The following is a 72089-nucleotide window of genomic DNA, read 5'->3' as shown; positions in this document are numbered from 1 at the left end:
CAAATCAAACCTTATTATTTCCAAAGGCTTTACTACCTGGATTCTGGGTCATCCAACATCTCCCAAAAAACTTGACTGCTTAAGAAAAGCAAGTGTGATGTCTCTCTTGAAGTCTTTGAACTCTCTTGAAGGAGAGGCATTGGTGTTTCTCCTTTCTTTTGGCTGATGATTTTACTGATCACCAGCTATTGACAACCATCATGTCAAGAATATGCGTTATTATAGGCCAATACAATTCTTCCCCCTTATTTTTATTCTGCGCTCAGCAACCAGCCAGACTTGGTGGTCAACACCCCCAATTGACTTGTTATATTATTTTATAACATTTGGTTGAGGGACTTGTGCACATTTTCCTCACATAGCGGTTCTTATTTCTGACTGGTTCATGTGAGTCATGATTGGTAGCTAAAGTAACAATACTATTGTCATTCCATCTTACAATGAAAATGTCATTGCTTTTTTGGAATGAATAATCATCTGTTCCTCTTTCAGACTTCTGCATCTCTTTTTGTGGCTTTATTGGACAATTTTTCAGTCTGTTCTCTCTGATTGTTCCAGTACCCCGAAAGCCAGCATTACTCAGTTCTGAAATGAGGTTAAAGGAGGTGAAAAATTGTCAAAGTATATTTTATAACCCAGAGGATCATCAACTACCAGTAGTAGATTCTCCACCACACTGAGCCTCAATGGAATATTACTTTTTGTTCCACTGTCTTGTCCACAATACAAATCTAATCTGAAACAATAGCCAGATTCACTACACACACTCCAAAGTTTGTAACCAAACCTTATTGGCCTGCCTTGAATAAACTGTTTTATAGAATGCTTGCCGAAATATTTCACCATCATTTTATCAAAAGAAAGTTTGTCATCAAGATCTCCAAACTGAGCAAAAGATTCATTCATCATATTCAATAAAGGTTTAATTTTGAAGCCTTCATCAATTTTAGTATCATCATTCAATATTGTCTCTGAAATGCAAGTGAGATTTCATTTTAGTGAACTAAAATTATTTGAGTGTTCCTTCTCATGGCTTTTTGAATCAATGGTACACCAAGATCTTCTTGTTGAGACCAGTAGTGAGTGGCTTGTGGCACTTTATGATACCCAGAGAAAAAGAGTATTCCAATGAAAACCTGAAGCTCCTCAACACTAAAATTGAAGGTTGCATCATTCTTAGTATCAGTAGCATACCTTACTATTTTCTGTGATAATGAGTTGAAGTATTTCAATGTTACAAATATATTGAAATAATACAGTACTAGCAAATTCAAGTTTTTTTATACAGCAAATGGAACATATTTTCTGCAGTATTTGTTTTGGGAGGCAGGTTACAATAGTGAGGAGCAACTTTGCACCATTTTGGACAAGAATAACCTGGAGCTACTTCTGTGCATGAGACAGCATAGTCCAGGTCAAATGTCATGAAAAAGGTACTCAGGGGGCATTTTCGGGTAACAGCCGTGGAAGATGTCTCTATATCTTCGTTAGGTCTACCATAATAAGAAACTCAATGATGATAAATCGAAATCAAAGGCTAACACCTCAAAAAACAAGAAAGCCGCCAAACTTTTTAGCATTTTGCTAAATTGCCTTCGTCACAAATTACAACAAAATTTAATACTATATTTGACAATTCAATCATTTGAAAAATGGTAACAGACACAAATTATTAGTGAATACTATTTAAATTTTTATTTTAAAAATTTCAAAAATAGTGAATACTAATTAACCTTCATGCACATACGTCCATATCAAAATAACCAAATATATTATTTAAACTTAAAATTAATAGTAATAAGGGTAAGGAACTAAATAAAGTGTAAAAAAATATATAAACAATCACATTAGTGCATACATGGGGTGCTACTGACACCCTACCCCATTTTTGTAATTGTATTCAAGTTGATTGCTTGTATACACATCAGAATCATTTGTTATGAAATTTATAAAGTATTCTTGTTAATGGGGTTAATGAGAAATTTTCATTTCAATTAATATGGATATTATTATATATGTTTTTGTAAATGAGATCTTGTGGGAAAGAAGAAAGCAGATTTAAAGATAAAAAATATTCATATTTTATTGACAGTAAAAAAATTAATAATAATGATTTTGTTCAATTCAAATTTGAGGTATTTATTGTTTTATTTTAATTTCAATGAGCATTTGGCTATTATTGATATTTCACATTTACCTTATTTCCTGTCCATACTATTCATCATCATTTGAGGAAACTTCAGGGCTTTGTCTGTTCTCCAAACATTTTTCACAAATATTTTTCATGTGGTTCAAGCACATGAAATGTTGGCAAACGATGCATGAAAATCTTGTTTTTTTGTCCAATTTCCTGGGGCACACAATACATCTTCCAAAAGTACCAGGAGTAGCAGAAGTGGATGGTTGTGCTGGTTCAATCCTGGCTGCCTTTGCTGCTCTTCTTCTTATTTCTGTAGGTAGATTCTTGTTGAGTGCTCTTTGTTTGATGTGTGGATCCATTGGAGAAAGAAACAGATTTCGAAGAAATTTCATCCTACTCAGAAGATCATGTCCATTATTGTTAGCTGTGTATATAATGAGTGAATTTATCCCAGCAATGTCAATCATTCTGGAAAACACAACTAAGGGCCATCGTTTGCACTTCCGAGCAACACTGTAAGTTGTATACAGTTTATCAACAGTGTCAACTCCTCCTTTTTTCGAGTTATAAAATGTTATTATTTCAGGCTTCAAATGATCTCCAGTCAAATCAATGCTGCTTGACTCTGGGTGCATGCTCGATAAGAGAATTACATTCTTGTTCTTTTTGGGAATATAAGATGAAAGTGTCATATTATCTTCTCAGGTCTTTGACTTACATTGGTGAGCTCTTTTGGTATTTGTGGTTTGTTCTTCCGTAGTGTACCCACAAAACTCAATTTTCTCTGCAGAAGATCTTCAGTCAATTGTATAGAACTGAACTAATTGTCAGTGGTTAAATTTCTTCCAGTTCCAATAATAGGCTCAATCAATCTCAGAACAACATCTCTTGCATAATTGGAAAACTTGTAGGGTCCATCAGGCTGCTTACCAGCATAAAGCTCCATATTGAGTGTGTACCACGTTTTTGCATCACAAAGAGTTTGTATTTTTAAACCATATTTAGCTGGATTGCTAGGAATGTATTGTTTAAAGTGACATTTTCCCCTGAAAGCTGCAAGCTGCTCATCAATAGTACAATATTCAGATATGGAATAAGCATTTTGGCAATTAACTATGAACTTTGTGAAAATATCTCTAACTGGAGCCAACTTATCCTGTGCCTTCCGCAAATCACGATCATTTATGTCATCAAATCTCAAGCATCGCATAATAAATAAAAATCTGTTCAAAGACATTGCAGTATAAAATATTTGTACAGGGTGGGGCAGAGTGGACTCCCTAGTTTCAATCAGTCACTGAAGAGTACGCGCGTGAGTTAGCGGAGTGGGAGAGGTTCCATGTGGTGGGGGAAAAGACGCCATTATTAGTAGACACCATGCCGTGGACTGGCGAGCATCGTGGTTTTGTAGTCGAAACGTTCTTTAAAAATAAGGATAGTGTGGTGGCGACCCAGCGTGCATTTCTTAGACGGTTTGGTTTGAATCGTCATGATAGTGTTCCCGATGCTAAAACCATAAGGAAATGGATTACAAGTGTACGGGCGACCGGATCTGCACTGCCTAGAAAACCAGTCGGACAACCAAAGAGTGTGAGGACACCAGAGAACATAATGGCGGTGAGAGCGTCTATTGAACAATCTCCATCGCACTCTGTGCGGAAACATGCTGCTGCTCTTGGAATGTCGGCCAGAACGGTGAGGCGAATTTTACACTCAGACCTCAATTTACACCCGTATAAGTTGATGGTTGTTCAAGAATTGATGCCAGCAGATTTTGTTAAACGTACAGATGCTTGCAATGCAATACTGGCTTCTTTACAACACGGCACTATTCTGTGGTCTAGTGATGAGGCACATTTTCACCTCTCAGGCACAGTAAATAAACAAAATTTTCGTTACTGGGCAGCTGAAAACCCACGAACTCTTCACCAAAAACCTCTTCATTCTCCAAAAGTGACTGTGTGGTGTGCTGTGTCCTCCATAGGCATAATTGGCCCCTACTTTTTTGAATCGGAAGGTGCAACCGTTACTGTGAACGCTGTGCGCTATTGTCAGATGTTGGAGAACTTTTTCTTTCCCAGAATTGAGGAGTATGGTGAGGAAAATAATTTGGAAGCCTTTTGGTTTCAACAGGATGGTGCCACGGCTCATACCGTCCGTCGCTCTCGCCAACTTCTGCAACAACGGTTTCCTGGCCGCTTGATCTCATTACGAGGGGATGTTTCATGGCCCCCTCGCTCCCCCGATCTAAGCCCATGCGATTATTTTCTTTGGGGTTACCTCAATCTGAGGTTTACAAAGTTTGACCAAGGACCTTGGAAGCCCTTAAGGAAGCAATTGTTGATGTTATCACTGGAATAACGCCAGATATGCTGCATAGAGTTTTTGAAAACTTCATGGAATGCCTGAATATGTGCATCGCTCGTCAAGGTTGTCACCTGGATGATATCAATTTTAAAACTTGATGAAAAATAAATTGCATTGTATTTATATTTCAGGAATAAAAAGCTTTTGTAATAATCTTGTATGGTTTTTATACAGTTAACCGATCATATCAGGGAGTCCACTCTGCCCCACCCTGTATATGCTCCCAGAGATCCTTTAGGTTCTGTTTGCTACCACGGAATGATCCGGCAAAGAGAAGAATACGAATTGCTGCACGTATTTCAGTCTCATCTGTTGGTCTACAAAATCTTTTATTCACATAATTGGGCTGCACTCTCATTATATAGATATGTGTACAGTGAGAGATCAGTTTGATCAAATCATCATCAAGTAGCAAATTAAAACAATCAATTGGTGTTTTGGCATCCCTAGAAATGCGTTTTGGGCCAGCTGACTCAGTAAAAATATTGTGTCTTCTGTTTCGAACATTTCTATGTGATGGAAATTTACGCCATTTAGTTATTTTATCCCCTGAGTGGGGATCCTTGAGACACAAATGTTTAATGGTCCATATCTTCCCTCACTTTTAATTAACATTTCTGAATTTAATATGATACCTTGCTTTCAATGTATATTTCAATATTTCGGACAAAGAATGTAAATTCTACTACATAGAAACAAATAAAAAATTAACTAGTATTTTTATTGAACTGTACCAACGTGCTCCATTGGTGGGGTACCTTGAGACAAGTAGTGGGGCTGGTTGAGACAAGTATGAGGAAAGTAAGAAACCCTGATATTATTTGACTTTTCATTTATCGAATTGAAAAAAACTGTTGGAATATAAGTAGGTAAGTCAAGTGAATAAAACATAAAAGGTCTACTAGCTTCTTGAAATAAAAAAATATATAAAATTGAATTAAAACAGACAATTAAAATTTATGAATTGAATGGAGGCAAAAGCAAGAAGCTAGATTCCTAAATTGGTTCAACGAATGTCAAACATAGTCAATGTTGATCCAAATGACAACAGAGATTGTTGGCGTTTGGTTTTGCCTTGCTGCTCACAAGGCATGGGCAAAACCTTTACCATATCAGTTATTTGTATGTTTGTTTGTAATGTCTTCAACAATTGAATAGTAAAATTTGTCAGTTAGTTTCAGCGATTTTCTCAAAAATGTGATTTGAAATTCTTCATTTTCACATTGCTTAAGAATTCTACAGACATAATGAACCACTTTCATTTCCAAGTGGAATTTCACTGGGACATAATCTCCAATTTTTGGATTGGTCAAAGTATCCTCTTTTGTTCCTTTTTTCTATTTCTGCAACTGATTCTTCTGGTGTTATGAATGTGAGTTTTCTCTTCTTCAGGGTTGGTTTGGTAGTATTTTTTCCTTCTCTTCTTGTAAGCCTGTCTTCTCTCTTCTTGAGGATTTCTTTTTCTATTTTGATGGATTCTTCCAATCTATTTTTCTCTGGTGTGCTTGTAATGATTCTGCTTCTCCCATTTTGTCTTGGCTTCCTATTCAAAATTTCTGTTTTGGCTTTGGGATAACCCCTGAAGTCTTGAGGGCTGATATATGTTGGTGTTGGCTGTGGTTGAACTGGTGTCTGTGGCTCAGTTGTTGTTGGCTGTGGTTGTAGGCCTACTGGTGTCTCTGTATCAGATGTTGTTGGCTGAGTTTGAACTGTTGTCTGTGGCTCAACTATTGTTGAAAGAGCTTCATTGAGGGGTCTGTCAGTTACCGTACTTGCAAGGAACATATCATCAGTATATACTCCCACATCCTGGGGAAAATTCCAGTTTTTCGAAAAGCGTTGATGATACTTTGTGGAAGCATTGCTCGGCCATGTGCAATTCCAACACAAGATGCTACATTGTAGATGTCAAATACTTTCCTGGGTTAGCTGAAATCCATGTATCTATAGCAGAGTTTTAGAATGTTTGGAATGGTTGCATCAAACCAACATCTAGGGGCTGCATCATATGTGTGCAATGTGGATGTAATGTTAAAATGTGGAGTCCATTGGATTTGGCTAAGGTAATAGCTTCAATTGATAGGTGACTTTCATGATTGTCACAAATAAGGAGCATTTGACGAGATTTTGAGCAGCCTGAAAACTTGATGAAATGTTCAATCACATACACAAAGTTGGAAGAAGTCATCCAACCTGTCTGATTAGCCAATCCCAGTGTTCCTGATGGGGCTCCAGCAATCATGTGATTCTTGAAATGCACTCTAGGGAACACCATGACGGAGGGCATGGTATTACCAGCAGCATTTATGATGAGAGCTGTAGTCACTAATGTTCCTCTTTCACCACTCAGGGCCTTGGATACTTGTTTAATACCCTTTTGGGCAATTACACGAGAAGGTCGTTGATTAGTTTCAGTCTTAGTTTCATGTAGATTCCATATTCGACTAGGATCCTGAAGCTCTGGATAATTGGAAAGAATGGTCTCATAATTTTCAAAAAACATTCTGACATTATATTTATTGAATCCCATTGCTCTTGCATGGCTACATCCATCGGGAGCTCGAAGCAACAGATTAGGATGGTGCTTCATAAATTCATATAGCCAATCTTTTCCTGCCATTTTTTTTTGTTCCCGGCTTACTGGACATTGTATCTCATTTCTGTCTGCCATTTCCCATGCTAATTTTCGTGCTTCTTGAGTGGATAGACCATAGAACATTTTTGCACTCTCAACCAAAAACGTTGCTAAATCTTTTTCCTGCTGGTCTGTGAAAATTTTTCTTTCATCACATCTAGCTTTCATGTCAGTTTCTTGATTATTCTTGATTTTTCTAACATATCTTGCAAAGGTTTGGAACTTTAAACCCATCTGATTTGCAGCAGCTCTAAGTGATTGGCCTTCTAACACTAACTTAACACCTTCCTTCATTTGCTCAGCATCAAAAAGGCCTTTGGATTTTGGTAATTTCCTCTCCCTCACCATTTTGTTACCACTTCAGCACCTGAAAACAAAGAAACCTTCATAGAATAATTACAAAAAGTTATTTCAGAAGGTTTCTTACTATATCCTCATATATTTTTACTGTCTCAACCTGCCCCACATACGTTTGTCTCAATGTGCCCCATTAGCCAACAACAGACAAAGAAGCCTATTGCAACCAGTTGCATCACATTTCACATATATGAGTATACTCACATTTAAAGACAAATAAACAAGCTTTCAAGTGATATTAAAATTTATTTTATAAAAATTATAATGAATGAGAAAAATCAAATTACCTGGGTCTGCAAGAAAATACTTTTTGAGCATCAAAACACTTATCATAGAATTCCAAAAAAACGAGCAGCTCGATCACTTCTAGGTTATGTCTATATACTAAATTGATGAAGGCAAGCATTTCTTGTCCAGTATGACAAATACCTACTGTCTCAACGTTCCCCGTGTCTCAACGTACCCCACGTTCCCCTATGTGTTGAAATTAGTGAATTAGTGAAGTCTAAAATGTCAAAGTTTAGTTACCTGAATGGGAATATCACATAGTACTGGTAGGAGATTGCTAATTAGGATAAGTTTGGACTTAGGTTTGATAATGTGATTTGTCAAATGTATAAATTGTTTAGGAAGTGAGTTAAATAGCTTTCTCACTAACAAACAGTATGTTTTCTGTATGTTATCATATCGGTAGGTGAATTATTGTTCGTTTTTATAATTGGAAGCATCAGGCCTATTGACAAACGTATCTCAATTTCCTTTCATGCAGATCAGACATTGAACGACAAATAATGAGGATGGTAATCCAGGTATATTCTCCAGGATGGTACCTCCAGGTCCAGTTTCAATAGCCAGCAGTTTTATCAGTCCCTCACTGTGTTGAGAAGAGAATTCTTCTCGAGATCTTATTGTTGATGTTCTTATTTACCTAAATTTTACATCATGCAATTAAGTTATAATGCATGGTGCTTTCATGGATATATTTTTTAATGATATTAAGTTATTTATTTGAACTAACTTTAAAACCAGTTGAATAATTATAGTATTCTTCTGAATTCTATTGATGGTAAGACCTTTTTTTTGCATTAAAAGATATTTTGTAGCATGCCTTTTTCACTTGCCATGTTATGAATAACATGTTGGAATGTCTATTCTTGATACATTTTAAATAGCATAATAGAGAAGAAAGTTGAAAAGAAGACTGAGTTAAATGTTGAGAATAGAAAGTTGTTCTTCTATATACTCTAAATTCTACATTTACAAAAATATAAGTTTACATGAAAAATACATAGTTCCTTATTCATATTATTGTGATAAAAATATAAACATGTAATAACTCTAACTCGTAGTAATTAAAATATTCTGAAGAATGATTACAAAATCTACCTTAGTATTTTGATGTTTCACATCATTATAATTAATAAATGTTCACGCTTTATAGTGTAAATTTTGAAATTACAAAACACATTATTATATAATCTTGTTATTTAGTTTATATGGAATATTTCACATTGTCAATAAATTTAAACATTGTATAGATGCAATTTACAGAGCTGTTGTGATTTGTATGTAAGAGTATTCCTGCATTTATCAAGTAAAGTTGCTGTATTCGTGGTATGATAAATAAATCTATGAAGTTTGAATTATTACTGTTGTACTGTTTTCGTTCTTGTTTTGCATAATAGAGTATTTGTATTTGTACTATTTTAACATAAACATAATAATAACTTTGTCTTAAACTTATCCTTTTCCAATTGCATGCAGAATCATGAAGATCACCAGATGCAATTTATGCAATGTGCAAATTGATGAGGAAGAGGAAGACTTTGAAGGATGAATGAATGACGGCGACTGAGGATTTTGATGAGTGAATTTTGAAGTTTTTTTTCATTGATCATCCAAATTACTTGAAATCTTCAGCTTCATAAAACTTGCATAACCATCTTAAAAAATGTATATTTTCAATGTAATTGAATGCGAGTAGAAAGGGGGGGGAATACTGGTTCACAATTTGTGACCAAATTCAATTCTGTTCCATCAAGGGCATCAAGGGCTGCTGCGCTTGCTGCGCTTGCAACATGAACGACATTGAAAAACAGACATAAGCACTTTTAATAATAGTTCTCCTCAAACCACCTGTTGCCTGTTGGTTGTACTCTTAGCACATTGGCATGTGCTTCAAGCGCGAAAAAATTGTTGACGATTTATTACCTAATATTGGTCTTCGTGAAATCCGGGGAATGATGAATGAATAAATTAAAACAGGTGAATTATCAATGAATGAATAAAAATGAAATCAGGTGAATGATGAATGAATAAATGAAAAGGTTTATTCTCAAAAAAGCAACATGTTACAAATACTTGAAATGTAAATTATACAATTATTTTATAGAATGGTACTCCTCACTTGGAAACGAGTCTGTATGTGAGGAGGGGGATAATAATTAATATTCAGAGTCTTCCTAAATGATGGACCCATTATTGGTATTTATTGAAGTAAAAATGCAAAATGGACAACCTTTATACCAATGGAGAGAGAAAGTTTCAAAGTTTTTTTTTAATACCTTACAAGTGTTCAATATGGTCTCCGACTGCCTGCACGATCTGCGGAACCGTATCACTGCTGCCGTGCACTCAATAACACCAGATACGCTTTCTCGCGTGTGGGACGAGTTTGGCTACCGCGGAGATGTTTGCCGTGCAGCAGCCGGAGGCCACATTGAACACTTGTAAGGTATAAGAAAAAACTTTGAAACTATCTCTTTCCATTGGTATAAAGGTTGTCCATTTTGCATTTTTTACTTTAATAAATACCAATTTTTGAAAATGGGTCCATCATTTAGAAAAATCCTGTATTTATATTGTATGCTATTTATGATCCTGATGAGCTGTTCAATTATTATGCATTGTATTGCCTTCCCTTGTACTCAAGTAATAATCCATACTGTAGCCTATCATTGTTGTTTGAAGGGGGTTGTATAGGCTTATCTAGGACCTTCAGGTTTATAGGAGGCCCAGGCTTATCCACAACATCGTCACTCTAGGATCATGTGAGTTTTATACCGTAGTCAGGTGGCTATATTTTTTTCCACTTTCTAAAGTACTTACTCTACTCCCTGGAACATAACAGTAGAGATTACTTTTCCCCTAGGGGCTAAAAGTGGTTTCTACTCCCTAGGAGTGAAAGTAATCCCATTCAAATGGGAAGCATCTCTAATTCAAAAGCTTACATTGGAAATAGGTAGGAAGGACAAAGCTCAGGTGAGAAACTATCCTTGAGCTGTGACCAATTTAATTCAAGGCCTCACCCACAAATCTGATCAACTGATAGTAAATATGTTTGTATGCTAAACTTATTAATACATACTCAAACGTTCAATATGTGTAGGCCCTATACATATTTATGCATATTTAATGCTATTCAAATTACTAGCCTAAGAACATTTTTCATCAGCAGATCAAATAGCTAATCCAGGCCTTTAATTGCAGTCGGCCATTTTTGTTTCAAGCTTACATTTCGGTTTTCAGTTTAGTTAGTCAACTTATTTTTGGTTACGGTATATCATGTAAGTTTGAAAATATTGTTTTCAATTCTTTTAAATGTAGGTGGAGAAGAAAATGTTGCTAAAAATCACGGGTGAAAAGTGCTTTTGTTCCCTCGGGGAAAATGTTGCCCCAGTCTTTGCCTAGGGCAATAAACGTTTCCCCTCAGTACTTTTCACCCTAGATATATCAATAAGTATATTCCATCCATGCCATATATCACAATAATAATCCTATCAAGAAATGAATGATTCCATATGGTATAAAATTACTATATCCCTTGTTCCTTCTTGTGCAGATAGCTTTCATCATTATTTTTTGGACTCAAAATAGTGTGCGAATCAAGTTTACATTTTTACATAAACTCTAGACTTTGTATTCCAAATGAAGGTTTAGAGCCTGTTGTTTTTACCTGGATTGTATTTGTAAATGAATAATTTCTTATTGGTAATAAAACCTGTGCTTTCGGCCCAAAACTGAAATACATTGCCCACAGTTACATCTCCAATGATTGAATTTATTATTGTACATATAAATTGTTGCATCAATAAATGCACTTCCAATGAAAATAGTATTGAGTTTTAAATTGGAAAATTAATATCGATTTGTAGTCTTCCAGAATGTCATGGTTTTTTATATTACCATGGTAGTTACCTTATTCATTAATATATAGAAGTATCCATTCATTGAAGTATATAGTTAGTAATAACACCAATCAAATAATTAATCAGCATTATGTCTTATGGACGTTCTCATTATCTGAATTTGACTGCTTCCAAGTTATTGGAAGATTGCTATATAGTTTCATTTTTTTACTTTTTATCAATAATAGAATAAAAACAGCTTCTCAGGTAAATAAATCATCACTTTATTCATTTTTTCTGACATCTTTCAAAATCAATACAATAGTTATAAAATATTTTTCGCATATATATGTTTTATATGTTATTGTTATATTATACACAAATTTGAAATACAATAAATTGATTGTACCGTAGGAAACTATAATCAGTAAATCGAATAACATACTTTTTACAATAATACAATAGACCAAAACATATTTTTCTTTTTGTTTTATATTTTTTTATTGAATTCGTACATGAATCCTCACTTATAAACCATATGGATACAATTGTTACGCTGAAGCGAATATAATCAATGTATATTAACTAAGATTTCTAATTCACATAATATTATTGTGTGATTTCACTTGAATAAGCAAATTAATATTTATGAAACAATTGTTGCATTGAACCCTTTTTCATTATAGTGAGTTTTTCTTGATGTTTTCTGTTTTTTTCTCAAGGATGATAACTCAGAACAAAAATTATACTGAAGCAATAAATACATCATAAGTAAGCTAACTATCGAATTTTCGTCATGAATTTCAAACATTTGCATATTTTATTTCTATATCAGAATCCAACAGATCAATTATCCAATTCAAGCAATACATTACAGTAGCATTCATTGAAGAATATCTACCACACCCTGGCTAATCCATTCAGGTACTTAATTTTTGTAATACAATATTGTTTTTCTACATAAGTTTTTTCTATAGCAAGGAGCATAATTATTATTTACCAGAGTAAACGATCTAGTAATAACTCGAATTTGAAATGTTTATTCGTTTTCGTCCTTATAAAACACTGCAAGCTACAGTAGTTTTATGCTGGAGCTCCTACATAACTATCAGTATTTCGGAGTTACTGTTTTCTACCAACCAAATTATTTCTCATGTCAATGTCTAGATAAATCAACATGATATTCCAATGATTATAATAAGCACACAACATAATACTATTGAAAAATAGATTTTATTTCCAATTGTAAGCAACATTATGCCAAAATTAGTTGGGACTACGTTCAGGCCATCGAATATTTAGGCCATTGATGGCGATATATATATATATAAGTATATATCAGATAAATATGTTTCAAATTAACAATTCCATTACAGAAAATAGATCTCAGAACTGTTATTCACCATGGAATAAAAAATGAAAAATACTGAGTTGCTTGTCAATCGCTTCAAGGAATATTACAGTTTCCACTTGATAGTGTGGACTCGATCACTATATTCAGATACATATAAACGAACACGATATTTTGATAAAACTTTCACATTTCTAACATAATAAACTTTTTCATTCTACAAATACTAATCTACTAATCTACATTCTGGAAGCACTAGGAAAGAAGTTTCAATGATTGTACTATTTTATACGATGTGGTATGATTGCCGGTCTCAGGGCAGGCGGCAATCCTATTACAATAATATAATATAAAAATATCGCTCACTTTCGAAATAAAAACTAGAAGATAATACCTATCTTAATATCTTAATTGACTCGATATGACTATATTTGCATTACCGACTTGAAATCTACAAATATAATTTCATGTATGTACAATGAAACGATTGCGCAAAAATCTACCCGTTCCTAATCCTAATATAAAATCGTCATCAACTGTACAAAAGTCAGTTTATTGGTAAAGCATATCATCGCTCTGTACACATCACTTGATTCACTCATATTGAAATAATATTATACATACTTTCATCAATATCTCAATCGTATCGCTATCGATATAGCAATTAAAACTCACTTCTTTAAACTTAATTATAACTTAAAGCGTAATTTCTTGCCTTCCCCAATAATGTTTGTTTCAGCCTCTACGCAAACTGTAATATTTGTTCTATCACACTGGTACCACTGAATGAGCAAAATTAATTGCCAGTACAGATCGGTTTTATAATCATTAACAACAAACTCGTTGTATAGCTGAAACTCACTCTTCTTTCGTCTTTTTTCTCTCAAGGAATTGAAATTCCGTATTATCTTCAAAAAGAATGCTAAAATAATCTGCGTTAACAGCTTAGGATATACTTAATTCTATAATATGTTGCACCATAACTATTTTTGCATTGATTGATGATCAATAACTGAAATAAAGCTAAGATTAAGATAAGGCCTGATCTATGAATGATCAAGTTATTTGTAATTTTCCACAGTTGCCATAAAATATTTGTCATATTTATCATTATTATATTATGTGAACTCAATTATACAGTATTTGTTAGTGATGATATATATCCTAATTATTGGATATTGGTAGGTCTCAAATATTCAAATGAAAGCTGAATTGATAGTTTTCAAATAAAAATTTTATGCAGTCAAGTTAATTAGGTTGAGTGGACGGTTCTTAGTCACATTAGTCCACATTAGTTGTGCATCATTTATTTACCGTACAAAACAGATAATTATTGAGAAAATTTTACAACGTGTTAAATGTCGAAATGATGTGGTATCTTCCGGATACTATAAGCTCTGCTCTATGGACATGGTAATGATAAGTAGGTTATTTGATAATTTGTTAATGCTCAAAATTCAAGTAGCATTGACTGTGTTACTCCAGTCATGAATTCAACATGATGAAAATTTGACTTTTACAAGAAAAAATATCTTCTCAATAATAAATAATGACAAAATGACACCTATATGGAAATGGAAAACTTTCGTCAGTTGCGCGTGTACTTAAAGTAATGAAATCTAATAATATTGATTGTATTGATATGTTAAGAGGTGAACTGGTTAAACGTTTTGTAACTAGTGTATATGGCAGTTGTATGGTAGGATTGCACGAAATATTCGTAATAAATAATTAATAAGTGTAATCGATCGTTGACGAATTAACGATTAACGTAAAAAATTGAAATGAACGTTTCTATTTTCGGTTACATTCTAAGGTAATTGTTCAGCTTGAGCGGTGTTTAACGCAGACTTTTTCTTTAGTCAGAAGTGCACGTCGCGGACATCTGTCGGGGTCCCGGCCTGACTGTGTTCGACTACTGTCTTGTCGGCAGCCGACTCGGGTTTTGTCGGTTGTGGGCCGGAGGCGGACGCCTGGGATGAGCTGCCGCCACTGGCCCCTGCCCCCGCTGACTGCGCCCCCGCCCCCACGTTGGGTGGGTTTGCTTCTCGCATCTCGGACACAATCATTTCTTCTATCTGATCGAGGCAGCTGTGAAGAATATCCTGCAAAATAGAAATGAACCATTTTCAAAATCCGCTTAACGAAATTGCAAAATATGAATTTTGGTAAAAATGACAAATTTTGGCATATGACAAAAATGTACAGTTATAAAAAGATACAGTTTATCAATACCAGTAATGCATTATAAGTAGTAGAATATATTTATGTGAAGTCTTTTATAGGATTTTTTATTTTCCTCCTCTATAATTTCATAAATTCTACCACAGACTTGAATATGTGGTTCTACATTACAACTATACAAAGTAACTATACTCCGTACAAATTTACTTCAGACTTGGAGGAATTTGCGGTGCAGATAAATGGAGGGAGATCAGCCGATTGCAGTGATGGATAGAGTCATAGGTGGAATCGCAGTGTCAATTTGTCGATTGGAGTCAGTCGAGTCTGTGATTGGAAAGAGGAAACTTCCTAAGTTTAACATGAGCGCTTGAATACCGTACTCACTGGAAATTAGAGAACGCTGGCCGGTACACAACGGTAACATAGCCGCCGTTGTATCCCTGCCGCTGTATGCCTTCTCTAATTTATGTCCATCCCAAGTCGGAAGTTAATTTGTACGGAGTATAATGCATTTTTTTAGAAGCCTCTAATCTATGTTTCTTCTTATCTGGATGAAGAGAATTCACTCTCAATAAGTACTTGAAGTAACTTCTGTGTTTTTCGTTGATTATTATTGTCTACAGAATGTAAAATTCCTCAGTGAGTATATTCCAAACAAATTCCATAAAAATACTCAATCTTCTATGTAAACTATTGCAACTTCAACTAAACCAATTCCTTAAAACTACTCAATCTTTCATTTAAAACTACTTTCATCTATCATCAAAATCTCTTCTATCTTCTCTTCTTTTGATTTTCCAACAATCCATCGTCTACTGTTTGTTCAATAACTTTTTTTAATTGCTGAGCTCATTAATTACTTTTCAATTACTACTTTGCACGTTTATAAATACAGTAGGCTACTGTGTCTCATCCGTGGTTCTACGTCGTTCTACGAATACATACGGAAATGGTGGATATTATGGATTTCTGCGGCATTTATCAAATGACATAAATTTGTTGCTAGCACTTACCGTTTCGATTGATAATATTCTCTGCAGCATCTCTAACAATTCAGTCAAGCTACATTCGGCGTAGTGAGTCCACTTCAGTCCATGTAGAGCAGCTGCAACACTGGCTCCAGCAATCATGCTGGCTGTGTACATTGAAAATTTGTGATCTGAAACAAAACAAAATTGGGTTATTCTAACAAATCGTCAATTACTACCAATGTTTAGGCAAATCTCCAAATAGTTTCAATTGTTGATGACATAACCAATAAATTGACTTGGCATATACCTAAAGAATAGGAAGAAATGATATCAATGAGCTGCAATAAACAAGTCAAGAAATGTTTTTTTTTCATTCCATGGTAACTTTTTCATTTGTTTCATGTTTTACTTTCAATCACGGTTAATCTGCTGTACAGTTCACCATATTAGTATTATCGATACTGGTATTAGCAGTATTAGTATGCATCATGCAGGTAGCCTTATATAACTTTCACACAATCATGTGTGATATTCTTATTGGTACATGTAATAAATGAGCTCTACATTATACCAGAGACAAATAAATAGGGACAAATAATACAATTAAACAGTATCTTTACTCTATGATTATAAAGCTCCAATATTCTAGTACGTAATGCCGCTATTCCCAGCTTCTCAGGATTAGTAAATATCGATTTCGCTTATCAATTACATTGATAATAGCGCTACAAAGATTAGAAACGTGTATATGAGAAGTAGAAAAGTGCAAGAGTAGTAGTATGGTGGTCGCAATTGCGCACAATTGTAGAAGTTTAGTGCCAAGTGCCGCCTTGGTTCGCAGAATAGTGGGCGAGCAATGCTAATGCTAATGGCAGTGATGTTGAGCGTTTCAAGACGACGACTAATAAACATAAAATCGTAACGACTAGCAGCAGAAGAAGAGTCGCTCGGTGGTCGACCGTCCGTCCCGTCCGTCGCGAGGGCAACGGCCAATCAACGGCGCATTCCCACGGTCCTATGACACAATGACACAAAGAGACTGCTGCAATACAAACCAGTCTTCTGCTCGCTCCGCTCAAGGTCCTCTCTCGCTCTCTGCTGCCTCCCTCCCACTCTCTCTCACTTGCTCTGTCTGTCTGACACACTCTCTCTCTCACCCCTGGCCGCGACCCGTGACGCAGATATCTGCTGCGGCCGCACACCGACCGGACCACCGTCGATTTAAACCATAACCATTGCGATCACGACTCGTGTAGGAGTTGTTTCTCACATGGACGAGACATCACACTCTCCGCTACTCCACACTCTCTCTCACCGCAGTCTGTGTTACTGTGTTTGGTTGCTCCAACCATACAGAAACGAATACTTCTACTGATAAATACAATACTACTAATACTTTGCTCCAACTGAATGTGGAATGTTCATCTATTACTTTATGATTCATTAATTTGTGAAACTGTGACTCATATATTCAAATCTCCAGATTCATAGTTGCTAGATCGAGTGAGGTTTGAGGTATCAGGTATCGTTTAACATTTTATAGGAAAGACCACAATGTTGCTCACATGGCATTTCACTTTACAAAGTTCAAGCTTTCAAATCATTAGAATATTACAATCCCACCTGCTGAACGTGATTGATCTAACTTATTAGTCGATTATTCTTGGCATCTTACTAGAGAGCACAGGTACACAGGAATTAACAATTATGACAAAGGCAATAGAGTTAAATTGGTTTTTCAATATTATTTATTATGGTCGCTATTAATAGTCCCTAGCTGTTTCAATTAAAATCACAAGTTGAATGAGAAATAGAGTTGCAAATGAAATTAGGAGGTTGGTTTGATTGCCCATCAAGAGTATCCCGCATCTGTCATGAATAGGATATATCATAATAATAGAAGATCTAGTCGCCCCATATTTATCTTGGTTTTCTTACTGGATTGTTTTCTTTATAGACACTCTTGCTTGATTATATGAGACAAGGAGTCGGTCAGTCGATTTTTCATAATAATCGATCGCATTACCATTCATAGCCTTGCTCCAAGTTGTTTGATTGAGATATAACGTGTCCAGTGAATGATGATGCTTTCACATGGGTTGCGTTACCACTGATTGATGAACAGAAAAATGAGTCGTTCAAAAATGGAAAATGAAAGATTGAATTAAAGGAATCTGTGAAGGTCCAAGAGAAATGTCAGTCTGATTGATGATAATGGGAGGATGCAGGACAAAGATGGAGAATGTGTATGGGGAGATAATAAAGAGCAGCAACACGAGATGAAATCGAACGAGGAGCAGAAATGAGTAGTGAGTGAGTGAGGGAGGAGACAGGAGAGAGAATATAGCTGACGTGTTTGGACCGTATAAACAAGTCTCATAAACAAATAATAGTAGGAAACTAGGATGTTACGTCGTTGTTCTAATATGAAATACAGCGTCGAGCTAAACGATATTTTCGTTACAATTACTGGCCGCCGCGGCTACGGCTAAGGCTATGACTATGACTTAGCCCCCGGTGAGACTATCAGCGTAGCGCTGTATACATCACGTCACGAACATCGCTTGCTGCGCTGTGAGTGTGTGGCTGGCTATAGATGTATTTATTTATATAGGAGGCATAGCATACCTTTGATGCCGCCTTCGCTCCCAGTGGTAGCCCCCGATAGGGAGGACCGGACCGCGACCGTGTGAGCCAGACACACAAAGAGCGGCCCCCCTCCCCACCCCGCACACCTTTATCCTTCATTTTGTGACCTCAAGACAAGACACTATTTACTGCAAAATTGCTTCTTCTTCTTCTCCCTGCCTATACACACCACCGCCGTCTCCTCAACATCTTACAGATTTTATCCGAACCGAAAAGAAAAACGAAAAACGGTGACTGCGGCCTCCACTCACTTATCTCTGCTCTACTCAAATGCCAAACAATATAAAGCAATGCCAGCCAGTGTAATCTTTAGCAAGTTTGCAAGGATGTAGCAGATCATCCACCTCCTCCTCCTCCACCTCCACAGTCCACAGTCCACACCACCCGCAGCTACCAAACCTCTACAAATCATATCGTAATCCTTGCATAAAAATGACATGATTATTATTGTTGGCAACACGATCTTCTCATCCTGCTTAGAAGCCACCTTATTCACCTGATACTTGTTTTTTATGATTCGATGAAGAATGTCGTGTACGAAGAGATAATGATTAGAGGAGTTAATAGATCGATTGAGAGCTCACTTATGTGAGGAAGAACCACCGGAAAGACTTCTGGAAATTGTAGTTAACAATTTTTAAAAATAAAAAATTTAACTTCACATAGAATAGGTTAATAATTATGTATGTATACGTATGCGCATATCTACGCGAAAGCTTGGTGTAGCCTAGATAGGCTTTAAAAGGTCGGAACAAGTAAATTCCCTAATCCTTGAAGAAAGACGACGAATATATTTGTAAAACTGATTTTTCATGAGGTATTAATTTTAGGGTGGTTTCCAATCTGAATTAGCCTTCCTTCTACAATCCTCTACATTGAAAAATGAGTTTTTCAGTTTTGTTACTAATTAGTAATTCAGAATAACAATAATTATACATAGAAAGTGTGAATGAAATCATAATCCACAGCTATAATCTATCATTATAGCTTCCTGGTCTTAATAATATCATTGAATGGATAGGGTAGCTATTGACTGCTAGATTTGAAACTGCTAAGGTCGTGGGCCATAGAGCTTCCAAAAATATTTTGGATATCGAGGATCGGTTAGGATCAATATAATCCAAGTTTCTTGGTCTTGTAAACCTTTATCACGGTTTATGGTTCATCCTTTATTAATACTATAGTCTTTTCTTTCCATTAATTCGACAGATTGTATGCACAAAGTGTGAGTAACTATAGAAAGAAGAAGTCAGCTAATGTATATATAATGTGGATATAGCTTGAGGAAGACAGTCAGATATGCTAACAAGCAACAAGTTGACCGCTTCAAGTTGGACTAGCTGGATGTTTTTGGACGCACCAATATACAATGGGCGCTCAGCTGTAATTCGCTGTTCCCAAAACGCCAAGGAAGGTTGTCTCTTGTCTGCGGCATGGAGAATAGGCGATGTTTTTCGTATGGCTAGTAGACATTGGGAGATAATAGCCAAAGCAGCCTCCGCTCCACCAAGGTCACCAGGCCGACTTCCCTCTCGCTCGACCGTTGTCTCCCTCTCGCTCACTCTCACTCTCTGGCCACTCATAGAACCAGTCGACGGAATCTCTGTTTCCGCCCCACCCTCCTACACCAACCAAACCTGATAACACTGTCCCTAAATCATTTTCTGCGCTTTCTTGGGAGTTGGACTTGATTTTTGTCAAACACAGAAAAAGAGCATTACAAGGAGCTCAAACATTAATTTCAAATCCAGTAAGATTGCCTTAGACAATAATATTATATTCAAGGAAGTTTAAATCAACTGGAGTGTCGAATGAAAAGAGTAAGGCAATAATTTACTTATATGATAAACATAACTAGTTACTGATAATAATTTTGCCATCTCTTGAGTAAATTACCAACCCATTGAGTGAATGTCTCTTAAAAGAAGAAAAACAATAATTAAGAAAATTCTATAACTCTGATTTTTTCATTTGAATTCAAGACTAAAATTGTAAACCAGACCAATCACTGTATCTATGATGATCAGAATATTATCGGAGCTGAAAATAATCTAGAATTCCTATATGGTTGTGCTGAAACAATAATAGTTTTCTTGTACATTAAGAAAAAAAATTATGCAAGAATGTGCTCTACTACAAAAGATGTGTAAATTGTAGTAGAAATCATAACCCAATTTTATCTATATGTTCTAAATATAATAAGTTATTTCAACAAGAACTGATAATCATCTTTGGTGTTCGTATAAATGTATTTTCTAGTGGAATTCACAAACTTATTGATATTTGCTTTTTTTAGGCACAATATTTGTGCTCAAAACTATTGAGGAGAAAACAATTTTCAATTTGACACAGTACTGTTAGCATTTGTCGAGTTTCAATTTATATAATTTAGTAACATGTTTGCTTCAATTCAAGATCGAGCTCTTAGCACTTGACACGACTGGAAGCTGTAAACCAATACGGGCGCCTTGGTAATAAACCTATTTGCAAATTGTTGTAATTGAAACAACATAGTCTGAAACAATACAACAAGCGTGACAGCTCTTGGTGTACTGAAACATATGTAATGAGCGAGAGACTACGTCTACATTGTTGCACAGTTCTCTATTTATATTTAGCAATGGGAATTTACTGAGAGGCAGGTCGTTGACCTTAGCTAGTCTGTGACCTTGAACCAGGCAACTTTTATCACTCTCGCTGCTGCTCCATCTTGGTCTCACATCTCAAGCTCTCTCACACACAAATTAGGCACTAACGACTTCCAATTAACAACAAAGTATTACCGAAACAGTCATGTTCAAATCGGCCGCATTCAAGTTATAAGTGTACTGTAAACAATGCTAACATAATTGCTATAGTAATTCATATTATTGATGCAGAAATGCTCCCCTTCTCTGTCTGTCTTATAATAATTAATTCTCAACCTCTTGCTTATCTTACAGTGAATTGGAGAAGATGGCTAATGTAAATTCTGCTAGAGGTTTTCTTTTGTAGGTTTCAGATTGGTTTGTTTTTTCAAATTGATCTCTACAATGATGCAGGTTTGATGCCTAGTGAGATCGGACTCTTCATAGGAACCCCCCCCCCCCCGTAGGAGGTCTTGCCAGAATATCCTATATACCAAAATTAACGAAGAAAATAATAATTATGAATTATTCGGATACAAGAGTTCAATTGAATCAGTTTGCATACTAGATATTCAATTCCATACGATTGCATACAATTCTAGTTTGGACGCATCAAATTTATCAAACAAATGGATAAATGAGAACAGTTGGTTTTCTAAATAAAGAAGGAAACCTGATCACAATAATTTTTATTCTAATCAGAATAAACTTTCCTTGTGCGATTAGCATGAGAAATTTGTAGATAGCTGCCGGATATCGTGGTTGAGATAGTCTTAATTGAAATAATTAGCTTGGCTATGCCAATTTATTCTAACTTTTGCCCACGCTTTTAAATTTTCAAATATTCTAGTTTTTTCCTGAAACTCTTTTCAATTACTTGAGTGAGATCAATGGTTCCATCTATCGTGACCGATTGAATGGAAATATTGACCGAGGGAAAATTGGTTCAATTCACTCTCTATCAATATTCATTTCAAGTCTGCCTACAAGACGCTTGTGTAGATTTCAGGAAAAATATTTTTTTAATAAAATGAACAGTACGATACATCACATTGAATATGATTTCATTCACTCTCTATTCTCTTATATGAGCAAATCATGTATGATTAAGGACGATTAAAAATTCTTGAAATTATGCTTGAACGAACACTTGAATCATTGTATGAATAAGGTTTTGTATTTATCACATTGACAATATATTTCTGACCAAGACACAAGAATGAAAAAAGTTTGTTCAATTAAAACATAATTTTCCTTATTCTAGCCGAAATGGCAGGAACACATTGGGATTTGAGGTGAGAAAGTTACCAATCATGTTTCTCAGAGAAAATCCGTAAGATTTTGAATATTTAACGAGTTTCTCTCCACACACTGCTGTAACAATGTACTATTTTTAATTATTGTAGTTGAATTTCATGATTAACTTGGTGGAATGACCGTTCTAAGAACGTGATAATAATATTAATAGGCTGATATACGGAAACATTCATTAAGTGGATGCAGTTTCGACCTTGGCTTTGATGCTCGGCGGGTTGCACTGCCGCATACTGCTGGATTTATATAGTTTCTAAACAGGAAGCTGATTATCTCTGAATGAATTATAGAAGCTTTGTGTATGGTGCAGCTAGACTTGATAGTAGTTATTAGTATATATCTGTATAGATTCATCTGTGATGAGCCTTTTCGTTGTTGGGCAGCCAATTGGATGAGTCTAGCATTCCTTTCCCAAGGTAATAAAGCCTGGTTCGGCCGTGTGACGGAACGAGCGTTTTAATTAAATCGGCCGACGCACAAATCATTATAATAAAGTTGAATCGAAATTGGAAGAAAAAGGTCAACTCGTGAAGGGCCAGACTGTCGCCGTGGGGTCAACCAAGAGGAGCCTGTGTTTGTACATGGTTGTTCTTGTTCAATGAATGAGCGCGGGGAAACATTCATTCATTGAAGCAAAGGAAGTCAGCTGGCGCCCTCGGCAGTGCCATCTAGCGGGGGAGCGTGCAAGTCTCATCTCAACCCTCCCGCTCTTGCAATACAAAGGCAAAGGCCAATGCAAAGTTCAGTGTCGTCGTCTATTCTTGATCTTGAAGCAACTAATACTGTATCGCGCTTATTGAGTGAGTGCTTCATTTGTTACTCGAATGAACTCTGGGGGTCCTACTGGTTACCATACATCCAATACGCACTCGAACTAAGACGAAATGTTGTGAACCATAACGGTCATTATCTTCAATCTAATTTGATGAGAGATCTCAAGAAAACGGGGTGGAATAGTTTCGTTAAATACTGTGCAAAGCTGCAAAGCATTGTCAATGACAATTTCCTTTTCTAAGCAATGAATATTATTCTTTCAAAGCGCAATTTTTGTAAAACCGAGAATCAGCAGTGCAGTCACAGCAACTATATTGAATATCATGAAATAGTAAGAACTAGGAAAAAGGAAAAGTCTACATTTAAAACGACGCAGTAGAAATTGAAAATTAAATACAGTATTGCGGAAATGGAACAAGATTGCAACAAAATATTTCAATCAGCAGATATTTCCACAAGTACTGTTGTTCAATAAATATAATCATGACAGGTCATGATGAATGCTTTCCAAATGTGACCATTTAAACAATTTAATTCGTTTCTATTAGTTGAAAGATTGGAATTTTTTATATTTAAATCCAAATATTGGAATCATTTTCTATAGAGAGAATAGAAGAAGACATCCATCTTAACTCGAACCATTTTGGTACTAAATCTGACAGCTCTTTGCAAATCAAGAAGCAGTTCTAACCAATCAAGTGAATTTTCAAACCAGTTCAGAAACAACTCGAGTTTTGGTAATTGGAGTAAAAAGCGAGCAATCATGTAAATTTGTCTACTCCTCTCCTTCTGATAATATGTCCAGCATATCAAATTCAATTCAGTTGTTGACTGGTTCAAGAGGAATTTTAATTCCCTAATGCTATGTGCTGATTATAATAATTACATTTAACATTACAAATAAACGTCGTATCATCGTCAGTCTATCATATTTATTTTCACGAAATTATATCAATCACCTTTTTGATTTGGAATGGATAGTTCTCAACTATTAACTATAAGCTGAATTAGTGCCGAAATCAATACTGTAATTGACTGGCAAGAACCCTCTCAAGTTCTGCTAGAAAATATACTTTTTAACAATATTATTCACTGTGTTCAACATCCTCATAATGTTTTCAAGGTTTTAGATTGAGATTATTTTCCTATCTTGGTGTATTGTATATTTTTGAAATATATGCGATATGCATATCAATTCCATAGAAGAACGCAGAAGACTGTTATAAAAGCCATGACGCATTGCATGATAACTTCTATGAGCTGAAGCAACGAGGCTAATGAAAGAACATTCCACAGTACATGGAGACATGTGTTTATGCTCCACTTTCCAGCGTTATCAGATAAGAAAGTAAATAACTCACTGAAATATTTCACTCTATCAAGGGTTAGGGTTCAGGATATGATACAAGTCATCTGTAAGGACAACAGCTATCAGGAGAGAAGAGACCTTCTAGGATCAAAATATACGTTAATAAGTTGGTAATCTAATGTAGTTTAGTGAGAGGTTTGATGTGTGATGAGGGGGAGGGGGAGGTCCTGGTTTCCAACAACATGGTGAAAGCTCCAAGCCGCCGTAAGAGCTCGTCTATGATAAATTTTTACGACCGGTCATATTTTTCATTTATCACGTCGGCGTGAGGCGAGACAACTGTGAACTGTGGCCGACACACAAACACCGTCCACCGACGAATAGCTCGAATATTTCCGAGAGAAACACAAACAAACGCGCGTTCCCAGACCGAGAGCACTTTGTGGCTGCAACACAAGGTAATAGAGGCCTGAACAATAAACGTACACATTCAGACAGACTGGAATCCGGTGGTATTGCACGCTCGCCAATAGCCAATAGCCAGCCAGCACACAGCATACAGTAGTCAACTATCAACTCAAGTCAACTATATACCACTGATCATTGCAAGTACACTGTATTGCATGTACTTGTTACCAATATACATCTATAAAAGAGAAAGAGGACAAGCACATATTTCAAGAATAGTTCTCTGCAACACGTACAGTACTTACAGAACGAATATACTGAGTACTGAATACACTGAGAATACCTGCGCCTTTAGCCTGGTCAACTAGTAAAAGTAATGTAATAGTAGTTCAGTTGCTAGTAGGCCTAAATTTATGTTAGTAGTGGACTAGTGAACAACTATTACTGAAAGGAACTCTTTGTACTCAATAAATGCTGATTAAAATTCGATTATATAAACTTACATTATACTATGCAATTTAGAACACAATCTTTTCAAAAAAGTATGGTCAAGAAAATTCTATGATTCAATTATAGGCCTAATACAATATTCTGAATGTTCATGAATAGAACCGCTACTCATTATTGATATATTATAAAAAATCCATGTCTCTTAAAGAATTAGAGAGGGAGAGAGAGAGGGAGAGAGAGAGAGAGTAATATTCTTGTATTCGTGGGCATTAGTATGTTCACTATAAAGTTGTAATTTGTACAACTGCCTTTATCATTGAACATCAACAGTATCCGTTTACTATATAAGTACCAAGCTGCTTTTAATTCGAAAATGGGTAATAACTCATTGATGATTGTATTTGTAATGGATGCTTACCTCGAAAACAAAGCGTGATGAAGGTCTGTGCGTGAACGTGCACTTTGTGGGGGTCGAGGGAGGGCACTCGGTCGAGGGGAAGTCGTCGTAGGATGTGAGGTAGGAAGTCACGTGGTGTCGTCGCTGCCACGTCCCATTTCAATTTACTTAGTACTAGCATTTCCCACCTCTGAAAATCAATAATTAATAGGATTTCAATCAAACGCAATTATAGTTCAATTAATTCATGATAAAAACAAGCTGAGAACAATATAAAATACATTAACAAAGTAATAACTGGAAAGTTCAAACACAGTTCAACTCATTATTAGTTCCCACTCATGGAAACCAGAGAATAGTCATACATAGATTGCTAATTCTATGGTTATACATGTTATACAAGTGGATTACAAGCAGTGAATAACAATATTCTAAATTGATAACAACGATCATCAACTTGTGGAATCCCTGTTAATAACTGAGAAATAATAGAGTACACCTTTTTTCTGCTTTTGAATCACTTTGTTATAATCACTTTATTAATAATTTTCAAAAACGTCAAACATCTCGTAAAATTACTTAATTTGGACTTCAATGTGGGAAAATTAGATGGTGGATAGATGAGCGGTAACTACGGCTTGTCGCCATATGAGTCTGCTGATTTCAGACTACGATATGTAAATTGATCAAGTTTCAGAATAGAATATTAGATTTTCCACCAATTTCAATTTAAAGCACTCGGCAAAGCAGATTAAACTTCAAATCATTCTTTTATATCGGAAAGTTGTGTAATTGTGATTGTCAATCCTATAAATAAATATAATAAATTTTAGACGTGACTGCTTTTGAAAGTAAAGTTTGAGAAAGTGAAATATTAATAGAGCCTATACGATGAAAAGTTTGAGTGAATCTAGTTCAGTAGGTATTGTAAATCATGCATGAAAAAGAAATAGATAGAATTATTTCTTTGAGGGTGGTACTGTATTCGTATTCTAGTGAACTGAATGGACTTAGTGCTGGGAAAAATCAGCTGATTGTGACAGTCCAAACCTCCGAGAATCATCCTCAGTCCTCAACATAACGGGAGATATAAATAGGTCCTTTTTGTTATTTGGGATGGTCGAAAGCTAGAAGTGTCCCAAAATAAAAGGCTCACTGGTTTAAAAGTCCACCACATCAACCTGTCTCCTCACTTGTGCTCAAAATAAAGGGAAGAAATATTTTACCTGTTCGTCTTTGAAAAAGCCATTACCTGTCTATAAATAGCACCTGAGACCGGACCGGGGCTCTGTCAAGTGGAAAGACTTTCGACTGTTCTCAGAAGGACGAAGGCCAAAAGAAATGAAGGTGTATGTTCACAGGTATCACATAGTAGAGAGGGAGGAAAGGCAATGCTATCAAAATTCATTCGCACGGCAGGGGTAGAAACTATTTCACTCCCCTGAGGAACAACACACTACATGGGTTTAGAGTGAGAGGGGTTGTAGAGCCCACTGATGCGGCAATTTCCATCAACCAAGACCAATGACGATGATAATGTGAAACATTACAGCTCCCAACAAAAAATACCCAACAAGCACCCTTAGTTTTATAGTTACGAAATTACATGTTCCTAAAAGTATTTCTTACACCTCCAAGCTAAATTGATGTATTCCATGATCATAGAAATAATGTTTATTAAGAAGGATGGTTTCAGAGGATAAGTGGAGAAAATACCTAAGGACTAAAATTCCTTGATCCATTGTAGTGAACGTTATACGGGAGAAAGTTTGTAGGATATTATCGTAGTAGTGTAAGCAATTAGGGAAATTCTAATTAGTAAATGCCAAGTGGGGACTGGAATGACGACATTTTCTCATTAATCGTATATGGGAATTACAGTTGTGATTGGCGCGACGGGTCAATGGCCCAAATTAAAGTGTTGCACGTTTACAATGTAATAATGTTTTGCTGGCGATGTCAACCTTGGTGGGCCTCTCAGTTGCCTAACTCACCACATCTGAAGTCAAATCGCAATTCAGAACGCGATGTCGTCAACCGGAGACAACTAAATGTTTATCGCGAAACAAGGTGCCAATGCCAGGCAAGGTGGCTCCAACTCCAAACGCAGTTCAATGACTGGCTCCGAGAAAAGTTACAGAATTATGAGAATTTGTCTAAAGGCTACTGATCTCATCGAAGTCTTCGGGTAATTCCGTGATCTCCAAGTACTCGAGACAAAACCGGCTGGGAGTCACATCGATATCAGAAGGTCTCCTCTTTGAAGTATATGCCACTAATAAGTTAAAAAAAGTACTCGATTTTTTCTCGAAATTTTCTTGAAAAATTCATATATTACCAAGATTCCTAATCTAAAGACATACCTGTCATGAATATCATTATGCTTCACACATAATAGGCCTAGAATATGCTCTAAGTACTTTTTTCGTGAGATGATCATCAAATTGAGGTATAATGAGATGATTCAGGAGATGAAATTAAGCAAATTCTTTGAGTACAACATAATAATGGAAGATCACAACCAGTTATAAACATTATGTCAAATCACAGCTGATATAAATTCGTCTCAAATTATTTACTGGAAATGCAGTTTTTATTTTGCAACAGAGTTGATCTATTGTTGTAAACTCGCGAATCCAGCATTCTACAATACATCAATTCGACAAAATCTGAGACTTTTCCAATGGAATGTCTATTCTTTGATAATATTACTTCAATAGTGATTACGTGGGAGATCAGGAATGGAGTTACTGCAAATTCAGCCATCGAAAAACTAATTTCAAAAAAACTAGTACAGCGGATGAGCGATCCACGCCTGATATTTTTATTAAAAAATGATTTGTAAAAGTTTAAAAAGACTAGAAACTAGAGTATTCCTTCAACGGGCCTGAATTTGTAGATTTGTAGATTCGGGCTTTCGAATTTGTAGATGACCATCACCATAGTGAACAAATATTCAATTTTGAAAATAATTTCTTCACACTCTAACCATACTTAAAAACGGACTAGAGGGGAGTTTTTACACAAAAATAAAAACTGATTGATCTTTTTTATACTTTTCTCAGAGTATTATATATGTCCACCTCTGTTTACATTTTTTCCACCTCTTTCTCACAATTTATACTGCTCTTGACTGTTATTAATACATCATGAAGCATGAAAAATAGAATTGTCCTCGACAATATAGTATAGCTGTACAATATTGGTAGTTTAGTAAGAAAAATTTCCATTCAATTAAAACTTAGATAGTGTTTCCTTTTCAACTTATCCAATGTCCTTACTTCGCTCTGAAATTCCTAGTTATCAAGTTTCAACAATCTAATCTAGAGTAACACTAATGAAATACATCCCCTTGTTTACGTCTCCTACGTAATTCCGTTTTCAGTTCACATGTGCATGCTGAGATGCATCAGTGGGCTGAGGACGTGAAAGTGTATTGTCTCATTCGAGAGGGTCCAAATTGATGAACTACTCTGAATCACTCCTCAACGGCCACCCCACCAAATCAATGAAGAGTCCTGGCCCTGGCGTCCTGGGTATATGAAGAAGGGACACTTTTCTTTCCCCTCCAACAGAAACGTTGAATGAGTGTGACAAGTCACTTCCGGTCAAGTCACTTCATTCACAAAATAACACTTCCACGCACAATCGACTTCCATCATAAACAAAGAAAAGCGGTGCACATGCTTCAGGCTGTTCACTATAATACAATGTAGGGTTTCCTCCATTCTCACTTGAGTTTGCTCACTCACACAGATCCCAAACTTGAAAAAGAGAAAGATCTCAGAAGTGAACCGTCCTATCCCAATAATAAAACAGTGAGAAGACTCTACAGCGATCAGAAATGAACGCCACAATAATAAATAACTCGGCTGCAGCTAGTTAGATGCATTTCTTCGTTTCTTGTGGGATAAAATGTGCCGACCCTAAACCCAGGCGCCCAACGACACAATATATACCAACCAACAATAGCCTACCACTGAATACGAAATTCCATGTAAACTGACACTACAATAGTAACTTCACTTTATGTTCAGCGTTTGTTAATTTAAATTATTTCAACTTTTTTCAGATTTTGATAAAATTTAGTCTGTAGTAAATGATAAAAATGTATATTATGGGTTCTTGAATTATAAAACAAAAATGATTCATCAATTTCAAAAAGCTTGGAGTGTGAATCATTCAGTAATCAAGTGATGATTGATGCATTATTCAATGTAAATCATTCAGTAATGTGAGATTCTATATAGGTTCTTGATTCTTTAGGGAAGAACTCAGGTAGAATCCTAGTAGAGCCGGTATAATTCGAAAAGCCGATTACTAAGAAATTCAGAGCGTAGTTCTGTTATCTCCATGGCTCGGCGCCAATGAGGTCTATCACGGAATCAGGCTTATCACTTACTATGTAATCTCTCAAGACACACAACAGTCATAAACATTAATGCAAACATCATCAACAAAGTAGCATTCAATAATCCATCAAACGTTCCATTCAAAAGAATTACAGCACGAATAAATTATATTTCCTCATTATTGTTCGAAAAAAGTAATTATTTGAAGTATAAAGTGAGTGGGAAACGATTTTCTATAATACATTGAATATGAGACCAATCTGGGGAAAACCTTTGTCATCTATCATTTCAGCTTGCCAGAGTATTCAAGGGATGAGGTTTTACATTGTTGTGATGTAACGTGACGATGAGTTTGAAAAGTATTGGTTACAATCAATGTAACTGATACGTTTGAACAGAATTCGAAACAGCAGGTTCTTGGTTTTGAAAAAAGACCATATAAATAATAAAAGAGACGGATATTTTTATAAAATAAAAAATCGTAAATTTTTCATAGATGCTCAACAACTTAAAAGTGGAAGATTCAGATGTATAAGATATCAGATTACTCAAAACTGACAGACACATGTAGAATACATAAAAAATGACTCAATTTTCACCAAATTGAGGCCTGCAAGATTCCATGTTCTGTCTGCATTAGACGAGGCCGATTGAAACGACGTTGATGCTCTGAAATTAGAGGGTAATAATAAGCCGCCAAAATAGCTCAGACTTACTGGAACAAATAGTTTTGGAAGATGAGAAGTTCTCGTCCAAGTACAAAATGGGCGATTAGTCTCAGTAGAGGACGAACGGAACTAAAACTTAAATGACAGGTTGCCAACTATGATTTCTGACAGATGCTAATTTTCTCGCCTGATAATTCACGGTTCCATACACGCTACAATTTCAAGCTTTAATACTATCACTTTACACCGTAATACTTATTATTTATATCTGAGTTACCAGGCATGCTCATACTGGTACAAGACTTTCCAATTCTATAAATTAGTTCGATGAGAAACAAAAGAGGAACCTTCAACTTTGAGTATGAATAATTTCAGATTACATTTAGATTAGCATCTCATACTACAATATCATTATATTTATCAACATCCACATTATATTTATTTTTATTTTTCCAGCAATACAACATAAGATATGATTCTCTATATTTGTAAGGTGTTGTAAGTTTTGTAGCTTGAAACAAGAATAGACGATAATTGCATAATCAGGAAAGAATAGTAATAAATATGACAAAGAAGACGACGAAGAAGAAGAATAAGAAGTAAGAGAAAGAAAAATACGAAGAACAAGGGGAATACCAGGAATACGAAGAGAAGAAGAAGATGGAGAAGTTCTTTAAAAACGGTGAAGGAACAAAGGAATGATCCAGTGCACAGAGAAAAGTGAAGGAGCTATTTTGGTGGTGGAGGGGGGAGTTGATTGAGTGAGTGCCATGTACGCATAAACTACTGTTGAATACTTGTGTTGTCACAACAAGCCATTTTTACCGATACCCTACGAAAAAGATTTGAATTACACCGATTCTCAATCTACTTTTATAGTTAATGTTATCCAAGTGACAAAGAGACTGTTTTTATTGAGGGGGGTAGAAGCAGCTTCCCCCACAAGCAGCGGCCGTCGTGAGATTTTCCCTCTCCTCAGATGAAGCAGACAAAGTGGGCCGGCCGAAATATCGAGGAGGGGGTGTGAAGAGGTGCGACTTGGATCCTTCTATTCGGCCACACATGATTAATTAGGAATTAGAAATCGGTAAGAGAGCAAAAAGGTCGGTGGGGAATGTTGACCAAGGTCGCTGCCTCCACCAGTGGATGGCAGAGCAGGGGTAGAGACTAGAGAGGAGATACATGGTCCTTAGCACTGTACTGTACCTGTGGACATCCAACCTGACAATGGTCAGGTAGGGAAGGATACAGTCTCGATCCCCCTTCTCCCATCAACAATCCTGATAACATGTAGGAATGTACAGTCTGGTGCCCTCCACAATATACACCTTTTTAGAACCACTTCGCTTCGTCCACATCTGACAACATCCTCCTTCTTCTCTCTCTCTTCTCCTTCACCTCCAGTTCACCTCCCCGCAGCCGACTTCAGCCCTCCCACCACACACAATACCACCCACAATACTGTAAATTAAAACCGGGATCGAATTTTCGTCTCCACTTTTAATTGAGCATAAAATCAAGCCACCACCATTCCTGGAAGGGTTGGCTTGCTTTATGCCCTCAAAAAGCCGTCAGTCAAGATTCTCCATCCAAGATTTTATACACTGGAAAGTGTTCAAAACCACAAAATAGAGCCGCTTTCTTTGCCACAACGTTTTCTCCATAATCCCATTAGGTAAACCTCTAAATCAAGCTAGTTCCATTCGTTAGGGAAACTAGTTGATCATCTATTATTTGTTAATCCATTTTATGCGAAAACTTCTCTTGAGAATGGAGAAAAACGAAGAAACTCCTTGGACTACAGTACTATCTACATCTAAGGAACCACTTTCCACATCTATGAAACTACTATTCACATCAAAAGACCACCATCTAAGGCTGGTCAGTAAAATAAATATCGAGTAAAATAGGAAAAACAAATACGAATTATAAAATCTTTCAACAACTTAGACCTATATGCTTATGATGGTGTTCCTCGCTTAAGATATTCTTTTATAGGGCTATAGATGCCAGATGGTCCATAAGATCATATCCTTTCATGCCATACTCATACAATCACCCATAAGACCATATCTTTTTCAAATCACTGAAATCTGCAATGACTTCATTTTTTAATATTAAACATCATTCACTAACTTAATTAAGAATTATTCAATTATATTCCTAACATATAACAATAATCAATCAATATTATTCGATACGGAGTAGACGTGGCAACAATGGATGGGAATGATCAATATGCAATGTCAAAATGTAATACACTTGAGGTACGTAAGTTGATTAGTTAAGTTGAAAGACCCTTGAAGTTACGAAAATAGAAGGTAATCCTCAATGTAAACAATAATGATATCTTATCAGGACTTACCTATATCCTAGAAAGTGTACGCAAACAAACTTTCCATTCATCTATCAACTTACTGTTATAATAATGATTTTCTAAAGACAAATCTAGGATGGGAACGTCGGATTCTACACGAAATTTCAATATTACTACATTGATCACACATTTTGAATAAAACATTTCTTATCTTGCTTGGCAAGCGCATGGAATTCTTGAATGGTCACTGAAAAAGATTTGATGTACGGTCAACTAACAAATCTTCATCTCAAATCAACTAGATCCCATTAATTGTAGAGAAAATTTTTTCCTCCGTTTCAAAACTTCAATCAAAATAGAAAGGGTGCAAGAATACGATAATCATCAAGAGAGTAGAAACCTGTTTCCAATGATCTTCTTAATGAAGAAATTGTAAAATTCCAATGTGAAATAGAGATAATAATCGTGAACGAGAAGAAGGAATCCAGGAATGAAGTGAAACAAGAGGATTCTACGCGACCAGGGAAGAAAGAAATAAGGGGCGAGAATCTCGTTTAAAGATGTTGGAATTCTCAGCCTTGATTCAGTTTATTCCTTTCTCCGAATGCTATCAATTTTGTCACCTCAATGAAACCCTCACATGTAAAAGTCTTCTGTGAAGTTCATTATAATGAATTTTAACAACTTCTAATCTGAAGAGAATACTTTTTCCAAGGTTCACCATCATCGATTCACAACGAACAATTTCTATTATTATTAAAAAACGAAATTCTGAGGATTGGTTCCGTATTCAAGCCATCCTTCTATTTTTATATTCACAGACAAATAATGGGAGCAATATAATCTCTAACAATACATCATTGTTCATAAACAAGATCATGTCTTGAATTAGATTTGTAACCGGTATTTAACAATGAAATTGTGTTGCCACATCCACAGTACTCACATTTTCTCACATGAAAATTGAGATGGAAAAGTGAATGGAGAAGCAGACAGGATTGAAATTAGGCCTACCTCACCAATGAGTTTCAGAGGAGTTGAAGCATCAAGAAACAAAAGAGTACTAAGGAGTTCACCAATATTATACATTGTATTATACGTATAAATACTTCTAAGTTGCAAAAATATCTCAAAAATACTTGGTGCAAGAGACTCCCCAGAAAACGTTAATCATTCCAATTATATCTTCTCCTATCGTATATGACTTTCTTATGAGGAGACTTTATATCACGCTGCATTCAATTTTAAATATCCTAATAATACCAATCACCATTATCTCTTATCCACTAGCCATCAAATCATTCTGATTGTGTAAATTTGTGAGGTGGACTTCCAAACCGGTGGTTTACCACAATAAATATTGGACTTTGTAATACACGAATTCGTTATTTTTGTAGACAATTGTAACTAATCAGTTTTGTAGCCTCAAAGTACATCAAAGTAATGTTCTATAATTGGACGTAAACTAAACTGATTTTGCACCGTGCTGTTAGCTAAGTGCAAATGCTAAGTTGCGAGGATGAAATTTATTCCGGAATGCCCAGTACATTTCAAGGCTGCTTTTGTTAAACGCCAGGTATCCAATACTACCTGTTGAGAGCAACTCTTGGACTGATCAAAGAGTAGAGACCGCTGGGTGGAGAGGTTGGGAGGTGGTGAGGCTGGGGCTGCGGAGGTCCACCAATCAGATAACGAACCCACCCACTAACACACACACACACACACACACTAACCAGGTTATCCTCGACCATGCATCAGAGGGGGCAAATGTATTCTCATTCTTATTTTTGAGGAATGTACAAATATTTCTTTCTCCATTGTGTTCAAGTTTAAAAGCTCCTTATTATAAAACAAAGTAGGGTATGTAATTTTCATTATGGATTCTTGCAACAGAGGATAACGTCAGTAATGTCATGGTTTGCAATAAATAAATAGACGGTTTAAGCTTTAGTTAGGTTTCGTTTGGGGGCCGTACAACTTCCATATGAGAGAATTATGTGGAGTGCGATGTTTTATGTAACCAGAGAACAAAAGAGTGTGAACAGATACTCACTCATATAATGAAAATGTTAATAGGGACAATTCGGGACCAGGAATTATTCATGAAGATAGCTTGATACTGGTTCCGATTCTGCGGTATGGCACAGATCTCTTTGTTAGGGTTGTGGGGAGAGAGATGAGAACTTTAATTTTCTTCAGATAATTTATTGCCACTAAGAGCTTCGAAGGTGGTAATTTGAAAGCCATAATGCGAGTTGGAAATTATGTGCCATTTAATGCCTTCTAAAATTCTGGAGATCTAGATCATATCCTATATTTTCAAGAATTGTATAAAGGTGGTTGGAGCCTGACCAATTAAATTTCCATGTGCGTTCTTCATGCATTGTCTGGATCACTCACTCAAGAATTAAGAATAGTAAAAACAATTGAACAACAGAATGTGAGAATGATAATTGATAATAGAAAGTGTTTCACTTACCCATAAGTCTTCCAACTCAATACTATTTCCTGTGTACTGGACTAGAGATTCTGCGCTGAGTGGTTGGGGCTCCCGCATTTTTGAACTAACTAATAAACACGCTGTGCCGAGTAATTGTAACTGTGTCTTTCTAATCGGGCACACATTTAAAAACCTATCAAGATAGTTTATCGCCAATAAAAACACTTCTTCCTGGCATTTCTGTTCCTCACACAGCTGAAACAAAGAAAACCGCTGAGATTAATGTCTAGAAAACAATAAGAAAAGTGAATCTCCATGGAGGAGAGACAAGACACGGAAGAGTCTTTTTATAATAATTACTTTGATTGATGCTACTGACTTATTTAGAAATGAATGATCCAGTTTATTGAAGTTTATTGGAAGAGTCTTTTTATAATAATTACTTTGATTGATGCTACTGACTTATTTAGAAATGAATGATCCAGTTTATTGAGGTGGAAAGGTGTAACGCTATATAATGTGGTACTGCAGAGTGAATGTTTTGAGAATAAACTTGGAACAGATGAACTGAATCCATTGTACGAGTATTTTAAACCTATGAGAAGGCATTAACCATTAACACTAAGTTTGAATATTCAAACCTTTCTATTGAATAATCAAATTCTTCACCATTCAATTCATATTAGAATCTCACTATATTAAAGTCGAGAAATTATTTTGTCAGAAATAGCATAATTTAGTTCATATGGTTATCATTATTTGTGCAATGAATCATTGATAGTCTTTAGAAAAGTTTGGAAAATATAATAATTACATGAAAACGGTTTTTGGTAAAAATGTCTAGGTTATTAAAAAATTATTAGGAGTCAAAAGTTCAATATTTTCATGAATGAGGGAACAGAAGGATCCAACAAAACACGCTACAACTAGTAACAGGAAAGTTATGGATAATGGTACTTTCATTTCCAATAGTTGTTGATTAACATATAGATCTCTAATCAGTGGATGGATTAGTAACAAAATTATTTGCGAAGCTATTGAAAAATTTCCTTATTTTATGACATAAGTGAGCGAAAAATGATTAGTGATGCAGTGCCAGCCTGTGACGGGCTGTGATTGGGGCCCAGCTGGGTGGTTCGGGCGCCACTCTAATCTGGCGTCGGCACCAGCTCACAGCTGCAGGCTGCAGCTGTCATCACACAGGATTCGCCAAGGTGTGTCATTTCACAAATGCCGATTACAATGTAATAATTGAAGGCAATGTTCAGCCCTCAAACCAGCCAAGTCATGCAAAGTGAATTGAAAGAAAACTTGCGCTCAACATAGTTTCGATTTTTATAATTAATCATCATCATCTTATGTGCAAGAATTATTCTGTTCCGATTTACAGAGAGCTTCATGTTATTTGAGTTAGATTTTTATTTATATCTATTTAAATTAATTTTCATTTCAAATTTGCTTATGCTTGTAGTTTTTGTAGATTATCTGATATTCCGATTCGAAGAAATTTCAGATTAAAATTCTCATTTCCTATTTGTTATACTGTATATTGCTTGTAGACCTATTTATTTTTTTCATTTGTTCCACATTGATGAAATTGGACTCCGAATGTATACCATTCTTAATCCTTAATATAAGTTCAGTAAGATTACAGTATAACTCAATAAACTTTATAACTCCTTAATACTCGTTGAATAATTGGATAATTACATAATTGTAAATCTATAAGTGTTCAGTAATTTACATCTATTTCTCTTTCATTCATTATCTCTTTCTTCCTTTATTTATGATAACTTGAGCTGACATTCGATAATATCCATGTTGTAGAAACTTATACAGATTTTTTTTAATATGGGATGTAATTTTCCGCGTTTTGTAGTTCAATTCAGTCTCAGATTATGATAACCGAGTGACAGAGATACTTTGAACAATTATCATATCCGATATCAAGAATTAGGATTCCCCCATTCTTTACCCGCTAGAATATGAATTTGCCCTTCTATCATTCCTGGATATAATGTCGAATTCTATTGAAACAGACAAATTTTCATTATGCCAGAGTCCTTTAAATAAATATAACTGGGAAAATGGCTTGTTTGAAACAAATACAGAATATATTAGAGTAATTGATCACGGTACTGAGGTATTGTATTGCATTTCTGATTTTCTTAGCTTTAATATGAAAAAACTTGTAGCATTGAGTTAAATTTTCAAGAACTGTATTGATTATACTATCAATAATCAAAAAAGATGATTATTTTAAACTACAAGTCAAGTTTATCATTTTTGCAGAATAATTTCTTACTAACTTTTATAAGATTAAGTGGAGGGAAGTCAAAACGACGCCTAATAAAGAGTTTTCTCTTTTTAAATTTGTATTCCCTTTTTTTTCACCTAACCCTTATTTGTCATGGAGTCTATTTCAATATTTAATTTTACTTTTTATACTTTATTCAGTAGTATTGTTAATTTGAATGAATTCACTATTAGAAGAATCTACTTTCATGAAAGCATGAGGGAAGAAATGATCAACGGAGTTTATTGCACTTTGGACACCTGAAATCTTCCTCGGCTACGTCAAAATCATATTATTACTGAGTTGATATTGATAAAAGATTTCACACGTTCCTTCAATTCAATACTATTACAAAATACAAATATTGAACCGCGTTACAATTGTTTGATGGAACATAATGATAACTCGTTTTGTAAGTAGTAGATAATAATCTATTATTTGATCTAAAACCAAAGGTGTGAAGCCGAAACTTGTGGTTGAGTTGCGGTGTACAAAGTTATTGAGTTCGTGATGTATTAAGATAGCCATAGTCTTACCCTAACTTGTTGGAAGATCAAAACGAAATCATGTGTGCATGAGTTGTAGCCGCAATATTTTTTCGCACGCTGAGACCTGAGACCTGAGACCTGAGACCTGACCAAAGAATCAACTACCTGACGGAATTCTCTTCGGTACGACCAGACCTGAGAAAGGCATAGCGATTCTATTTATTTTGCCGTGAATGCCCTTATTTTGATTTTGTTTTTGTCTTTTTCAAGAAAAAGAAGAGGAACATCGGCGAGGAATGCAGCTCAGCAGGTTCTCCCTTTCTCTCACTCCCACTTCTGCAAATTCGCTTCGAATCAGTGGTGATGCAACGTTGAGCATCCATAAGGATGAAGGAATGACGTGAATGCGATAACACAAACTAAAAATACTGAATAAACCTCCTCAATGTTGTTGTTCAAATCCATCATCATATCTGAGTCTCCCACATGAAAATTATAATGAGAAGTAATGCTCAAAGAACCACTTTTATAGGATATTTCTCTCCAGAATTAATGACTCAATAATCAATTTTGTGAGCCTCTTGTTAAACAAATCATGTTTGTTTTATATGAGTCTTAACACACTATGAATTTAGACCATTAACGTTATAATTGATGGTAAGATGACTATAGAATGAGTTGTTTCAAGTCTACTCTGGGGCTGGGGATGTTTAGGCTACACCTGTGTTCAACTCTAGGATCGATTCTCCAACTTCGAAACAATAAATTGTGATCAAGTTTTGAAATGTCTTTGATCTTCAATCTATAATTTGAAATGTTGTAATTATTACGTTTATTGTTTATAGACTACTAACAACCATCCTCACTGATATGAAAAATGATTTTTTATCGTCCTTTCAATCAATTACAGCCTGAAATGTGTTGAGATCTCTAATAGTAATAAATAAGACACCTACTATTCTAATATCGTTCCATACTACATAGAGTTTATGCTTTTACAAAAGCATTTTTTAGTAAATTCAATTGATAAACACGTGTGATTCCCAATATTTCTAACGTGGGTAGTGATCAGAAACCACTTCAGCTATCAGAAGAAAATTTCTATCGTTCAACACCTGTGAGGAATTATTGTATTGAGCAAATATCTCCAAACTATCAATTGAATGAATGAGGAAGCAATGAATGGGAGGTTCATTGACACGTTGCACTGGAATTCACAGGAGTTGGCGGGTTGGCGCACCTGTTAATGCAAATTGGGTTCGATTTTTGAATGAGTGTTCAATGATGCGGGCTTGAAAGTCTGTGTGCATACTTACTTGCTTCAAGGTGTACGGTTATATAGACATATATTGAAAATATATACTATCAAATGTAAAGGATATCAAGTGTTACAAAATATAAAAGTGCGTAGAAGTCCTAATTATATTCAGAGGCGCCACTATTCATCAATCGATAGCACTCTTTGCCATTGCTTTTGTCGCTCTATGATGTCTATACATACAGAATATAAATAAATATGTTTGTATAGTTTATGGTACATCTAATAATCGTGAAAGGTCAAAATCTTCCATTTTTGAGTGTCTTTGGATAAGTCTAATTATGGATTACTATATACATACGTAAAGCTCTACCATACATTACTATACTATACGTACTCGTCTATATTAAGTGTCATAAGTATTTAGAACTAGCAGGTAACCCGTTCTCCGCAAGGGTCTGATTGGAAACTTGACCAACTAAAATCTTGAAGAATTAAAAAAAGGCCTAACCTAACCATCCTTGGTATATCAAGAATCCATATGCAAAATTTCAAGTTAATCAGTTGAGTAGTTCAGACTTGATGATACGTCATTCGTGAATTTCCTATCCCGTACGTATATAAGCCGACTCTTTCCTTTAAGATTATATTGTAGATAAAGGGAATACCTTATTTTGTTCCCATTATGTGTCAACGTTCAAAATCCATGTCAAGTTATTAATCATTTGTATGTAGCCACTGTATTAGATAAAGAGGATGTGACCATTTTGCCAGCTCTACACTGTAGCCTATTTACTTTATTTCAGATCCACTGATTCACTATGTAGTACAGTAAAAGCTTGTAATCTCTCGCGAATTCGGTCTTTTTGTGTCAAAAATGACAATTATCGATTTCGTGATTTTGACGAGGTCATTGACATCCTTATCCATAAGTTACCATTGGATGATTTCTTGAAAAATTAAAACGGCTACATGAATGAGAGTAATGAGTTCGGTTTATCACATGAATAAACAATCCGTCCAAAAAGTGCACGAGACTGTCGAATTTCAATCAATACAGAATACACAATTGATAGTTCTTGGAATGACGAATTGTTTTTTTTTCAAGTAAAATGAGAAATAAGTGTTGAGACCATCATATCAGTCTGTTTATGGGTTCCAATCATTGTACTGAAATGTGATACTGTAATGTCAATTTACGAATTTACTAACTATTAATTTCTAACAGCGGAACCTCGATATAATACATCTCAAGGGATTGCTCAAAAAATGTAACTTACTATTACAAGGTCTGTACTGAATTGGGGTGTACTATATATCAGGGTTGAATATATGGATGTTTCAAGGGACTGCAGAAAAAGTGTATTATAACGGGGAATGTACTATAATGGGATGTACTATATCGAGGTTCCACTGTACCATTATAGGATAAACAATCTATCATCTATAGAATTAGAATTGGACATTACCACTATACTGTAAGTGTGATTAACATAAACAATCTATAGATTGCTTATTTGCCATGATTGTTTATCCTATGCCATTATATTTAATGAAATAATAAGAAGAACTCAACATTGAAATTCTTACTTGTATCGTTTATACAGAGGCAGAAGATTATTTTATATTTGAATGCGGGAGTAAGTTAGAACTGTATAGGCCTATGCATGGATTAAACAATGCGCCTGGATTCGGTTCAAGTATGCTTGTGAAATAAGAGAAATCATTCTGTGGAACAAAATTTCATTCAAAGTTTCGGTGATACAAATGAAACCCCTATCTATATTCCTGAATCTAATCTGAATAATAATTATTTTGCTTTTCATTTCAAATAATTTATTACCAAGACAACAAGGAATCCTCCTTGCCATAATTTTCAAAAATGTGTTGAAATTATTGATTTAAATTAAAATAGTCGGGTTCTTTTGTGTTGTTTTGGAGAATTTAACGTCTATAAAATAAAATAAGAAAGAAGTCGATGGTATATCATTGTAGTAAAGAGATAATTCGGCATGTTGAGAGTTTTAAATAATGATTTTCGAGAAAGTGTTGAAACAAGATCGAGAAAGTGCAGATTGAAACATTTTGAAAATAAATTTAGGATAAAATAATCCTATTCACGATAGATGGGAATATACACTGCCCTATTTTACTTGGGCTTCTATCCTACGATGGGCTTCTCCGCTTTGTTGCCAAGTTCAAAGTGTGAAGCGAATTGCAGATCTTAGGTACCGGTATCTTATACAACAGAAATTGAAAGTGTTTTTATTCTCAGTTGATGTTAAAAAGTGGGTCAGGCAATTTACAAACAAATATATTCACATCCTTGAGGTACAAAACAGGCAACGGATCTACAAAACTAGTGTGCAATGAAACTAATAATTTATGAATGCGCAAATAGTAAACTGCCAGATCGATATAAATCAATATTCGCGAATTGAATTGTATTTGGGTCTCATCATTCATGTGTGATTCATTTCTATGCCGTGTCCCGTAACTTCTATGCTTGTTGTTTATACATTGCCCTACTTTGGTGTCCAATATTCATCGCTAATTTCCAAATCTGCAATTTCATTAGTCTAATTCTAGCGGATGAAAGTGAGTTGGAAACTCCTCAAGTAGTATAGTACTGCAATAAAGTAAATTATCATTTCATTTTTAAGCTCAAACTATGTCCTAGATTCTGATTTTAGAAATTGAAGTAATTAGAGCCACCCAACAGATACTTTTACCTAATTAGGATCTACTTAGTGATCCTGAAGCTGAGTTCGTTAGGTTTTCTGGGAACAAAGCATTATAAACGAGTTTTACTGAAAAGTAAATCTGAACGCGCATTTACACTTAAACAGTAAAGCAGCCGAAGAATAATAATCATCATCAATTTGAAAGGTAGTTATTGCTGTTAGCCCAGCATTACGGCGGCAGCCTTTTAAAACCATGCATGATGTGTCGAGATGCTGGCAGGAAATCTCGATCTACAAACCGAACCGACCAGTTTTTATTTCTCCAAAAACAAAGTAATGGGAGCATTACCGAATCGAAATAAGAACAAAATTACGCCACTCATTGAAATAAATCCTTGAATCGAGCTGGAAGAATTGGGGAGCAATAAAAACGTGGAAGCAATAACTAAACGTAATGATGAGATTGCTAACAATCCAAAATTGCTAAGCAGACACAAATTTCAAAGATGTTTACGTGACTACTAGAAAATGTCTTTGTTGATCATCTTCCAAGTATTGTTGATTTTTTAAATAAAATGATAATCATTCGCGAATTGATCCAGAGCTCAGTTAAAATCCATTCTTTCGGCTTATGACTTATCGAATAGTTTTATTGGAAAATCAATATAATGAGCATATTTTAAATCGCGATCTACTTGTCATTCACTTCAAGTTTCAACTGAAAATGCCTCTGAAACAAATGAAATCGAATACATCTTCATTGGGAGAATATGAAGATCATTGAATAAATACAAACAGATGATGGCCACTGTAAATCAGTATAAATAATAAGTCACACAACATTAATGAATAACAAATGAAAATTTGAATAGTAACTACAACATGAAATAGGTAGTATACCAATACTGAACATGAATCATAAATAACACATTCAGATAACAGGTAACACGATCAATGAAATAACATGATGAGTTTTCGAATTGACTGTGATAAATTCACGTTGTAATGAGTAATCTGGATTTACGATTATAGGTAATTGAGGATAGCTGAAGAAAGTTCAAACCAGCATAGATTTACCACTTATATTATGAAAAGTAGCAAATCTAATGTAGCCGGTGGTAGCCTGGAAAGAGAAAGAGTATGAAAGTTGAAAAGTGAATGTCTAATTAAGTTGGAAATGAATTTCTTGAAGACAATAATGAATGCACTGTTGCAGTCGATTGCTGCAAAACGTTCTATTTATTTGACACAAGGGGGTTGAAAGTTTGTGAAGAGCGGTTGTGGCAAGAGGGAGGTTGTCGCTGAAATAGATATTCAGAGGTCATAATTTTCAAACAGGGTTGAAGTTTCAACAGTGTGGAAGGAAGTGCATAGCATAGCATAGCAATGTCCTACCTCCAACATCCATTCAGCGACAATTTTTCGCATGTGAGGGGTGAGGTCGGTCTGGAAGCGCTGAAAATAGGAGCTGGAAGCAACGTATCGCTCCTCAGTGCGCAACAAGTGCTTGAGCACTCGGTCATCGTTGAGCAGGGTCGGATCGGGGTAAGCTCTGCACTCGCAACTACTGACCGAAGTTTCACAACAGAGCAAGTTCATCCTGTACACACCGCTTCAAGTTCACACTACACAACTGCACTGGCCGAACGTCGGGGCCAGAATGATGAGCGCTCTTCCACTCGGCTCGAAACCAACTTGCCAGCCCATCCCCCTCCACCACTGCCACCACTCATACAAACGAATGAAAGACATTTCTCGGCAGCTTTAAATTCTCACCACCACGAGCGCCAGTGTCGTCACCACCATCTCATCAATGTTTTTTCTCTTCCTCTTTTTCCCCGTTAATTTCGCCTCTCCATGCCTCTTCCTCTCATTTAGCTCTGTTATCGTGCCGAAGGAGCTCAAGAAAAGAGGCCTTGATGGGGGCGCAGCACTTGCTCTGTCTGCGAGCAGCCTCAGTGCCTCACTTTTTCTTCCTTCATCTGTTTTCATACTCCTTCTCCCTAGGGATCGCAACCACTGTCAAATTGTCAGCAGATTCGTCCGACTCACCAATGGAAATTTCAATCGATGACAGATTCCTTGATAAGATCAGGTCAGGTTGTTGGATTGGAGTGCAGTAGAAAAAGGGTAGTTCTGTAGGTGGTTCTGTACATGGTGACATGGTGTTTGGTAGACGAATGAACACTAAAGAAGAAAGTGGTGTAGGAGCTGCTATAGCAGCAGGTAATCAACAGACTAGAAAATGGAAATTACGCACTCTCTACAGCGGGGTACTGCCTCTGCCTCATCATGTCCAACAAGGGAAATTCTGAGTGGAAAACATGGTTTGGAATGATAAATAGGAGTTAGCATCAAACTACAGAGAGTTTTTTCTACTCATCATTGATTTGTATTAATTGATTGTGTTTGTTTGATTCAAAAGCAACTAGAAAAGTTTTGGGAATCAAGAATTTCTTGATTCTATATGCTCTGATGCTGTGATCGATGTATTCCATTCAAGATTCCGAAGTCTATGTTTGAAAATTTATTTGGAACAAGTATTATCATGCCCTCTTTTTAATCATCAAACCAATATTTGCATTTTAACCTGCCTACTCAATGACAGTGTGTGACACAAAGAACTGAATTAAAGTGTTCATTATACTGATTAAACATACTGCAGTGAACGAAATAAAAAAAGAGACAATTGTGATAATTTTCTGCACTAATTATCTTGGTGTTTTTTTAAATTGAACAAGAAATTCAAATCCCGATTCTAATACAAATTGTTCAGAGTATATTTTATTGACATATCGAGAACTATACCTATTGAATTGAGTGACATTCCGTATATCCTCACATGGTGCGTGTTATGCTGTTATCATCTTGTTTTGGAGACTAGAAAGAGTACCAGCCCAATTTCCCAATAAGTCCATGAACATATAATAAAAAAATCCAGATAAAAATTATGAGAATATTTTTCATGAATTGATTGATTTCAGATATTAATAGGCTAATTCTCTGCAACCTACTATATATTGAAAAAACTCTATTATCTTTATATCAGCGGTAAGAAACCAATTCATGGGCAATTATGGTTAACAACATTATTAGGTACAGATGAAGTATTAACCCAAATATAAATAATACATGATATAAGTCAATACATGCACCATTTTTCTACTTTCACTATATTCATAAATTTGCAGCAAAAATTTTATATCCAATCATTCCTATCCATGAAGAAATATTATCTAATAAATTATCAAGATTGAGAACCTCATTTCCTATTCAAGAAATTTGAAACGAATCAAATTCATTATGAGCCTACTGTTTTAATTTTAATCAGTGAAGAAACAAAGTGAACTCCTTTACAAAAATAGATCACCAGAGAAGACTTTATCAGAAACTTAACAATCATTTGGACCTCAAGAAGGTTGAAGAGTCATCAATTTTCGTTGTTATTTAGACTGTTCATTCACTTTCAATGAACTCATTGTATTGAACATATGGCGATTGTTAGTGCATTTGAATAAACGGTATCATCAAATAGCGATAAATATAATTTCAATTCCTTTGTTTATCATCGTCATTCATTAAGTGACATAAGCTTGTATATTTCCTGAGACTAAAGTTCAATTTGATTTGGATCAAATTCGAGAAATTCCTATAATTGAATGGAATAATTTTGAAATTTGAAAGGGTTTCTGTTGAGACGTGTTTTATAGTAGAAGTTAGGTCCCAGTATAACTACAGAATAAATACTGATAAACAGTATAAATAATAGAATACGTGGTGTAGAGAGAAATTTGCAATAACTTGGTATTTATACTTGCAATGCAAGAAATATATATGTTGCAATTTCAGATTGTCAAGATTAAAGTGCGGGTGAGCATTAACTTATTTTTCAAGTTTAAAAAACATAGATTTCTACTTGATCATGTTTTTGAGTTTAGAAAAATATCAAGCTATGTTTAAATGTTCATATGTTTAAATGCTTATATGTTGCGCATTTACAGCGAAACGCAGCTATAGATTTTCATGAAATTTTATAGGTATGTTCCTTTTTGAATCTCGCGTCGAGGTCGACGTATACATAATTTTTTTTTAATTTTGCATTTTAAGGATAATACAAAAGGAAAAGGAGTTTTTCTTCGAACACCAATATTACCGTAAAAATCAGACTATAGAATTATTCATCATAAATCAGCTGCCTAGTGGACTATAATACTACCCGTTCAAAAACATCAAACATCTTGAAAATGTATATTTCCATCAACGTTAGTAGACAGTAACTTGTCTACTAACTTTGTCTTTCCATAAGCTGAGGCCATGATTCTAGTTTGGAGTTTGGAGTTATTGATAAAAAGATTTTTTTTATATTTTTATTTTTTATAATCTGATGATTAAAATTGCAACAAATATTATTGAAAAGAAATTTATTTCTAAAATCATGGAAAGTGAGAAATGAAGTTTGTAGGAAATCAGCATTATGGTAGTTTATTTTGTTAATTTCAACACAGAGTGTTCTCTGATGAGTTGATTGGATTGGCGTATCGACGGCAGCCAGACCTGATAACAGCGCTCACACTCACATTCCGGGACGACACGTCACGGTACGATGGGACAGAAAGCTCTATGTTTATTTAGGATTTTTTCTAGACATTTTAAATTGATAAATTATTATTAATTTTTGAGAAAACATAACAACTCTTCAATGTAACTTACTGAGCGCGAGGTCTACTGTTCACAGAACTAATAGTTTGTAGCTGATCCACGTAAGCAATTCAATGTTTTCCTAAAGCGTAACTTCAGCTTGACTCTTTAAGTTCGACTTTTATTGCCTAGCAACGAAGTACTGGAATCTTGTTTGATTGACTGTTGCATTATTGGTTGTTATAAAGGTGCGTACAGATATACGCGCCGCGAACATGAGCAATTCACTTTTAATCAGCTGATGCCAAGCTTTTTATATCTGTATCTTACCGTTTCCGTAAAAATACAGATATAGTCTGCTGATTAAAAGTGAATTGCTCATGTTCGCGGCGCGTTTCTGTACGCACCTTTAGAATAACAAAAGTCGAACCCAGATAGGTTGAACCTTAAGAATAATTGTTCATTTGTTCATGAATGAGGCCCAAAAAATGTATATTTGTGATATTGTAGAATATTTTGACATGAGCTAATTGTATAATAAATCATCTGGAAGGCTGCTATAACTTGAAAGTTCAGATTCTCTTGACACGTGTAGAAATGACTATAAAACCATACTATCACGAAATTTATCAATCCGATTTATTACTCATTCCAGAAATATCTTCTCTCCACTTTCGATTATTTGAATAAAAGCCTGGTCTAATGAATGATCAACAATATTTTGATTGATTTCACTACTAAAGTTCAAGCTATTTGTACTCTAGTATAGCCTAATGAATAATCACGCGGAAATATGTGACGGTCTCATGCAAGGTTTACTTGCATAAGAGAATACTGTATAGTAAGCCTACATTACTGCATTTGCTCTTCAAATAAATCTCAAAATTACTGTGTGTAGTTTTGACTAGTAAATATAACATAAGAAATTAATTACATGTTGCCTGATGTATTGAAGTTAATTTATTGGAAATGAAAGGAATTATATATGTCCTTATATTTATGTACCTATATGCTATCATATTTTCATTAATCATATAGATATACGGTTCAATATAATGTTGATCACATGATTTATGATGAAATCTCAATGATGGCATTAAAATGAAAGTTATGGATGTAAAAATAAGCATAAACACTATGTTACTACTAGCAATAACAACAATATGGTCATATTTATGTACAGTATGCTGTTTCTCAGGAAACTGCTTATTATAGGAACAGAAACAGGATTTTTTATAAGTATTTGTAGATTTACAATGAAAGCCTGGAACTATAGGCTACAATAAGTATTTGGCTATACGATGATTAGAAAATCTTGTAGCACAACTGAATTCATGTAACGTAAGATTGTAATCCTTTGATGTCATTGATCCTCAAAATTGGTCAACCAAAATTAGACAAAATTTAGAAGCAAATTGTTTGATGGAGATTCTTTTTGCAGAGCCTTGAACCTTCCTTAGCTGCATTGGAATGACTGCGATATAATGACCAATTCATTGGCCTATCCCGGCTCTCATTGAGCAGAATTTAAGTGTGTGAACCGTCTGAGTGCACAGCATTCAAACACGATGAGTCACCAGACAGATGACCCAATGAATAGAGAATAGAGAGTAATGTCCTAATTATCAAATTTGAGCTTCAGGAAGATAATGGCGGGTTCTGGAGAATTTGTAATGGGGGTATCGATACTAACTAAATTGAATGTTTAAATGCGTTTGAATATTACCTATCAGGTTCTAAAGAAGTCTAAAGAGCCTGAGTAAGTAAAAGCATTATTAGACGGTAGATATTTTGTTTTCCAGGATTGAGTCAACCTTTCATGTTCTTATAACATCAGATTTTATGTGTTAATCTGAACAAGTAGCTACTATACTATGGGAAACCCGATATTTCTCTTGTCAATCGGTTCTCTTGTGATTTCATGTGAATCGGTTGAGTGAATCCATTCCACTGTTCAAATATAGAAGTTAATTCAATACATTGTGTGAAGTTGAAACTATCTCATACAGAGAAGTCATATTTGATCGATAATTTATTTTCGGATGAAATTCATCATTAGTGTTATCAGTATTGTGGTCATTACAATATCATTGGAACTGTTATCACAACGCTTTGATGATGAACCACAGATTTGTATTGTTCCACTTCATTTGCTGGCCAAATCATTGAAAATGGTTTTCCCAAAAATCTATAAATACTATAAGAAATATCTTTAAAACCTAAATTCCTAAACATGGATAAATGTATGAATGTATACATACACCGATACCATTAGGGATCAGGTTTATTATTATTCATGTATTGCTTAATGATGATATTGATATTGATTATGATGATAATAATGATGATTATGATAACGATAATAATAATAATAATAATGATTATGATAATGAAAATAATAATAAGAATAATGATAATGAGTTTAAAGATCAGGCTTTTAGTCATAAAATCTCTAATATTTACTGTCACAGGTACCTTATATTTTAGGACACAGTACACAGGCAAAATTCCACACTAATGTGGTGAACTGTATATGTTTTAAATGGCCTTGATTTATTCAGGTCTATGTGGTATAAATAGCTGATTGAATGCATTTGATTAGAACTATATGCCACAGGATTGAATAATTCAAATTCTCTTGGTATTAGGTTGTCTATTATTACATTGTAACGGTCATTTGAAAGGCTGTTAATAGTTCCTCAGCTTTCAGTAAAAGTTTCAAGTCATGAAATGAGTCCAAGTCACAGTCATGAAGTTGCTATAACAGACACAATATTATCATAAATTGATTAAAATGATCAATAATTTGATTAAACAAAGTGATATTGGTTTCTCAATATTATGATGGTATTCCATAATGAAAAGTACCATTATATACTACCTCAATAACTATAATCATATTTGGTTCTGGGACAATCATCCAAATTAGATTTTCTACATAACATTTTTGTCTGAGGTTCACAGTGTAGAATGTGATCTAGATTGTTTTGACATCCAGGATGTCATCTAGATTGTTTATTCTATAATATAATGTATGAATAAATCATTGTGAATTTTGCCAAGTAAAGACTGTGGCTGCAGAGGCATTCAAAGCAGCAGGCCTACATTTGTGAAACATTTCCAAAGTCATAACTGAAATCAAAAGAAGGTTTGAATATGCAGCTACACTATACATTAACGAAATTAAGATTAAAAAGTTTGAATTGGCATTTCTTGATCTTTGAGAAAAAAAAATGAAGTATTATCAATGTTATAGGATTCAAGTTCATGAAGCAGCTGGAAAAGCATGAAACAGAATAGAAGGAAAAGAATAGAATTAGATATTGAGATATTACCAGCTCAAAAAACACGGATTCTCTCTTGAAGACTGCTCACTGTTGCTACTGCCCAGCCCAGCAGCAATTGTTCAGCTTCACATTCAAATAATCAACTATACAAAAACATAATTCAGAAGTTTCTTGACTAGTGTTTTGTAATAAATATTTCGAAAGATATTCTATTTTCCGCCTCTATTTTCATAGATAACGCAAAGGAATTGAAATAGTTGATAGTGCTGCAGGCATGAGCAAATTATTTGCTTTCATCCTTGAAATCTGAAGCCACAATCAGAGAATGCTAGAACTTCAAATGAAGAAATTCTATTGATTACATTCTTATCTGCTGAGAAAATCTTGAATTCTGTAATAAGGAAATAGATAAACTCTATTTTATATGTCGTGGGAAGGGTTAAGACTTCAATGCAGTATGACTATCCAATAGTTGTCTCCATTAATAAATAAACGAACAAATGAATGCTTGTATTTCAATGTAATAAAAGTCATGGGAACATCAAATATCTTCGATACTTGAGAGAGACTCACATTATGAAATATCTCTCTTCATGTGATGAAGTAATGTATCTTAATACAGTAGTGATTATCAATGTTAGCAATTATTCATAATCGTAGAGTGATTCATTTAAAGTGGACATTTTCATGAAATAGAAAATTTTCTATATCTACAATCTCCAGCGCTTTTGACTGGTCTCTATAAAAATCATAATTTTCTAATAATATAGCAATATGCCTCTTACTCATTTGCTAACACTGTTTTCATGCTTTATCCATGGTAAACAAGACGATACTGTCTTTATCATGCTAACTCTCTTGTTCTTTACTTCTTAATTCCAAAGTATTTCTTTCTTCTAAACAATTAATAACACAAATGATGGATTTCTGATAGCCATGAATTTTTCTGCTAGAATTTTCGATAGTACAGTAGCCTACATTTTTCTCACTCTTTAAGATACTTGACTCATAACTTATAACTGTACACCAACCAACAAGTAGGAATTCCGAGGAATGCACAAATTTACGATTCAATGGAAGAAGAACAAAGTATTCTTTTACTATGGAATATTCTCATCAGAAAAAATCCATATTAAATCGTATTTTGTGTATGATGGGAAACTTCTTATTCCCATGAACTGCAAATTGTTAGCTTCTTCTCACTGAGCAAATCAAGAGCGAAAAGTCCGTTGTGCAAAAATGAACGGGAATTTTCAAGCACTTTGTTGTCCTGGTTTCCAAATAAGATTATCAGGTTATGAGAATGAATAAAGGAAAGCCCACCCATACGAGGTCAATCACTTGGAAGTATATAGTTTCACAGGCAACCAACCTGACTCAAGTCTTGTGAGAAGCGACATGCATCCAAGGGTTTTAGCTCGCATCTTATGGAAACCTGTGTTGCTTCTTATGCAGACCATGGGTCACATCACAAGCTCAAAATACACTAATAAGTTTCTCAGCCCTCCTATTGCAAGGAATCAACTTGAAGACCTATAAAACACATAGGCAAAATAGAATCTGGAGAAGTAAGACATTGAACATGCTACAAACAAAATGAGAGATTCATTCAGTTTTACAAAGATAAATAATGAATCAAGTTGCTGATTTCATGATTACCAATTGAAATTAAATCATTACAATTAATTATGAGATTGATCTTTCGGTACAAAATTAAATTTCATTACTTACAGAAGCCAAACTTTTTCTCAATCATACTTCTATGCTAATTCATGAAACTAACACTTTTTCAACCCTCTCATTTCTTAGAACAGAGCGTCTTAAAAGAGTGATCCAATGTGAAATCAATATCCAGAAAACAAAAGCAAGAAACAAATAAAAAAATGCCTGAGAAAACTCAGCTCATCTACAGTACTGGTAGCTGGTAGTCAACCACTATCCACTGTATGAGATTTCAACAGAATATCCATCCATTGAGTGGCATTAGGAATGCGGGCTTTCATGTGCTGCTCAGTAACCGCACTGCGATCTGTTCAATGAGAGCAGACAACAGACAATCTTGCAGCCACGCATTTCACAAAGAATCTCAGCAGAAATTTGTAAAGCAGCTCACCGAATAGCCCGCATAACTTGGGCACCAAAGAAGCAGTGGACTTTTTCAAAACCAAATAACATCTTAATGACAGCATTGAGCTGCATAACGGTTCATTTCTTCTGCACGCCTACCCTGATTTCCAAGTTGAACTGAATTCATTGAATAATGATGTTTTTTCAAAATAATTCTGCAGTTTATTGCAGTAGGCTATCCACTTGCAACCGTGCATTTCTGACCACAAAAAATATTTCGTTGACTGTATTACCACTATGATTTTGTTTTAGTTGACATTTCCTCGTTTTCTTAACACTTCTTGTTCTATTTATACTATTGTTTATTTTTTTTAAAGAAACAACTTCAAAGAGAGAAACCATAAACCAGTGTTATTTTCCTTTAATACTTTCATTTGAATGATCCATAGTTTATTGCAGAATATGTAAGATAAATACTATTACAACTTCTGGAAGTTCATCAAAATCTTGTAAATACAAGTGAAAAGAATAACACTTGAGTTTTTCTCAAGGTATGAGATATTCAGATATTTAAAAAAAAATAGAGAATAAAAGTAATTGTAAAATAGTAAAAAAATGTTTGGTTTCGATAAATTAATATGAACATATTATATACAACATAACTATTCCATTTCATTCAACATCAAATCAGATGCAATTCATGACAGTTAGCATAATCTCGACTAGCATTTCCACCCGCATAAGGATATTTATCACATAACTGAAAAAAATCGTGAATGAAACGATTCGGACTGTTTTTGGGTGGTGGAATGGAGAGGAGTAGAATTCAAATGAGTTCGATGAATTCTCATCTACTGAGATATGTGGCATAAAATATAGAGCTTGTCAAGATTATGTAAATTATTACTTGGTAGCGCAAGGGCTGGCCCATGCTTATCGTGTCAAAATGCATCATAAAAGTTTTCGAGTATAAATTTCGAACCTTCCATTGCACAAATGAATATTTATGAAAATTTCACAGTAGAAATATTTGCTTGACTAGATGAACTTGCCAAAGTTGTCTGTTGATTTGTGAACTCTGTAAAATAAAGAACTGTCAGTATTTCAGGTTGAATGCTCTCTGAAGTGATTTCTTTTTTTTTGTTTATTCTCTGAGTCTGAGACTTGAATGTGAATGCGAAATATTTGGTAACAATCAGGAAAGGTGAAGGCAGGAATTCTCTAGGGGCAGGGGTCTCTAAGCAGTTGATAAGTACCTAATAATGTGGATTACACCACATAGCATTGTGGTTATACTCATAAAAATGTACAATATATTCGATTGAGCAACTCTTAATAAGTACTAATTGTATTGCAATAATAGCATAGGACATGTAAATCAATAGTAAGCTAGAAGAAGTTAACCACGAGCCTCATGATTCTATATCTTCTCTGGGATTATAGGTTCAGGCAGAGAAAATCTATACAGAAAACTTATTAAGATTATTTATTGTATGGTTCAAGTAACACTTGGAATTCTCCAGTAACAAATAGGATACCACATAAGTTAGTTCTGGTAAGAGATGCTGCCTTTGTTACTGGTAACGGTATAGGATACACTTTTTTTAGTTGTCTCCAGAATGGAATTAGCAGAAGCAGAGTATTTATATTGTCCATTGCCATTGTGAATGAGCATAGTTTTGTCTATTTTAGAGGTTTCAATATCATTGTCAGTACTTCTATTGATTTATCAGCCGACTTCTTCAGTTTTTGAGGCATTCAAGGATTTTCTTTAACAGCTGGGGATCATCGGGCAATTGTAATAGTTGGAGGTTATTCACACCATTATTCACACTATTAGTTCTAATAAAGGTATTTATAATGATTCGCAGAAAAACCATGCATGAAACTAAAATAATAAATTCATATCTCAAAGTGTAAATTCATAATAACTTTTCACATATCCCTCAAACAGATTCACTCAAATAGCTAATAGCTAGAGGGATTAAAATAAATAATGTATTGAAATTGTAATTTGAAATTTGAAATATAAGTTGACCAGTCGGTAAAAAAGGGGAAATTTTAAATATGTTGTTAGTTCTATTCGTATAGAATTAAGTTATTTGGTTCGATGGCTATGCAATTAGCATATTCAACTAAATCGTAGGTCAAGTGACAATTATAGTTACAGTTATAAATACTATAAATTTAATTTACTGTGGTATAAACTCGTGTAAATTGAGAATTTCGTATGAATTATTGGCTATGTATTATTTATTATATTGATGCCAGTCGCCAATTGAACACAGCCGATATAATCCAGGAACTATTACGTTGTTCGTCCTTGCGAATTATTAAAGCTCCAAAGTGATTCTTGATCCAGACATCCTTGAAACTCTTGAGCCAATCTTTAAAAATATCGAAAGATCTTCATTGAACAAAGTAAATGATGGGCGACTCCATTATAGTCTTTTTGTAAGAGCACGATGCATATGGGCCACAAGTGTGTTGCTGTTGCTACTAAGTGAAACATAAATACAAAAATAGAACAACTGTAGCAGCCAGCATAATATCAGAGTACAGTTGTGGTTGTAACTACTCTTGTTCATTGCTCAATAACGACATACGAGTACGAATGAATTGGAAGAAGGGAAAGCCATACTTTTTACTTTATAGAGGCGACAAACTAGAGAGAATAACATGTGTCGACATCGTTTTTCGTTGCAGTTGAAAGACGAGCGATGTATCGTGTCATACTTCCATTTTGTCTTCTCTTGTGAACCAAGGAGAGGGGTTGGGGACACCATGAAAGAGGATGGGATAGGGGTAATGTAATGTAATGTAATGTAGGCAATAAAAATGTAACTGAGTAATGTAATGTAATGTTGGCAATGAAAATGAGTTTGAAGTTATATTCACCATAGTAAAAGTTGGTGGAATTGGTGAAATCTTTCGGATATTGTTGTATGATTATTTTGGAGCTTCCAGATGGCTGAATTGATCCGATATCCTCGACATTATTGGAATTACCGACGATTTCTTGAAAATCGATATATTTTTGCCGTCATCTTGTTTTTTTCATGATGACAAATATTTTTAATATTGCCATCATGGATATTCTCTTTCTACACATCATTACAAAGAGATTGATACCATTCCCAAGTCTGTACCTTCAAGGAGTCATGAGTTACACGGTTTTCTAATTGTTGGGATTCGCATTTGGTGGAAAAAGCATGTTTTCCGCTACAAACAGTACTTTTTACTCTTTCTCCAATGACGCTCAAGCAGTAAAATATGAACTTAGACTCTCTTAGAGAATTATGAACTTGGAGACACTACAGTCTCCAACCAGATGTCATTTTGAAGCTTTGGAAATATTTTACAACACTGTGCCAATAATACTAGTGTTTGTCTACTGCGAATACATATACAGAGTGGAAAGTAAATTATTGTCCCCGAAAAATGTATGTTTCAAGTTTTTGAAGTTGAATAAATAATGGAAAGAGTTGTAGAAATGAGATGATTCTCTCAAACATCATTGTTTGGTTAATTCTAAACACTTTGGTGGTAAAACCAATCCGATATCTCTCATAATAGCTGAATAACAAGCGATATAAAAATTGCTGCCATCCGCCATCTTATATTTTTCAATGATCTCGAATATTTTCGTTTTTTCTATCGTCAATATTCTTATTCGTCTTGTTGTAACGAAGAGATTGAGACCATTTGCAAGTCTCTATCTTAAAGTAGTCATGAAAAAACGATTTTATAGTTCTAGCTTGTTACCTCATGCGTATGGAAAAACACACCAGAAATCATGCAGGGTATTCTTTGGAGGGCGCTGGAGAACTCATTTTTTGACGTACTGCGCATGTAGATAAATCGTTTCAAATTTGAAAAAACGCTCTAAATTTCATAGATTTGAAATTCCTCTGTATCTCTTGCACAAAAAAAGTTATAATGGAATGAAATTTGAACAAATTTAGAAAAAAAGTTTTTTTTTGGGCTTTTGAAGGTTATAACTAAAAAAATAGTTGTACAGGAAAATTTTATGAAACAAAAATTGTAGAAGAAGATTTTAAAAATATTTTCGTCTAAAAAACGGTTCAATATCTTGAACGGTTATTGAAATACAAGCGATATAGCAAAACCCTGAAAATTTTGGCGGCCATCTTGTTTCCGAGGTCTTTGCCTGTGATTTCGACTTATCATCATCATCAGGATCCTTATTATGCCAGACCTAACGAAAGAATTGAGACGGCTGTTACTCGAAAATGACAACGGAGTGCCTTATTCATGAAATTTGCGCCCGGACTATCTCATAAATATTCTTGTTAATCATAATCATTATTGATTTATTATTCATAATACATGGTTTATTTCATGAATGCATATTATTTTATACTTGTTATTCTTATTCTTGTTGAACATCACTACATTAATACATGGTTTATTTTTGTTATCCCATTTTATTTTAAATTAATTGTTGGAATGCTTGAAGATTATTGATTCTGCCTATATTGATAGGGTATGTTACTGCATTTATCTCTGCCAGTAAAGTTGATATTTATATTAGTATGCCCAACTTGTGAAGAGCAGAATAATTATAGTCTTGTTGGTCTTGAAAATTTGAATGCTGCATTTCAAATGGTGTTCAAATCCAATCGGAAGTATCAACATATTCCGTTTGTGTTCTTAGTTTGAATTGTGATTACTTTCCAACAATTATCATCAACTTTGAAGATAAAATGATAATGATTCGAATATGCTAAACAAATGGTTCTACACTAAACATGATAATTATATAGTTTGAGGATAAACTATTGAATATAATATAATATGAATAGCTCGTATAGGTAGTAGTTATTCATAGAGAATACATTTAGTGCGAGATAAAATAAAACGGGGGAGATAACAAACATGGAAATGAATGGAGGAGGTAGTGGGCTCATTCTTTATTGTAGCTAGCGCCTTCCGGAAATGTGTTTGCTCTTGCAATCACTGTTTACCGGAAGTTCAGAAGAAGAGATTTTTACGTCTTTGATGTTGACCTTATTAGAGTAACAATACCTAATTGATAAAATAAGACATTAAGAACCCTAATAATGAAATCATTCATTCAATTTTTCATCTGCTCTATTACCTGCATTTGAATTTAGGGAATGATTTCAATATCTTTTCCTAATCAATCCATATAGAAAGGATATATTATATTTCAGTAAAGGTACCAATTTTTTCACTTAGTAAGATGTCACAGAATAAGAAAAGTATACCAAGTACTCAATAGTTGAAAAATCTGGTGTGGCGCACTCACACAACTTTCCTTGCCGTTATGAAAATTGATCACCTGACGCTAGTGTAAACGCGCATCTCAAGTCAAAGATCTGAGCCTGCTGGTGACAGGTCAATAACGCTGGATACACACGAGATCTGCTATCTCTTCATAGTGAATTGTTACTTGACATTAATTGAAGAGATGTCCATGCTCAATCGTTTCCACTTGAAATTTTTTGTTTAAATTATATCTGAGACCTGATAATTGCAAATCTAAAATCAAACTTTGCATAGATGGGGCGGAGCTCCTGAAATTTTTACAGATATGAGACTTGTGGTAGTTGATATAGCTCATTGATGACTATTTTAGGTATAAATTTGATCAAAATCGTTTGAGCCATTTTCGAGAAAATCGCGAAAAACCCTGTTTTTGACAACATTTCCGCTATTTTGGCGGCCATCTTGTTTCCGAGGTCTTTGCCTGTGATTTCGACTTATCATCATCATCAGGATCCTTATTATGCCAGACCTAACGAAAGAATTGAGACATCTTCCACGGCTGTTACTCAAAAATGAACACGGAGTGCCTTATTCATGCCATTTGCGCCCGGACTATCTCATAAATATTCTTATGTTAATCATAATCATTATTGATTTATTATTCATAATACATGGTTTATTTAATGAATGCATATTATTTTATACTTATTATTATTATTCTTGTTAAACATCATTACATTAATACATGGTTTATTTTTGTTATCCCATGCTATTTTAAATTAATTGTTGGAATGCTTGAAGATTATTGATTCTGCCTATATTGATAGGGTATGTTACTGCCTTTATCTATGCCAGTAAAGTTGATATTATTTATATTAGTATGCCCAACTTGTGAAGAGCAGAATAATTATAGTCTTGTTGGTCTTGAAAATTTGAATGCTGCATTTCAAATGGTGTTCAAATCCAATCGGAAGTATCAACATATTCCGTTTGTGTTCTTAGTTTGAATTGTGATTACTTTCCAACAATTATCATCAACTTTGAAGATAAAATGATAATGATTCGAATATGCTAAACAAATGGTTCTACACTAAACATGATAATTATATAGTTTGAGGATAAACTATTGAATATAATATAATATGAATAGCTCGTATAGGTAGTAGTTATTCATAGAGAATACATTTAGTGCGAGATAAAATAAAACGGGGGAGATAACAAACATGGAAATGAATGGAGGAGGTAGTGGGCTCATTCTTTATTGTAGCTAGCGCCTTCCGGAAATGTGTTTGCTCTTGCAATCACTGTTTACCGGAAGTTCAGAAGAAGAGATTTTTACGTCTTTGATGTTGACCTTATTAGAGTAACAATACCTAATTGATAAAATAAGACATTAAGAACCCTAATAATGAAATCATTCATTCAATTTTTCATCTGCTCTATTACCTGCATTTGAATTTAGGGAATGATTTCAATATCTTTTCCTAATCAATCCATATAGAAAGGATATATTATATTTCAGTAAAGGTACCAATTTTTTCACTTAGTAAGATGTCACAGAATAAGAAAAGTATACCATGTACTCAATAGTTGAAAAATCTGGTGTGGCGCACTCACACAACTTTCCTTGCCGTTATGAAAATTGATCACCTGACGCTAGTGTAAACGCGCATCTCAAGTCAAAGATCTGAGCCAGCTGGTGACAGGTCAATAACGCTGGATACACACGAGATCTGCTATCTCTTCATAGTGAATGATTTAATAGAATCAACAGTTGCCAACAGTTTGCAATTGAATAATTACATTTTCTCAAATTTCAAGCTTATTTTCAATTTTAGGTGAAAATGTTACTTGACATTAATTGAAGAGATGTCCATGCTCAATCGTTTCCACTTGAAATTTTTTGTTTAAATTATATCTGAGACCTGATAATTGCAAATCTAAAATCAAACTTTGCATAGATGGGGCGGAGCTCCTGAAATTTTTACAGATATGAGACTTGTGGCAGTTGATATAGCTCATTGATGACTATTTTAGGTATAAATTTGATCAAAATCGTTGGAGCCATTTTCGAGAAAATCGCGAAAAACCCTGTTTTTGACAACATTTCCGCTATTTTAGCCGCCATCTTGAATCGCATTTGATCGAAATTGTTCGTGTCGGATCCTTATAGTGTAAGGACCTTAAGTTCTAAATTTCAAGTCATTCCGTTAATTGGGAGATGAGATATCGTGTACACAGACACACACAGACACACACAGACACACAGACACACACACACACACACACACACACACACACACCACACACACACACACACACACACACACACACACACACACACACACACACACACACACACACACACACACACACACACACACACCACACACACACACACACACACACACACACACACACACACACACACACACCACACACACACACACACACACACACACACACACACACACACACACACACACACATACAGACCAATACCCAAAAACCACTTTTTGGACTCAGGGGACCTTAAAACGTATAGAAATTCAGAAATTGGGGTACCTTAATTTTTTTCGGAAAGCAATACTTTCCTTACCTATGGGGTAATAGGGCAAGGAAAGTAAAAATCAGAGTATGTCGAGGGTAAAGTAAATAGTTAAAAAATTCGAGGTGGAAGAGCCATATACTATTGAAGTAATGTAGCAACACGTTGTTTGGTCAGCTTTCCCTTCAGAAAGGTTGAGACAGTATCAGCGAATTTCATAGTTTGATGAAAAACAGGCGTATTTTGTGAGAAGATCCCTGTTAATTTCAAATTCAGAGGATTTAAGATATATGGAATAGGTGATGATGTGATTCACTTGGTTAGAAAAATATGAACATCTGGTGCATTACCCATCAGTCAGAATTAAATAACGAGCCTTGTGTTGCGAGTGTCTATCTGCTATCTAGTATAAGTTTACCTCACTTTCTCTGTATAAAGGCTCTAATGTTAATTTCAAAGGATGGGGCGATTTCAGATGAATTAGTTATTGTATCAGTTATTGAGACTTGAAGCCTTTTAGTTTCTTCATTCAAACCTGAAAAGAGGCTACAATTATCATTGTTTATGATCTTATATAATATGTGCCATTATTCAAAAGAATTGGTTGCAGAATATTCAGATTTGCATCCAAACAATCGATCAAAACAAAATCTTCAGACGATTTACATTCAATTTTCAATCCGGATTTATTATGTAAGTGCTTCATTTCGCTTAATAGTTGTATTGGATTTACAATTCTCTTATCTGATTATTATTGGTGCACTTATACTAATTTGCATGCTGAATTCAGATAGAGTTTTCAATGTTCACACCCGAAGCCTGATTGACATGCTTTGAACGTTTCGCAAAGAATATCTCCAGCATTTCAATTGGCATCACGATTAAGCTTGTCATTTTGATTGATGCTGACAATTATGCGCGTTAACAAGTCTGAGATGATCGTTCTGCTTGGTGATTATGGTGCACCTTTTTCATCATCTCACGGCGGTGATTTTCAGGCATTTTTTCAAGCGGAGTTTCTCGTTTTTGTGCCACCCGGCCGGCCGGCTGTCTGCTAGATTGCGCAGCGCAGTCTGTGTTTGTTTAGCGAATAAAGAAGCCATTGATTGAAGGCCGCGTGAAGGAAGGTCTGACGTGAGATTAGCGCCACGGATCGATTCTGTATTTCGAGCAGACGTCCGGCTGCGGGATTTATGCAGCCGCGAAGGATCACGACTGCAGACGCGCGGCCACGGCCAATGCCAGGGGTCAAGGCTAGGTCGGATTCGGATTGCGGTGGGCGGCGGGGGGCGGCAGTCACAGAGGGACTCGAATTCAGTTCAACACAGTTTTGGCTCTCTCTTTATTTGGACAATTAGGAAGATGACGCAACATCCGGGCCATGCCTCTTCCCTCCAGTGCAGTGCTTGGGCTCAGTCTTGCCCTCCTCGCCCTTGTCGTAGATCTCTGCTTTGCTTTGCTCTGTACCACCTGTGCTCTCCATTATCAATCTATATTTTCCGCTTTGCTAATGGTCGTTTTGCAAATATTCCTAGCTCACAACCTCACAATACTCCCCTTCTGATGTTCCAACAATGCATCATTGAGTTACTCCCACGTTTCAAATATTATAGTATGCTGTAAGGCACTATAGACTAAATAAACAAATCTATGGTAGTATTTTGTATAATTATCATATTGATTGATAAAAAGAGTTGAAAACCTGAGTGAATGAAACAAAATCTAGTCATCAAATTGGAGTACCATTATTTAAATAATTTCAATACTTCAAACTGATTAGAATGAACCAAAGAATGCGATTTTCTATCCATTCTACATGACTATGAAAAAATTTTCCAATACTCATGAATTTTGTGGAGGCGGGGGCACTCACACCGCTCACAATTCTTTAATAATAGTAGTGGAGTGGTAACATAAATGGATACCACATTTTCATCTTGGTTGAAGATAAAGTCGGTATAAGTTTCCTGAGGCTGCACTCGAGTGATTCTATAAATAGAAACATTCATTCACAAATAGACTTTTTTGATGAGAATGATTAAAACAGAAACAAAACATTTTGCAATGACAAAGCTAATAAGGTGATTGGTGCAACTCAATCAATTCGTGACAATAATAATATAATGAGAAAAAGCCACTGCATAATTGTGAGAGAATCAGTAGTAATGAAATAATGGAAATTTCTATTTCATTCTGAAGTCAGTAACATGGCTTGAAGGCAATTATGGTACTTTTGAGGCTTAAATGAAAAAATATCACCATATTTATAATAGGTTTCCTTCAAAATATCCATTATGATTTGTTCCTACCAATATGAATAATATCCACCAAAACCTCAAATAACATTCCTCAGTGATCAATGGTTCTGAATGCTTGATAGATATTTTATCAGATTTTTGAATGGTTCTTGATACTTCTAAACAGAGCTGGATGAAAATCTCATTTTAAAGGTATATGATTAATCAACTTCAAATTGGTATTTATTATTGCCTTTCAGAGCACAAAGGATTCCACTTGTGTGTTTTTCTTCAACAGAAAGGTCTTGTGTAACACAATAAAAAGAAGTTAGTGCAAACAAATGTGTATAATTTACACTTGGTAAACTGCTTGCTTCATGGGTGAAGTGCGATGTGTACTCATTTGGTTTGAGACTGTGACTGTCCATGTCCATCGAATCCGAGATGAATGAAGCAGCACTTTACTTACTTGCGAGCAGATGAGCTGGATGAAGCTTGGTAATGGTAATGATACCCCCCAGTGGCTCTAGCTGCTAAACTCCGATCAACCTCTACAAAAACACCGCCACACGTCACGCCAGGGCGCCAGATGCTTATCTTTCTTTATCCCGCCCGCTCTCGCCTCCTCTCACTTCCACTCATCCGCTCTTACTCACTCATCATCCCATGCCCTGTCTTTTCCTCCATATACTTCATTCTGTATTCACTGGAATATGAGGCGGAGAAATAAAGACAAAAAAACAAAACGATAAAAGCTAAAGATAAAAGTAACCCATGAGACTTCCTCTGCCCTGAAAAATTCCTTTTGAGCTTCTATTTACACAATTTATTCCAAGTGGAAGTCAAGGACAGCTACAAGTTGCTGCTGTGCTTAGGCTAATTTAATAATTCCACTTTCCCAGACGCAAATGTCTTGAAACATGATCCCAGGCCTGTATTTCAAAAGAATTTAAATTGAAATTGATTATTGTGATTACGAATCAAGTATAAACAAAGAACAAGAGACTCAACTGAATCACAAGAATATAAAGTTCAATACTCTTCCAATTATTATCTCCAGTAGATCAAATTTCGATCAAACTAGCTGCTAGTTTAATTATAAAGAATTGAACAATCATTTTTATCATTAGTATAATACAGTAGTATAACACATTGATATAACGGTAAAAGAATCAGTTCAACCTTCCAGTTAAAATGAACAGTTATATCATCCATGGAGTCTGCCAATTTAGAAAAATTTCCGAAATTTACCCCATCAGTCAAAATGTTGACTTCTGAAACAAGTTATTATGGTTTATAGTGATGAAAATGTCTTCTAATGAGTGATTTACTACCCACTGAACTTTTTAATCAAGTCATCATGAATTCAAGATTCATGTTGGTCCACAATCTTTTGAATTCGATGGTTCCCAACCAATATTGCGTACAATTCAGTAGTTGATATGATTGTGTCGTTTTGTAAAATATATTGGATTACTAACAGCTTTGATTTAGAAAAGCTTTCCTTTCTAATAAATGGAAACGTATTCTTTTGAACAATAGAATCAGAATTGGCCTTCATCCCACTACATGGTGCTGTTGCTGTACTACGAGGTCATTCTCATTGGGTAGAACGAATCTATTGAAATCGAAATCCGATAAAAAATCCAGCCATTCCATTATTTTATGTTTTGATTTCTCACTTCTATTCCTTATAAAAAGCTTTATTGTAGATTATGTTTCTCTGTAGACCTTTCATAACCAATTTTGTCAATATAATCGGAATAGAACTGGATAGAGCAATAACATAGATCAATTTTCTCTACCTTAATTCAAGGAGCCAATGGATTTGGAGGAACAAGGATAGCGGATTGTAATCTGTGAATTTATACTCTATAAAGAGACTCACGCTGAGTGGATTCATAAAGATGTTAATTGAGAATATTTCTCACACTCCCAGCATTGCTCTTTTTGACGCTAAACAGGAAGAGTTGACAGCCCCAAAACCGGAGCTACCTGCTTCGAAATTTGACTCGCTCGTCAATTTTTTCAGAAGGGCTGGTTCACCGACAAAATTTTGTAGATGCTTTCATATTCCAATGAACAATCAGCCAATTCTTGAGTGAGCTGAGAGAGTTACCTTACTCAATCAGTTCAGGGCAAAGATTACCAACTTTGTTTTTCACATGTCAAGCTTTGCTTGAACGTTGTTGAACAATGTATAGAATCGTTGACAATCTTTATACAGTCATTCAACACGTAAGCTGAGTGAATCTTCAATTAGACAGTAATGAATATGATTAGTATCTGTCATAATATCTGTCAATTACGTGAAGTGATCATACCTCTCATCTGCTACTAGGTGAGCTCTTCATTCATCCCAACAAAGAGGTAAATTTGCTTATCTATATCTTTCTCTTTCTTAATTCTCTATTTCCAAGTCAACGTACAATTTATAATGAAATAACGCTACCCAATTATTACGATCATTAGCTTAATTTAAACCACCTTAATTTAATTAAAACCACCATCAGGACAATAATCATAAGCAATCTGTGCTATCATAGCAATAAGTATAATAGCAATCGGTGCTATTTTCAGTTGGTGTCCTGTTGATCGTACTGGAGAAATTTCAGTTGTTAACTGTGAGTATAATTACCTCAAATATCCAGGAATAATTAGGTCTATTCAATTATCCAGGAATACTTCAAATATCCTAAATTGTCTTGATTGTCCTGAAATATAGCTGAGTTACGACTTCTGCTACATATATATTGCGAATAATACTTTTGAGACCACTTCTAAGTCAAGTTTATTTTACTTAGTTGAAATTATATTATTTTCCTGTTATTGTATATGCTTCTTCGTACTTGTCTGTTCAGGCCTAATTCAATAAGGTGAAACTACCTCAAAACCGTTTTCTAGAGCAATACGTTTGAAAAATGTAGCCGATGTAGAGGCTGGATTGGATTCATTATTCTCTAGTGTCTTGTGCTTGCGAATACAATTCCTTGGTCCTTTTATTTGAGGATCATAGATTAGAGTAGGAAGGGGTGGTTGGCTGTAGTTGGTCAGCAGTGTCATCTGATTAGAGCGAGCTCTCCCCCCCTCACCCATGTCTCTGTCGTGAAAGTGAGAGTGGTGGTGGCGGTGGCGGGAATTTTTCCAAGGAATTTCCCTCCCCGGGCTGTAGAACTGGTGGGCTGAAAAGAGCAATGTAGCTGAAGGAATGTAATGAGAATGGAACCGGCCTTACCTGTGCGCATGTGTGTGTGTGTTGATGTGCGCTTGTGTTCGTTGTTCGGCGTGAGAAATAGCCAGCGGCGAGACAAACCTGACTCTGTTAGAGCCCCCTAACCCCCCAGCCCACCCTAAACCACCTTATGATCGGCCAAGAAAAAACAAACTAGACCAGTGCGATAACCAAGCGCGACTGTTCTTATACCAACGCCTGTTCACAGCATGGTAAGGCGGAGCCCTCAATATCAATAGCTCTGTCATTCATTGATAAACACTAGAAATATAAGAGGCCGCTGATTCAAACTTAACACGATCTATGGAGGTTATTATTTTTCGAGCCCCTCACTATCCGTGATCTTCGGGCCTACATTACTATCTTTATTGTTATTAGTGGAGGAATGCTTTGTTCAATAATCTTCCGCCAACAATCCCAACCCCAACCTCATTATTACCCTATATTATCATCATAGTTGTTTTTGAAACAGTTAGGCCTCTAGGTTTGAAGAACTAGTGCCATAGAGTACCTACCTAAATCGAATTTCCTGATTAGTTTTCAAAGGATACCTACCTGTATCTTTCAATTTGTCTTTCGTGATTGGAAAGCATCTACATTTTTGTGTTATGTTACAAACGAAATAATATAATACTGTATAATGATAATAGTGTCTTTTACGGGATCCATGAAAACCGAATGTATAGATGTATTATCATTTGATTGAATAGCATCGGTCAAGACAACAACTTCCAGCAAAGAAACTCTATGAATCAAATTTTCACGGAACATTCATTTTGGAAAATCAAAGTGATATTGTAAATGATTGTTGAAGTTTCTGAGCCAAAATCAGCAAATAAACAATTTATAAAAGAATATATCGATATTGAACAGTTTTAACTAAATTTGATTAAATTGCAAATACATTAATAGATTTGATCCATAGAATCCAGTCGTCAGATCGAATTCACATTAATAACGATGAATTTAATTTTTAAAACCGGCAATATAGCCCACTGCAGTAAACTCACAAGATTTTATTGCACTCTAGAAGTCTTCCTTCTCAAGAGTGGAAGAGAAGAAACAACGATGAGGGGGAAGGCAATTTCAAGAGAAACATTCGAATCTCACTAATCTTCATAAATTAATAAGGAAAACAGCAGAAAAAGAAGTAGCTGGGATAGAGAGAGGGAGATTGATTGATTGATTGATTGAGTGATTGATTATATGCCTTTATTAGGGCGGAGTTAGGACTCCTGGTCCTCTCTGCCACACAACCCTTTACAAAAGAAGAAAAATTTACATAAGAAAACAGAAAAAATAGATTACATATTATGTAATAAGATTACATTTGATTGAAGATTAAGGGAGAGAGATAGATAGATAGATAGAGAGAGAGAGAGAGAGAGAGAGAGAGAGAGAGAGAGAGAGAGACGCTTGAAAAAGGGAACATGGATGAGAAGGGAAATGGGAATGGAAAAAGGGGAATAGATAATTTATCTATTATATTCATTTTCTAACAATTCAGTTATAACAACTATAGAACCATTAATGCAAGCATGAGCAAATAATACTACTATACTATTCGTTTGTCTCTGTTGCAAGCAACTTTACGCTGTCAAGTTTCTCAAATGATAACTAAAATGATATCTTTCTTCCATCCAAGAAAAAATTATTTGCAATAATTATCTACAGCTACATTGACTCATAAAGGTGCGTACAGACGCTCTGCTCCGCAAACGAACGTTACGCGAGCAGATCGCAAAATGATCACAGGTCGAGCAAGAGCAGAACGCGAACAGAGTTCCTAGGGTGAACTAACCAATAGTTGCGCATGCGCGGTTAAGGTTTTTGTTGGATTAGTTACGATTTCTGTGTTAGAATATGAATTTAAATTGAAATAACATGAGTTTATATAATATACAATATATATATACAATTCGTTCTATAACAGGTTTAAAGGTTTGTATTTGTGGGATGGGTGGGGGATGGTTGTCATTTGATCGTTCTAGGGCCGGACAGTTTCAGTCATTTGTTCCAAAAGATGTTTTTTTAAAGTCAGGATGAAGCTCGCTCGGCTCTCGATGGACCTGATAGAAACAGGAAGTGCATTCCATGCACGACAGGCACTGACTAAGAAGGATTTTGTGAAAATAGTAGTTCGATGATTGGGTATCCTTAAAGTACTTTCTCCGGTTCTAGTATGTGAAGCATCTATCCTCCTACCTTCAGAGACAAATTTGAAATCATCTTTAAAATAGTTCGGATTACCGTATTTCAAGATATCTCTAACAAGCTTGACTATTCGAAAAAGCCTTTGATTGGGAAGCTTCAATGTTGAACTAGCAATGTGAGCTGGGGTGATATGATCATGGCGTTGGAGAGAGTAGACGAAACGTAGACAATAATTTTGGCAACGCTGTAGTTTATCATTCAGAGTGACTTACATATCGTTAAGAACAGAATTGCAATACATTAAATGTGGGAAGATGAGAGATTGAACCAATAATAATTTAATGTTTCTAGGGAGAATATCGTGCATTTTCTTCAATGCATGCATGGCTGAGAATACCTTTTTACAAGTTTTGTTCACTTGTTCTGACCAGTCAAGAGTATTATTCATAATAATGCCTAAATTTTTAACTGAGCTACAGTAAGGAATGTCATTACCATCTACACTAATTTTGTGAATCGATTCAAGGTCAATATTGTTTATAAGACGAGAATATCCAATTATAATGGGTTGTGTTTTGATGGGATTAAGCTTAAGGCCATTTTTCCTTGTCCATTCAACTATCAAATTGATATCCTGATTCATTATTCCAACTGTTTCATTAATTTTTGTTATGGGACAGCTGAAATAGATTTGAAGGTCGTCTGCATAAGTATGGAAACTGGAGAATTTGATAATGGAAGAAAGGTCATTAGCATACAAAGTGAAGAGGAGAGGGCCTAAAATTGAACCTTGTGGTACTCCATGCATAACGTTTTTCCAAGTAGACTTTTTGTCACCGACAGATACACATTGTTTCCTACCTAATAGATAGGATTTAAACCAAACTAACGAGTTGTGACTGAAACCAAGAATAGCCAACTTATTCAGAAGGACTGTATGATCAACAGTATCAAATGCTTTAGAAAAATCAAATAGGGTGAGGATGGTGCATTTTCTTTGGTCCATAGCTAACCTTATATCATCAGTGACACGGAGCAGAGCTGTTTCAGTTGAATGGAATTTTCTAAAGCCCGATTGAAAGTTATGAAGCTTACTATTGTTGTCTAGAAATTTTACAACTTGAGCATGAATGAGTCTTTCTAGCACTTTGGACAATGCAGGTAAAATACTGATTGGTCTAAAATCCTCAACTTTATTGGGTGATGGAACTTTATTTAGAGGGCGAACCAGAGCAAACTTCCAGTTTTCAGGGAAAATGCCTTCTTCAAGTGACTTGTTGAAAATGTATGTAATGGTTGGTAAAACAGCAAATAACATCTTCTTGATAAATTTAATAGGAATTTTGTCTACACCCATAGCATGACTATGAATACGTTGAATTGCTCTGAAAGTGTCTTCTTCTGAGATTGGATGGAAATGAAATTGATCAGTAATTGGTAAATCTAAGTTGAGAGAGAGAGAGAGAGACGCTTGAAAAAGGGAACATGGATGAGAAGGGAAATGGGAATGGAAAAAGGGGAATAGATAATTTATCTATTATATTCATTTTCTAACAATTCAGTTATAACAACTATAGAACCATTAATGCAAGCATGAGCAAATAATACTACTATACTATTCGTTTGTCTCTGTTGCAAGCAACTTTACGCTGTCAAGTTTCTCAAATGATAACTAAAATGATATCTTTCTTCCATCCAAGAAAAAATTATTTGCAATAATTATCTACAGCTACATTGACTCATAAAGGTGCGTACAGACGCTCTGCTCCGCAAACGAACGTTACGCGAGCAGATCGCAAAATGATCACAGGTCGAGCAAGAGCAGAACGCGAACAGAGTTCCTAGGGTGAACTAACCAATAGTTGCGCATGCGCGGTTAAGGTTTTTGTTGGATTAGTTACGATTTCTGTGTTAGAATATGAATTTAAATTGATAATAAATTATTTAATTATCAAAATTGAATAATATGAAATTATAAAAACATTTTTAATAATATTTACCAGCATATTAGCATTAAGAAAGAAGCCAAATTCCCAACCAAGCCCAAGTTTTGAAACATTGACAGACATTACCCTTCATAATAAAAAATTGAAATAAATGCAATAATCATTATATTTATTATCAAATTATTATATAAACATAGGCCCGGTTGCACAACAGCCGGTTAAATTTTAACCATGATTAATTTAACGATAACGAATCGGAGAAGGTTTTTGAAAAGACGGCTTCTCTGATTGGTTCTTGTGAAGCTAATCACGGTTAAAATTTAACTGGCTGTTGTGCAACCGGCACATAATGTTTTATCAGGCTTCCCAGCAATCAAACCTGGTATAAATATATCCTGGTCAAAATATTTTTCCTCCACCTACAGTCTAAAGTGCTTACTTTACTCCCTGGAACATAATACTAAAGTGTCACTTTTTCACTATCGGGAGGAAAAACAGGAAAACTCCCTAGAGCGTAAAAGTAACTCCATTTAAAACTCATGGGAAGCATCTCTATTTTAAAAACGTACATTTGAAATAGGTTAGAAGGTCCAAGCTCTTATGAGGAAGCATATGGAGTAGTCATTAAACCAACTAAATTCAATACCTCAACCAGACATTTGATCAATATATATGAAGTTTATGTTTGTATGCTAAAATTATTACAAACTTCATATCACTTAACTAAAAAAATGTAAAAATATTTGTTTATATTTCATGTTAGTCAAAATACCAGCCAACGAATATTCCTCATTAACTAGTCAAATTTGAAATGGGAACTTAATCATAGTTGTAGTTGTGGCGGCCATTGTTGTTACAACTTTTGCCGACAGATAGCACTGTCGGTGGAGAACTGTGATTACAAGCCAGCCCAGCTGTTTACATTTTAGATTATTTTGTAACACATTATTTGGTGATGCACGTTTTTAAAAATTATTTTATTTGCAGTTTTTATGAAAATGGAGGAAAAATGTTGTGTATATCACGAGTGAAAAATGTTTTCTCTCTCTCAGGAAAATTGTTGCCCTCAGCTTCGCCTCGGGCTTCAAACTTTTCCCTCAGGGAGAAAAAACAGCACTTTTCACTCTAGATATACAAATAACTATTATTTATTTTTGTCACCCGATCAGCTGGGTTGAACATTCCACATTTGTGAGGTTAGTTTATTGCTGTAGCATATTGAAGTCAGCAATAAGACAAGAGTTAGACAATAATTAGTCTACATTTACTGTAAGTTATAAATATCTCACACCTAGCATTTGACGAATGTTCTATTGCGACGTGATTGCAGACAACTGCCGTTCTGTTCTGTTGACTGCAGACAGACTGTCGTGTGTCGATATACTGAAGCATGCATCGTTTAGTGCAGTACACATTTTGCACACATTGGAGCAATTTACCTGGCCTCAATTCGCCATCGCCAGGCCAGATTTTTCATAAGAACGCATCGCGACACAGTGCTCAATCGATATTCTCCTCTCGCTCCATCACTCTCTTCACACATTCATTCTTTCTGTTTGACGAGGAGAGCTCCACGTGATCTGTTCCCAACTTGTGCATTCCCGACTCAAAAGAAATTATTTTAAGAGATTCCAATAGATATAGAATTGAATGTCGATAACACAAGATTTAATTCAATTCCTATAGAGAAGAGTCGTAAGAAGTATAAATGGAATAATTTTGATGAGTAAGCGGATAGATCCATTTTTTATTTAAACTGAATTGATACTTGAACTGCAATGTAACGCGAAGTGGAAGCATTGATGGAGTATTCCTACATACAGAATTCATATCGTGTACCTATACAGAGAATGTGACTAATAATTCCATATCTGTGAAGGCATATTTATTTCTATACGTCATCAAATGCCGTGTCCAACAGTGGATGGTGCGTCAGTCGATCTATATAGTTTTGTTACCAAGTTGATCAAGTTAAAATCCAGACTGTTGAGCGAGATACAATTTTCCGCGTTTTCCTAATAACTATGAATATCTACGCCTATAAATTAAAGGTTTGTGCGGATGTAAGTCTGTTAGCAAATTTTTATTAGCACACACAGTCTGTTGACTGGACAATGATTGAATCAGATTTCAATCTATTTGAGATGCATTCAAATGTCTTGTG

At 35.1% G+C, this 72089-nt stretch overlaps 2 protein-coding genes across 2 annotated transcripts; both read right to left on the bottom strand.

Annotated features, from left to right (window-relative positions):
- Window positions 1-5828: 5828 nt before the first annotated feature.
- LOC120350563 lies at window positions 5829-7708 on the bottom strand. The gene is made up of 2 exons (XM_039424499.1): window positions 7576-7708; window positions 5829-7542 (listed from the first exon to the last, which is right to left on the bottom strand). The coding sequence occupies exon 2, from the start codon at window positions 7488-7490 to the stop codon at window positions 6465-6467; it is 1026 nt and encodes a 341-aa protein (XP_039280433.1). The 5' UTR covers window positions 7491-7542; window positions 7576-7708; the 3' UTR covers window positions 5829-6464.
- A 4178-nt stretch (window positions 7709-11886) lies between these two features.
- LOC111055176 (G1/S-specific cyclin-D2) lies at window positions 11887-44225 on the bottom strand. The gene is made up of 5 exons (XM_039424498.1): window positions 43959-44225; window positions 35877-36092; window positions 26082-26250; window positions 16175-16320; window positions 11887-15082 (listed from the first exon to the last, which is right to left on the bottom strand). The coding sequence occupies exons 1-5, from the start codon at window positions 44160-44162 to the stop codon at window positions 14840-14842; spliced, it is 978 nt and encodes a 325-aa protein (XP_039280432.1). The 5' UTR covers window positions 44163-44225; the 3' UTR covers window positions 11887-14839.
- Between the last annotated feature and the right edge of the window lie 27864 nt (window positions 44226-72089).

The sequence above is a fragment of the Nilaparvata lugens genome, chromosome 3, assembly GCF_014356525.2.
Source record: "Nilaparvata lugens isolate BPH chromosome 3, ASM1435652v1, whole genome shotgun sequence".
Taxonomy (NCBI): domain Eukaryota; kingdom Metazoa; phylum Arthropoda; class Insecta; order Hemiptera; family Delphacidae; genus Nilaparvata; species Nilaparvata lugens.
Note: the sequence above shows the minus strand (reverse complement) of the source record. Positions and strands in the feature narration are given on the sequence as shown.

Excerpts from the sequence above, each read along its gene's own strand:
- LOC120350563 (XM_039424499.1), bottom strand. The coding sequence starts at position 7,490 with ATGGTGAGGGAGAGGAAATTACCAAAATCCAAAGGCCTTTTTGATGCT.
- LOC111055176 (XM_039424498.1), bottom strand. The coding sequence starts at position 44,162 with ATGAACTTGCTCTGTTGTGAAACTTCGGTCAGTAGTTGCGAGTGCAGA. Across the intron at positions 36,093-43,958 it reads TCGCTGAATGGATGTTGGAG|CTGTGTGAGGAACAGAAATG; the intron begins GTAGGACATTGC and ends TCTTTGTTTCAG. Across the intron at positions 15,083-16,174 it reads GAATATTATCAATCGAAACG|GATATTCTTCACAGCTGCCT; the intron begins GTAAGTGCTAGC and ends TCTATTTTGCAG.